The sequence below is a fragment of the Triticum aestivum genome, chromosome 5B (genome assembly GCF_018294505.1).
Source record: "Triticum aestivum cultivar Chinese Spring chromosome 5B, IWGSC CS RefSeq v2.1, whole genome shotgun sequence".
NCBI lineage: Eukaryota > Viridiplantae > Streptophyta > Magnoliopsida > Poales > Poaceae > Triticum > Triticum aestivum.
Window position 1 is genome coordinate 70,175,509 of NC_057807.1, and position 72,089 is coordinate 70,247,597.

General features: G+C 45.9%; 2 protein-coding genes across 2 annotated transcripts; one reads left to right on the forward strand and one right to left on the reverse strand.

The window, feature by feature from the left end:
• Positions 1-20,662: 20,662 nt before the first annotated feature.
• Positions 20,663-48,822, forward strand: LOC123110455 (protein ROOT HAIR DEFECTIVE 3 homolog 1). Its single transcript, XM_044530975.1, has 22 exons — positions 20,663-20,992; positions 21,960-22,026; positions 22,142-22,244; positions 23,048-23,118; positions 23,256-23,319; positions 23,419-23,484; positions 23,609-23,656; positions 24,009-24,071; positions 24,151-24,207; positions 24,336-24,494; positions 44,059-44,127; positions 44,197-44,288; positions 45,018-45,096; positions 45,172-45,337; positions 46,059-46,183; positions 46,317-46,579; positions 46,657-46,753; positions 46,839-46,997; positions 47,086-47,190; positions 47,532-47,626; positions 47,714-47,810; positions 48,257-48,822. Exons 1-22 carry the CDS (start codon positions 20,818-20,820, stop codon positions 48,614-48,616), a joined length of 2,580 nt encoding a protein of 859 aa, XP_044386910.1. The 5' UTR covers positions 20,663-20,817; the 3' UTR covers positions 48,617-48,822.
• Positions 48,823-49,094: 272 nt separating this feature from the next.
• LOC123110456 (11-beta-hydroxysteroid dehydrogenase A) lies at positions 49,095-53,114 on the reverse strand. The gene is made up of 6 exons (XM_044530976.1): positions 52,785-53,114; positions 51,032-51,224; positions 50,381-50,466; positions 50,102-50,233; positions 49,780-49,941; positions 49,095-49,686 (listed from the first exon to the last, which is right to left on the reverse strand). Exons 1-6 carry the CDS (start codon positions 52,980-52,982, stop codon positions 49,405-49,407), a joined length of 1,053 nt encoding a protein of 350 aa, XP_044386911.1. The 5' UTR covers positions 52,983-53,114; the 3' UTR covers positions 49,095-49,404.
• Between the last annotated feature and the right edge of the window lie 18,975 nt (positions 53,115-72,089).

Consider the following 72,089-nt stretch of genomic DNA (forward strand, 5'->3'; position numbering starts at 1 on the left):
CTGTTTCGGGCAATATTGGGCTTTATTTTCCACTTTTATATTATTTTTGGGACTAACCTATTAACCGGAGGCCCAGCCCAGAATTGTTGTTTTTAGCCTATTTCAGTGTTTCGAGGAAAAGGAATATCAGACGGAGTCAAAACGGAATGAAATCAACTGGAGAAGTTATTTTTGGAAGGAAAGCCACCCGATGGACTTGGAGTGCATGTCAGGAGATACGGGAGGTGCTCACGAGGGTGGGGGGCGCGCCCCCCTGCCTCGTGGGTCCCCCGTAGCTCCTCCGACGTACCCCATGCACCCATATATACTCTCGTACCCTAAAACTTCTAGAACGGAGATGAGATCTAAAGTTCCGCCGCCGCAAGCCTCTGTAGCCATGAAAAACCAATTGGGGCCCTCTCCGGCACCCTGCCGGAGGGGGCCATCCTCACCGGTGGCCATGGAGGAGTATCCCGGAGGGGTCTTCATCACCATGAAGGCCAAGGACCAGAAGGTGGAAGCCATGGAGGAAGAAGCACAAGGGGGAGAACCTCTCCTCATCTCTTCCGGTGGTGCAGGAGTGCCATCGGGAGGGGAATCATCGCCGCGGTGATCGTCTTCATCAACATCACCATCCTCATCTCTTTTACGCGGTCCACTCTCCCACACCCCGCTGTAATCCCTACTTGAACATGGTGCTTTATGCCACATATTATGATCCAATGATGTGTTGCCATCCTATGATGTTTTGAGTAGATATCTTTTGTCTTTTGGTTGATTGATGATCTAGATTGGTATGAGTTGTATGTTTTACTTTGGTGCTGTCCTATGGTGCCCTCTGTGTCGCGCAAGCGTGAGGGATTCCCGTTGTAGGGTGTTGCAATACGTTCATGATTCGCTTATAGTGGGTTGGTGAGTGACTGAAACACAAACCCGAGTTAGAGGGATTGTTGCGTATGGGAATAAAGAGGACTTGATATGTTAATGCTATGGTTGGGTTTTACCTTAATGATCTTTAGTAGTTGCGGATGCTTGCTAGAGTTCCAATCATAAGTGCATATGATCCAAGTAGAGAAAGTATGTTAGCTTATGCCTCTCCCTCATATCTGCAATAGTGATTATCGGTCTTGTTAACAATTGCCTAGGACAATTCCGCACACCGATCCACCATTATTCCACACTCGCTATTTATATTATTTAGTATTATATTCTAACTTTATGATAACAGCACCTACTTTTATGTTTTAGCTCTCCGATATCATGCAAAGTTATCCTCTCCATACCCACAACGTAGTTTTATTTCTCGTTGCTAGTTGGAAGCAAATGTTCGGTGCACGTAGAGTCGTATCAGTGGCAGATAGGGCTTGAGAGAATATTGATCTTACCTTTAGCTCCTTATGGGTTTGACACTCCATACTTATCACTTCCATCTTTGGAAAGTGCTACGATGATTCCTTGCACTTGGGGATTATCAAATAGCACCTAAGCACCGGTCCACCCACTTATCAAATTATCAAAGTAGCGAACACAAATCAAACCAACATGATGAAAGTGACTAGATGAAATTCCCGTGTACCCTCAAGAACACTTTGCTTATTATAAGAGACTGTTTTGGCCTGTCCTTTGCCTCAAAAGGATTGGGCTACCTTGCAGCACTTTTGTTACCATTACCGTTACATGCTCGTTACAAATTACCTTGCTATCAAACTACTTGTTACTTATAATTTTAGTGCTTGTGGACATTACCTTGCTGAAAACTGCTTGTCATTTCCTTCTGCTCCTCGTTGGGTTCGACACTATTACTTATCGAAAAGAGTATGATTGATCCCCTATACTTGTGGGTTATCAGCTGCCTACACATCATAGCGTCCAAATCCGCTCCTCCACCCTTCTTTCCCGACTATCGAGTTCCCTATCTCCTTTTGTCGCTCTCGCATCGGTGTTGCCGCCTGGGTGGTTGCGTCCTTCCGCCTCGCTTAGATCGGGATCTTGCACGAGCACCATGACAGTCGCACCCGTCCTTCCTGGTGCAGATTTATGAGATGGAGCCGCCACATGCAAAGAAAAGGTTGCGACGTATGGGAGATGAGATTGGGTGAGAGAAATGATAAAGGAAATTAGGGTTATCGAGCATTGGGAGGGCATCCTTTTATGCAGCCACGAAGCCCCAGGTAAGGAAGTCGGTTGTGGAGCCGATCGCGGCGCATGAGCGCGCCCAGTCGTACAACCAATTACACCCGAGGGCCTACCCAAAACAAACGAACCCAGTTGAAATCCAGAGTCGGGCTCATACAAATGCATTCCAGAACAAAAACTAAGAGTGAACATTGTTAAAGACAACAAACGGCAGATAAGGCATTTTTAACAAGGCAACAATGTTGAATTAGACGGTCCAGAAGGGGCTAAAACGACGAGTGCCCTTGGGGGGCAGATACTTAGCATCCTTTTTTAAACCGAGAATAACCCCTTTCCATTACTGCGACATAACAGAAATACATAAGTCCAGAAAAGGAGAAGGAGAGGGGACATCGAGTTCAAGCATCACCGGGAAACCCAATGTGAGCACTCACCATCAAGATTACCCGCTGCAGGAAGAAAACCTGACGACACCATATATCAGTTTGTCAGGCATAACAGCCCCTACATCAACTAAACCGCTCACACAAAGAGCATCAGAAGGCAAATCCAACGCAGGGGAGAGCAGCGACTAAGGAGCGAAGAGCCGGTAGAAGTACCAGGCACCTAAGCAACAAGATCATCACCAAAAGCAAAAATGTGCTCACTTCATTACCATCCTCAGCGTGCCGCTTGTTGGGGACCGTAAAAGAAATTCAAAATTTTCTATGCATCACCAAGATCAATCTATAGAGTAACTAGCAAAGAGAGAGAGGGGAGTGCATCTTCATACCCCTGAAGATTGTGATGCGGAAGCGTTACAAGAACGCGGTTGGTGGAGTCGTACTCGTGGTGATTCAAATCGCGGAAGATCCGATCTAACACCGAACGGACGGCACCTCCGCGTTCAACACACGTACAGCTCGGGGATGTCTCCTCCTTCTTGATCCAACAAGGGGAGAGGAGAAGTTGAGGGAGAGCTCCGGCAGCACGACGGCATGGTGGTGGAGCTTGCAGTTCTCCGGTAGGGCTTCGCCAAGCACTACTGAGGAGGAGGTGGAGTTGGAGAGGGGGAGGGCTGCGCCAGGGGCAAGGGTGAAGCTCCCATGCGCCTCCCCACTATATATAGGGGTGGAGGGGGCTGTTTTCTTGCCCTCCAAGTCCATTGGGGCGTTGGCAAAGGTGGGAGGAAAGAAATCCCATCATTTCCTTCCCCATCGATTGTTATCCCCCCTTTTTAGGGATCTTGATCTTATCCCTTCGGGATATGATCTTATTCCTTCTAAGGGGGGATCTTGGTGCGCCTTGACCAGGGGTGTGGGGCATTTCCCCCACTACCCACGTTCATGTGGGTCCCCCCATGCAGATGGGTCCCACTCCGGAACCTTCTAGAACCTTCCCGATACAATACCGAAAAATCCCGAACATTTTCCGGTGGCCAAAATAGGGCTTCCCATATATAAATCTTTACCTCCGGACATTCCAGAACTCCTCGTGATGTCCGGGATCTCATTCGGGACTCCGAACAACATTCGGTAACTGCACACTAATTCCCATAACAACTCTAGCGTCACCGAACCTTAAGTGTGTAGACCCTACGGGTTCGGGAATCATGCAGACATGACCGAGACAGCTCTCTAGCCAATAACCAACAGCGGGATCTGGATACCCATGTTGGCTCCCACATGTTCCATGATGATCTCATCGGATGAACAACGATGTCAAGGATTCAAGCAATCCCGTATACAATTCCCTTTGTCAATCGGTACATTACTTTCCCGAGATTCGATTGTCAGTATCCCAATACCTCGTTCAATCTCGTTACTGGCAAGTCACTTTACTTGTTCCGTAATGCATGATCATGTGACTAACTACTTAGTCACATTGAGCTCATTATGATGATGCATTACCGAGTGGGCCCAGAGATACCTCTCCGTCGCACGGAGTGACAAATCCCAGTCTCGATTCGTGCCAACCCAACAGACACTTTCAGAGATACACGTAGTGCACCTTTATAGCCACTGTTGGGGAACGTAGTAATTTCAAAAAAATTCCTACGCACACGCAAGATCATGGTGATGGCATGGCAACGAGAGGGGAGAGTGTTGTCCACGTACCCTCATAGACCGTAAGCGGAAGCGTTAGCACAACGCGGTTGATGTAGTCGTACGTCTTCACGATCCGACCGATCCAAGCACCGAACGTACGGCACCTCTGAGTTCAGCACACGTTCACTCGATGACGATCTCCGGGCTCCGATCCAGCAAAGCTCCGGAGATGAGTTCCGTCAGCACGACGGCGTGGTGACGATGATGATGTTCTACCAGCGTAGGGCTTCGCCTAAACTCCGCGACGATATGACCGAGGTGGAATATGGTGGAGGGGGGCACCGCACACGGCTAAGGAACGATCCGTAGATCAACTTATGTGTTTGGGGTGCCCCCTGCCCCGTATATAAAGGAGCCAAGGGGGAGGAGGCGGCCGGCCAAGGAGGGCACGCCAAGGGGGGAGTCCTACTCCCACCGGGAGTAGGACTCCCTTCTTTCCAAGTTGGAGTAGGAGAAGGGGGGAAGGAGGAAGAAGAGGGGAAGGAAAGGGGGGCGCCACCCTACTTCCCTTGTCCTATTCGGACTAGGAAGGGGAGGGGCACGCGGCCCCCTCCTGCCTCCTTCCCTCTTCTCCCTCGAGGCCCATGTAGGCCCAATAACACCCCGGGGGGGTTCTGGTAACCTCCCGGTACTCCGGTAAAATGCCGATTTCACCTGGAACGATTCCGATGTCCAAATATAGGCTTCCAATATATCGATCTTTATGTCTCAACCATTTCGAGACTCCTCATCATGTCCGTGATCACATCCGGGACTCCGAACAAACTTCGGTACATCAAAACTTATAAACTCATAATAAAATTGTCATCGTAACATTAAGCGTGCGAACCCTACGGGTTCGAGAACTATGTAGACATGACCTAGAACTATTCTCGGTCAATAACCAATAGCGGAACCTGGATTCCCATATTGGTTCCTACATATTCTATGAAGATCTTTGTTGGTCAAACCGCATAACAACATACGTTGTTCCCTTTGTCATCGGTATGTTACTTGCCCGAGATTTGATCGTCGGTATCCAATACCTAGTTCAATCTCGTTACCGGCAAGTCTCTTTACTCGTTACATAATGCATCATCCCGTAACCAACTCATTGGTCACATTGCTTGCAAGGCTTATAGTGATGTGCATTACCGAGAGGGCCCAGAGATACCTCTCCGACAATCGGAGTGACAAAACCTAATCTCGAAATACGCCAACTCAACATGTACCTTCGAGACACATGTAGTACTCCTTTATAATCACCCAGTTACGTTGTGACGTTTGGTAGTACCCAAAGTGTTCCTCCGGTAAACGGGAGTTGCATAATTCTCATAGTTACAGGAACATGTATAAGTCATGAAGAAAGCAATAGCAGTATACTAAACGATCAAGTGCTAGGCTAACGGAATGGGTCATGTCAATCACACCATTCTTATAATGATGTGATCCAACTAATCAAATGACAACACATGTCAATGGTTAGGAAACATAACCATCTTTGATTAATGAGCTAGTCAAGTAGAGGCATACTAGTGACTATATGTTTGTCTATGTATTCACACATGTATCATGTTTCCGGTTAATACAATTCTAGCATGAATAATAAACATTTATCATGATATGAGGAAATAAATAATAACTTTATTATTGCCTCTAGGGCATATTTCCTTCAGTCTCCCACTTGCACTAGAGTCAATAATCTAGATTACATAGTAATGATTCTAACACCCATGGAGTCTTGGTGCTGATCATGTTTTGCTCGTGAGAGAGGCTTAGTCAACGGGTCTGCAACATTCAAATCCGTATGTATTTTGCAAATCTCTATGTCTCCCACTTGGACTTGGTCCCGAATGGAATTGAAGCGTCTCTTGATGTGCTTGGTCCTCTTGTGAAATCTGGATTCCTTTGCCAAGGCAATTGCACCAGTATTGTCACCGAAGATCTTCATTGGTCCCGATGCACTAGGTATGACACCTAGATCGGAATGAACTCCTTCATCCAGACTCCTTCATTTGCTGCTTCAGAAGCAGCTATGTACTCCGCTTCACATGTAGATCCCGCCACGACGCTTTGTTTAGAACTGCACCAACTTACAGCTCCACCGTTTAATTAAAACACGTATCCGGTTTGCGATTTAGAATCGTCCGGATCAGTGTCAAAGCTTGCATCAACGTAACCATTTATGACTAGCTCTTTGTCACCTCCATATACGAGAAACATATCCGTAGTCCTTTTCAGGTATTTCGGGATGTTCTTGACCGCTGTCCAGTGATCCACTCCTGGATTACTTTGGTACCTTCCTGCCAAGCTTATTGCTAAGCATACGTCAGGTCTGGTACACAGCATTGCATACATGATAGAGCCTATGGCTGAAGCATAGGGAACATCTTTCATTTTCTCTCTATCTTCTGCTGTGGTCGGGCATTGAGTTTGACTCAACTTCACACCTTGTAGCACAGGCAAGAACCCTTTCTTTGCCTGATCCATTTTGAACCTTTTCAAAATTTTATCAAGGTATGTGCTTTGTGAAAGTCCTATTAAGCGTCTTGATCTATCTCTATAGATCTTGATGCCCAATATGTAAGCAGTTTCACCGAGGTCTTTCATTGAAAAACTTTTATTCAAGTATCCCTTTATGCTATCCAGAAATTCTATATCATTTCCAATTAATAATATGTCATCTACATATAATATCAGAAATGCTACAGAGCTCCCACTCACTTTCTTGTAAATACAGGCTTCTCCAAAAGTCTGTATAAAACCATATGCTTTGATCACACTATCCAAACGTTTATTCCAACTCCGAGATGCTTGCACCAGTCCATAAATGGATCGCTGGAGCTTGCACACTTTGTTAGCACCTTTTGGATCAACAAAACCTTCTGGCTACATCATATACAACTCTTCTTCCAGAAATCCATTCAAGAATGCAGTTTTGACATCCATTTGCCAAATTTCATAATCATGAAATGCAGCAATAGCTAACATGATTCGGACAGACTTAAGCATCGCTACGGGTGAGAAAGTCTCATCGTAGTCAACCCCTTGAACTTGTCGAAAACCTTTCGCAACAAGTCGAGCTTTATAGACAGTTATGTTACCATCAGCGTCAGTCTTCTTCTTGAAGATCCATTTATTCTCAATGGCTTGCCGATCATTGGGCAAGTCAACCAAAGTCCATACTTTGTTTTCATACATGGATCCCATCTCAGATTTCATGGCCTCTAGCCATTTTGCGGAATCTGGGCTCATCATCGCTTCCTCATAGTTCGTAGGTTCATCATGGTCAAGTAACATGACGTCCAGAATAGGATTACCGTACCACTCTGGTGCGGATCTTACTCTGGTAGACCTACGAGGTTCATTAGAAACTTGATCTGAAGTTTCATGATCAATATCATTAGCTTTCCTCACTGATTGGTGTAGTTGTCACAGGAACCGGTTCTTGTGATGAACTACTTTCCAATAAGGGAGTAGATACAGTTATCTCATTGAGTTCTACTTTCCTCCCACTCACTTCTTTCGAGAGAAACTCCTTCTCTAGAAAGGATCCGATTTTAGCAACGAAAATCTTGCCTTCAGATATGTGATAGCAGGTGTACCCAATAGTTTCTTTCGGGTATCCTATGAAGACACATTTCTCCGATTTGGGTTCGAGCTTTATCTGGTTGAAGTTTCTTCACATAAGCATCGCAGCCCCAAACTTTAAGAAACGACAACTTTGGTTTCTTGCCAAACCACAGTTCATAAGGTGTCGTCTTAACGGATTTTGATGGTGCCCTATTTAACGTGAATGCGGCCGTCTCTAAAGCATAACCCCAAAACGATAGCGGTAAATCAGTAAGAGACATCATAGATCGCACCATATCTAGTAAAGTACGATTACGACGTTTGGACACACCATTTCGTTGTCGTGTTCCGGGTGGCGTGAGTTGCGAAACTATTCCGCATTGTTTCAAGTGAAGACCAAACTCGTAACTCAAATATTCTCCTCCACGATCAGATAGTAGAAACTTTATTTTCTTGTTACGATGATTTTCCACTTCACTCTGAAATTCTTTGAACTTTTCAAATGTTTCAGACTTGTGTTTCATTAAGTAGATATACCCATATCTGCTTAAATCATCTGTGAAGGTGAGAAAATAACGATACACGCCGTGAGCCTCAATATTCATTGGACCACAAACATCAGTATGTATGATTTCCAGCAAATCAGTTGCTCGCTCCATAGTTCCGGAGAACAGCGTTTTAGTCATCTTGCCCATAAGGCACGGTTCGCAAGTACCAAGTGATTCATAATCAAGTGATTCCAAAAGCCAATCAGTATGGAGTTTCTTCATGCGCTTTACACCGATATGACCTAAACGGCAGTGCCACAAATAAGTTGCACTATTGTTATCAACTCTGCATCTTTTGGTTTCAACACTATGAATATGTGTATCACTACTATCGAGATTCAATAAAAATAGACCACTCTTCAAGGGTGCATGACCATAAAAGATATTACTCATATAAATAGAACAACCATTATTCTCTGATTTAAATGAATAACCGTCTCGCATCAAACAAGATCCAGATATAATGTTCATGCTCAACGCTGGCACCAAATAACAATTATTTAGGTCTAAAACTAATCCCGATGGTAGATGTAGAGGTAGCGTGCCGACCGTGATCACATCGACTTTGGAACCATTTCCCACGCGCATCATCACCTCGTCCTTAGCCAATCTTCGCTTAATCCGTAGTCCCTGTTTCGAGTTGCAAATATTAGCAACAGAACTAGTACCAAATACCCAGGTGCTACTCCAAGCATTAGTAAGGTACACATCAATAACATGTATATCACATATACCTTTGTTCACTTTGACATCCTTCTTATCCGCCAAATACTTGGGGCAGTTCCGCTTCCAGTGTCCAGTCTGCTTGCAGTAGAAGCACTCAGTTTCAGGCTTAGGTCCAGACTTGGGTTTCTTCTCTTGAGCAGCAACTTGCTTGTCATTCTTCTTGAAGTTCCCTTCTTCTTCCCTTTGCCCTTTTTCTTGAAACTGGTGGTCTTGTTAACCATCAACACTTGATGCTCCTTCTTGATTTCTACCTCCGCAGCTTTTAGCATTGCGAAGAGCTCGGGAATAGTCTTGTTCATCCCTTGCATATTATAGTTCATCACGAAGCTCTTGTAGCTTGGTGGCAGTGATTGAAGAATTCTGTCAATGACACTATCATCAGGAAGATTAACTCCCAGTTGAATCAAGTGATTATTATACCCAGACATTTTGAGTATATGTTCACTGACAAAACTATTCTCCTCCATCTTGCAGCTATAGAACTTATTGGAGACTTCATATCTCTCAATCCGGGCATTTGCTTGAAATATTAACTTCAACTCCTAGAACATCTCATATGCTCCATGACGTTCAAAACGTCGTTGAAGACCCGGTTCTAAGCCGAAAAGCATGGCACACTGAACTATCGAGTAGTCATCAGCTTTGCTCTGCCAGACGTTCTTAATGTCGTCAGTTGCATCAGTAGCAGGCCTGGCACCCAGCGGTGCTTCTAGGACGTAACTTTTCTGTGCAGCAATGAGGATAATCCTCAGGTTACGGACCCAGTCCGTGTAATTGCTACCATCATCTTTCAACTTTGCTTTCTCAAGGAACGCATTAAAATTCAATGGAACAACAGCACGAGCCATCTATCTACAAACAAACATAGACAAGCAAAATACTATCAGGTACTAAGTTCATGATAAATTTAAGTTCAATTAATCATATTACTTAAGAACTCCCACTTAGACAAACAACTCTCTAGTCATCTAAGTGATCACGTGATCCAAATCAACTAAACCATGTCCGATCATCACGTGAGTTGGAGTAGATTCAATGGTGAACATCACTATGTTGATCATATCTACTATATGATTCACGTTCGACCTTTCGGTCTCCGTGTTCCGAGGCCATATATGTATATGCTAGGCTCGTCAAGTATGACCTGAGTATTCCGCGTGTGCAACTGTTTTGCACCCGTTGTATTTGAACGTAGAGCCTATCACACCCGATCATCACGTGGTGTCTCAGCACGAAGAACTTTCGCAACGGTGCATACTCAGGGAGAACACTTCTTGATTATTAGTGAGAGATCATCTTAAAATGCTACCGTCAATCAAAGCAAGATAAGATGCATAAAAGGATAAACATCACATGCAATCAATATAAGTGATATGATATGGCCATCATCATCTTATGCTTGTGATCTCCATCTTCGAAGCACCGTCGTGATCACCATCGTCACCGGCGCGACACCTTGATCTCCATCGTAGCATCGTTGTCGTTACGCCATCTATTGCTTCTACGACTATCGCTATCACTTAGTGATAAAGTAAAGCAATTACAGGGCGTTTGCATTTCATACAATAAAACGACAACCATATGGCTCCTGCCAGTTGCCGATAACTTCGGTTACAAAACATGATCATCTCATACAATAAAATATAGCATCACGTCTAACATGCCCTGCAAAAACAGGTTAGACGTCCTCTACTTTGTTGTTGCAAATTTTACGTGGCTGCTACGGGCTTTAGCAAGAACCGTTCTTACCTACGCATCAAAAACCACAACGATAGTTCGTCAAGTTGGTGTTGTTTTAACCTTCGCAAGGACCGGGCGTAGCCACACTCGATTCAGCTAAAGTGAGAGAGACAGACACCCGCCAGCCACCTTTAAGCACGAGTGCTCGTAACGGTGAAACCAGTCTCGCGTAAGCGTACGCGTAATGTCGGTCCGGGCCGCTTCATCTCACAATACCGCCGAACCAAAGTATGACATGCTGGTAAGCAGTATGACTTGTATCGCCCACAACTCACTTGTGTTCTACTCGTGCATATAACATCAACGCATAAAACCTAGGCTCGGATGCCACTGTTGGGGAACGTAGTAATTTCAAAAAATTTCCTACGCACACGCAAGATCATGGTGATGACATAGAAACGAGAGGGGAGAGTGTTGTCCACGTACCCTCGTAGACCGTAAGCGGAAGCGTTAGCACAACGCGGTTGATGTAGTCGTACGTCTTCATGATCCGACCGATCCAAGCACCGAACGTACGGCACCTCCGAGTTTAGCACACGTTCAGCTCGATGACGATCTCTGGGCTCCGATCCAGCAAAGCTCCGGAGATGAGTTCCGTCAGCACGATGGCGTGGTGACGATGATGATGTTCTACCGGTGCAGGGCTTCGCCTAAACTCCGCGACGATATGACCGAGGTGGAATATGGTGGAGGGGGGCACCGCACACGGCTAAGGAACGATCCGTAGATCAACTTGTGTGTTTGGGGTGCCCCCTGCCCCCATATATAAAGGAGCCAGGGGGAGGAGGCGGCCAGCCAAGGAGGGCGCGCCAAGGGGGGAGTCCTACTCCCACCGGGAGTAGGACTCCCTTCTTTCCAAGTTGGAGTAGGAGAAGGGGGGAAGGAGGAAGAAGAGGGGAAGGAAAGGGGGGCGCCGCCCTACTTCCCTTGTCCTATTCGGACTAGGAAGGGGAGGGGCGTGCGGCCCCCTCCTGCCTCCTTCCCTCTTCTCCCTCGAGGCCCATGTAGGCCCAATAACACCCCGGGGGGGTTCTGGTAACCTCCCGGTACTCCGGTAAAATGCCGATTTCACCCGGAACGATTCCGATGTCCAAATATAGGCTTCCAATATATCAATCTTTATGTCTCGACCATTTCGAGACTCCTCGTCATGTCCGTGATCACATTCGGGACTCCGAACAAACTTCGGTACATCAAAACTTATAAACTCATAATAAAACTGACATCGTAACGTTAAGCGTGCGGACCCTACGGGTTCGAGAACTATGTAGACATGACCTAGAACTATTCTCGGTCAATAACCAATAGCGGAACCTGGATGCCCATATTGGTTCCTACATATTCTACGAAGATCTTTATCGGTCAAACCGCATAACAACATACGTTGTTCCCTTTGTCATCGGTATGTTACTTGCCCGAGATTTGATCGTCGGTATCCAATACCTAGTTCAATCTCGTTACCGGCAAGTCTCTTTACTTGTTACGTAATGCATCATCCCGTAACCAACTCATTGGTCACATTGCTTGCAAGGCTTATAGTGATGTGCATTACCGAGAGGGCCCAGAGATACCTCTCCGACCATCGGAGTGACAAAACCTAATCTCGAAATACGCCAACTCAACATGTACCTTCGGAGACACCTGTAGTACTCCTTTATAATCACCCTGTTACGTTGTGACGTTTGGTAGTATCCAAAGTGTTCCTCCGGTAAACGGGAGTTGCATAATTCTCATAGTTACAGGAACATGTATAAGTCATGAAGAAAGCAATAGCAGTATACTAAACGATCAAGTGCTAGGCTAACGGAATGGGTCATGTCAATCACATCATTCTTCTAATGATGTGATCCCACTAATCAAATGACAACACATGTCAATGGTTAGGAAACATAACCATCTTTGATTAATGAGCTAGTCAAGTAGAGGCATACTAGTGACTATATGTTTGTCTATGTATTCACACATGTATCATGTTTCCGGTTAATACAATTCTAGCATGAATAATAAACATTTATCATGATATGAGGAAATAAATAATAACTTTATTATTGCCTCTAGGGCATATTTCCTTCAGCCACCCAGTTATGTTGTGACGTTTGGCACACCCAAAGCATTCCTACGGTATCCGGGAGTTGCACAATCTCATGGTCTAAGAAAATGATACTTGACATTAGAAAAGCTTTTAGCAAACAAACTACACGATCTTGTGCTATGCTTAGGATTGGGTCTTGTCCATCACATCATTCTCCTAATGATGTGATCCCGTTATCTATGACATCCAATGTCCATGGTCAGGAAACCATAACCATCTATTGATCAACGAGCTAGTCAACTAGAGGCTCACTAGGGACATGTTGTGGTCTATGTATTCACACATGTATTACGGTTTCCAGTTAATACAATTATAGCATGAACAATAGACAATTATCATGAACAAGGAAATATAATAATAACCATTTTATTATTGCCTCTAGGGCATATTTCCAACAGTCTCCCACTTGCACTAGAGTCAATAATCTAGTTCACATCACTATGTGATTGTAATTAATCCAACACCCATTGGGTTTGATCATATCTCGCTTGTGAGAGAGGTTATTAGTCAACGGGTCTGAATCTTTCAGATCCATGTGTGCTTTACAAATCTCTATGTCATCTCCTAGATGCAGCTACCATGCGCTATTTGGAACTATTCCAAATAACTGCTCTACTATACGAATCCGATCTACTACTCAGAGTCATCCAGATTAGTGTCAAAGTTTGCATCGGCGTAACCCTATACGACAAACTCTTTTACCACCTTCGTCCTTTCTCTCTCTTCTGTCGTGGTCAGGTATTGAGTCTTACTCAATACTCACACCTTATAACACAGCCAAGAACTCCTTCTTTGCCGATCTATTTTGAACTCCTTCAAAATCTTGTCACGGTGCGTACTCATTTGAAAGTACTATCAAGCAATTTTGATCTATCCGTATAGATATTGATGCTCAATGTTCAAGTAGCTTAATCCAGGTTTTCCATTGAAAAACACATTTCAAATAACCCTATATGCTTTCTAGAAATTCTACATCATATACTCATCAGAAATGCTATAGTGCTCCCACTCACTTCTTTGGAAATACAAGTTTCTCATAAACTTTGTATAAACCCAAAATTTGTGATCATCACATCAAAGCGTATATTCCAACTCCGAGATGCTTACTCCAGTCCTTAGAAGGATTGCTAGAGCTTTGCATACTTGTTAGCATCTTTTAGGATTGACAAAACTTTCTGGTTGTATCACACACAACCTTTCCTCAAGAAAATCATTGAGGAAACAATGTTTTTGACATCCTATCTGCAAGATTTCATAAATAATGCAGGAACTACTAATATAATTTCAACAGACTCTTAGCATCGCTACGAGTGAGAAAGTCTCATCGTAGTCAACTCCTTGAACTTGTCGGAAAACATCTTAGCGACAAGTCGAGCTTTCTTAATGGTGACACTTACCATCATTGTCCATCTCCCTTTAAAATCCATCTGTACCCAACAGCCTTACGACCATCAAGTAGTTCTTCCAAAGTCTACACTTTGTTTTATACATGGATCCTCTCTCGGATTTTATGGCCTCGAGCCATTTGTCAGAATCCGGGCCCACCATCGCTTCTCCACAGCTCGTAGGTTCATTGTTGTCTAGAAACATGACCTCCAAGACAGGATTACCGTACCACTCCGAAGCAGTACGCGTCCTTGTCGACCTACGAGGTTTGGTAGTGACTTGATCCGAAGTTTCATGATCACTATCATCAGCTTCCACTTCAATTGGTGTAGGTGCCACAGGAACAACTTCCTGTGCCCTGCTACAGATTGGTTGAAGTGATGGTTCAATAACCTCATCATGTCTCCACCATCCTCACACTCAATTCTTTTAAGAGAAACTTTTCCTCGAGAAAGGACCCGTTTCTAGAAACAATCACTTTTGCTTCCGGATCTAAAATAGGAGGTATACCCAACTGTTTTGGGTGTCCTATGAAGATGCATTTATCCGCTTTGGGTTTGAGCTTATCAGGCTAAAACTTTTCCACATAAGCTTCCCAGCCCCAAACTTTTAAGAAATGACAGCTTAGGTTTCTCTAAGCCATAGTTCATACGATGTCATCTCAACGGAATTACGTGGTGCCCTATTTGAAGTGAATGCGGTTGTCTCTAATGCCTAACCCATAAACGATAGTGGTAATTCGATAAGAGACATCATGGTATGCACCATATCCAATAGGGTGCATCTATGATGTTCGGACACACCATCACACTATGGTGTCCGGGCGGTATTAGTTGTGAAACAATTTCCACAATGTCTTAATTGTATACCAAACTCATAACTCAGATACTCATCTCTATGATCATATCATAGACATTTTATCCTCTTGTAATGACGATCTTCAACTTCACTCTAAAATTACTTGAACCTTTCAATAATTCAGACTTGTGTTTCATCAAGTAAATATACTCAGCATCTACTCAAATCATCTGTGAAGTAAGAACATAACAATATCCACTGCGTGCCTCAGCACTAATTGGACTACACACATCAAAATGTATTACTTCCAACAAGTTGCTTTCTTGTTCCATCTTACTGAAAACGAGGCCTTTCAGTCATCTTGCCCATGTGGTATGATTTGCATGTCTCAAGTGATTCAAAATCAAGTGAGTCCAAACGATCCATCTGTATGGAGTTTCTTCATGCATATATACCAATAGACATGGTTCGCATGTCTCAATCTTTTCAAAAACGAGTGAGTCCAAATATCCATCAACATGGAGCTTCTTCATGCGTTTTATACCAATATGACTCAAATGGCAGTGCCACAAGTAGGTGGTACTATCATTACTATCTTATATCTTTTGGCATGAACATGTGTATCACTACGATCGAGATTTAATAAACCATTCATTTTAGGTGCACGACCATTGAAGGTATTATTCAAATAAATAGAGTGACCATTATTCTCCTTAAATGAATAACCGCATTGCGATAAACATAATCCAATCATGTCTATGCTCAACGCAAACACCAAATAACAATTATTTAGGTTTAGCACCAATCCCGATGGTAGAGGGAGCGTACGATGTTTGATCACATCAACCTTGGAAACATTTCCAACACATATCGTCATCTCACCTTTGGCTAGTCTCCTTTATTCCGTAGCCTTTTATTTCGAGTTACTAACACTTAGCAACCGAACCGGTATTTATTACCCTGGTGCTACTAGGAGTACTAGTGAAGTACACATAATGTATATCCAATATACTTCTGTCGACCTTGCCAGCCTTCTCATCTACCAAGTATCTAGGGTAGTTCCGCTTCAGTGACCGTTCCCCTTATTTCAGAAGCACTTAGTCTCAGGTTTGGGTTCAACCTTGGGTTCCTTCACTAGAGCAGCAACTGATTTTCCGTTTCATGAAGTATCCCTTCTTTCCCTTGCCCTTCTTGAAACTAGTGGTTTTACCAACCATCAACAATTGATGCTCCTATTTGATTTCTACTTTCGCGGTGTCAAACATCGTGAATTGCTCAAGGATCATCATGTCTATCCCTGATATGTTATAGTTCATCATGAAGCTCTAATAGCTTGGTGGTAGTGACTATGGAGAACCATCACTATCTCATCTGGAAGATTAACTCCCACTCGATTCAAGTGATTGTCGTACTCAGACAATCTAAGCACATGCTCAATGATTGAGCTTTTCTCCCTTAGTTTGCAAGCTTAAGAAACTCGTCAGAGGTCTCATACCTCTTGACGTGGGCACGAGCCTGAAATCCCAATTTCAGCCCTTTGAACATCTCATATGTTCCACGACGTTTCAAAATCATCTTCGGCACCTCAATTCTAAACCGTTTAACATTACTGAACTATCACGTAGTCATCAAAACGTGTATGTCAGGTGTTCGCAACATTCACAGACGACGTTCGAGGTTCAGCACACCGAGCGGTGCATTAAGGACATAAGCCTTCTGCGTAGCAACGAGGACAATCCTCAATTTACGGACCTAGTCCACATAATTGCTACTATCAACTTTCAACTAAATTTTCTCCAGGAACATATCTAAAACAGTAGAACTAAAGCGTAAGCTATGACATAATTTGCAAAGACCTTTTGACTATGTTCATGATAATTAAGTTCATCTAATTTAATGAACTCCCACTCAGATGGACATCCCTCTAGTCATCTAAGTGATACATGATCCGAGTCAACTAGGCTGTGTCCGATCATCACGTGAGACGGACTAGTCATCATCGATGAACATCTTCATGTTGATCGTATCTGCTATACGACTCATGTTCGACCTTTCGGTCTCTTGTGTTCCGAGGCCATGTCTGTACATGCTAGGCTCGTCAAGTCAACCTAAGTGTTTTGCTTGTGTAAATCTGGCTTACACCCGTTGTATTAGAATGTTAGAATCTATCACACCCGATCATCACGTGGTGCTTCGAAACAACGAACCTTCACAACGGTGCACAATTAGGGGGAACACTTTCTTGAAATTTTAGCGAGGGATCATCTTATTTATGCTACTGTCGTTCTAAGCAAATAAGATGTAAAAACATGATAAACATCACATGCAATCAAATAGTGACATGCTATGGCCAATATCATTTTGCTCCTTTTGATCTCCATCTTCGGGGTGCCATGATCATCATTGTCACCGGCATGACACCATGATCTCCATCATCATGATCTCCATCATCGTGTCTTCATGAAGTTGTCTCGCCAACTATTACTTCTACTACTATGGCTAACAGTTCAGCAATAAAGTAAAGTAATTACATGGCGTTATTCAATGACACGCAGGTCATACAATAAATTAAGACAACTCCTATAGCTCCTACCGGTTGTCATACTTATCGACATGCAAGTCGTGATTCCTATTACAAGAACATGATCAATCTCATACATCACATATATATCATTCATCACATCCTTTTGGCCATATCACATCACACGACATATGCTGCAAGAACAAGTTAGACGTCCTCTAATTGTTGTTGCAAGTTTTTACGTGGCTGCTATAGGTTTCTAGCAAGAACGTTTCTTATCTACGCCAAAACCACAACGTGATATGCCAATTGCTATTTACCCTTCATAAGGACCCTTTTCATCGAATCCGATCCGACTAAAGTGGGAGAGACAGACACCCGCTAGCCACCTTATGCAACTAGTGCATGTCAGTCAGTGGAACCTGTCTCACGTAAGCGTACATGTAAGGTCGGTCCGGGCCGCTTCATCCCATGATGCCGCCAAATCAAGATAAGACTAGTAACGGCAAGTAAATTCACAAAATCGACGCCCACAACAACCTGTGTTCCACTCGTGCATAGAAACTACGCATAGACCTAGCTCATGATGCCACTGTTGGGGAACGTAGCAGAAATTCAAAATTTTCTATGTATCACCAAGATCAATCTATGGAGTAACTAGCAACGAGAGAGAGGGGGTGCATCTTCATACCCTTGAATATTGCGATGCGGAAGCGTTACAAGAACGCGGTTGGTGGAGTCGTACTCGCTTCAAATCGCGGAAGATCTGATCTAACGTCGAACGGACGGCGCCTCCGCGTTCAACACACGTACAGCCCGGGGACGTCTCCTCCTTCTTGATCCAGCAAGGGGAGAGGAGAAGTTGAGGGAGAGCTCTGGCAGCACGACGGCGTGGTGGTGGAGCTTGCAGTTCTCCGGCAGGGCTTCGCCAAGCACTACTGAGGAGGTGGAGTTGGAGAGGGGGAGGGCTGCGCCAGGGGCAAGGGTGAAGCTCCCATGCGCCTCCCCACTATATATAGGGGTGGAGGGGGCTGGTTTCTTGCCCTTCAAGTCCATTGGGGCGTTGGCAAATGTGGGAGGAAAGAAATCCCATCATTTCCTTCCCCACCGATTGTTATCCCCCCTTTTTAGGGATCTTAATCTTATTCCTTCGGGATATGATCTTATTCCTTCTAAGGGGGGATCTTGGTGCGCCTTGACCAGGGGGGGTGGGGCCTTTCCCCCACTACCCACGTTCATATGGGTCCCCCCCCCCATGCAGGTGGGCCCCACTCCGGAACCTTCTAGAACCTTCCCGGTACAATACCGAAAAATTCCGAACATTTTCTGGTGGCCAAAATAGGACTTCCCATATATAAATCTTTACCCCCGGACCATTCCGGAACTCCTCGTGACGTCCGGGATCTCATCCGGGACTCCGAACAACATTCAGTAACTGCACACTAATTCCCATAACAACTCTAGCGTCACTGAACCTTAAGTGTGTAGACCCTATGGGTTCGGGAATCATGCAGACATGACCGAGACAGCTCTTTGGCCAATAACCAACAGCGGGATCTGGATACCCATGTTGGCTCCCACATGTTCCACGATGATCTCATCGAGTATTCAAGCAATCCTGTATACAATTCCCTTTGTCAATCGATACGTTAATTTCCCGAGATTCGATCATCGGTATCCCAATACCTCGTTCAATCTCGTTACTAGCAAGTCACTTTACTCGTTCCGTAATGCATGATCCTGTGACTAACTACTTAGTCACATTGAGCTCATTATGATGATGCATTACCGAGTGGGCCCAGAGATACCTCTCCGTCACACGGAGTGACAAATCTCAGTCTCGATTCGTGCCAACCCAACAGACACTTACAGAGATACCTGTAGTGCACCTTTATAGCCACCCAGTTATGTTGTGACGTTTGGCACACCCAAAGCATTCCTATGGTATCCGGGAGTTGCACAATCTCATGGTCTAAGGAAATGATACTTGACATTAGAAAAGCTTTTAGCAAACGAACTACACGATCTTGTCCTATGCTTAGGATTGGGTCTTGTCCATCACATCATTCTCCTAATGATGTGATCCCGTTATCAATGACATCCAATGTCCATGGTTAGGAAACCATAACCATCTATTGATCAACGAGCTAGTCAACTAGAGGCTCACTAGGGACATGTTGTGGTCTATGTATTCACACATGTATTACGGTTTCAGTTAATACAATTATAGCATGAACAATAGACAATTATCATGAACAAGGAAATATAATAATAACCATTTTATTATTGCCTCTAGGGCATATTTCCAACACCGCTCACTCCTGGCCTGCAGCGCAGATTCTCATCATCATCGACGTGTTCTCTTTCAGCATCTTAGCACCATCCCTCAGACTTGCAGCGTCTTCATGTTTCAACAGTCCTGCCAGTAACAAAGTAAAGCACAAGCAGAAAAGATACATTCAAAAGGGTTTTTTTAGAGGTTTAAATTCGAAAGTAGCTCTATTGCGACATGTCCATATTCCCAGCATACAGCCGCAATCCCACCCGTGTAAAATGCTTCTCCACCAGGAAAGAAAGCGAAGCACCACACATAAGCTTGCCAAATATTATCAGGACATAATTCAGTGTCAAACATGCACGCAACCGTTCTCCAAGTCACCCTAGCAACCGGGCATGTGAAAAACAGATGCTGCGAAGTTTCTCGTTCCTCACAAAAATGAGCACATGGGATTCCCTTTCCATCTCCCATGCTTCATTACATCCTAGTCAAGACAACATCCTGAAAATAACTGCCATAAAAAGATTTGAATTTTCAACGGAATTCTGGCCTTCCAAATTCATCTATAATCACAACCCACGATGTTTTTCTCCAAGAGAGAGTACACAGATTTAATTGTGAAGGATGCATTAGCACCCAAAGTCCTTTATAAGAGTAATGATATGCATGATTGTGCGTATTTTTGAAAAAAAAATCTACTAAGTATGCAATTATGCGCAATTTGACAAGAATTAAACGTAAACAAGAAGATTTTCAGGGTTCAAAAAGGAAAAAGAGAGCGGGCGTGGTATATATGCAAAAGAATCGGCGGAGGCCCCTCGAACCGTGCCCCGCGAAAGCCGAGAGGCCGGAGAGAAAGCGAGGCGCGGCGCGGGGCGGACGGAGCGAGCCAGCGACCGCGTCAGTCATCGATCGCCTCCGTCCCCTCCCCAGCACCCCACGAACCCTACCAGTGCGCGTTGGATCTACCGGAGATGGCGGAGGTGGACGCGGCGGCTGCGGCTGCGGCTGGGGCGCAGGCGGTGCAGCTGATCGACGGCGAGGGCGAGTTCGCGGGCGAGTCGGCGGAGCGGTTCATGACGGCCGCAGGCGTCGCCGGCTGCGGACTCTCCTACGCCGTCGTCTCCATCATGGGCCCCCAGAGCAGCGGTAAGTACGCACGTACACTGCGCGCGAACGCCCGTCGCGTTGGCTCGATCGTGTGGCGTGCTCCTATCCCATATTCCCATGCGCGGCGCTGGCAACCTGTTTGATCAAATGCTCGTGAATTTTGCTGGGCATCGGCACCGCCGCCGATTTGTTTCGCGCTGTTCCTGGAGCATTAATTGGTGCACGGGTCGGGGACGCCCATTTTGTCGATCAAATGGGTTAACCGCTATCCATGATGCGGTTTGTCCGATAGAACGGCAGCATGTTTCCGTTGTTTCAGGGCGTGCCCTCGTCTTCGGATGGATTATTGAGGCTCCGCCGATGCCCGATGAACAATGACGGGGTTCAGTAAGTTTGGGTAGCAAAATACTAACATGTTATATCATACATATCATTCCGAACTCAGACTGCCAGTATAAGCTTGCCAGTTTAGAGGGTAATTTCGTAGTGGTTGCATGGGGACCGGTGCATCATTGCTTGTTTGTTTCGGTGTATGTACATTGAGGGAAATCTGCATTGCCAGTGCGTGACATTGCCATTTCTATGAAGCTATGGTGACATCTTAGCGCCTTAGTACTTGTATAAGCCACCGTTTACCCTTTTCGACTGAGCCTTGCAACCCCAACTGGGTGACATGTGTATATTGTAAAAGTAGGGTGTTCGCGCATATCTATTTTGAAGCCCTTCACTTGCTGACATGAGTGACATCTAAGAATCAGATCCACTGATGAAAAATTAATTATAAATCCACTGTATATCCTTTTTCTTGGGGGTTATTGTTTGTCTTCTCTGATATTAACTGTAAAATGCTTATTTTCATCATTTGACTGATAGTCTAATACTGAACTTAAACATGTATTCTTGGATGATATCTATGAGTGTGGACTTCCTTCCCTTTATCACAAATTGACAGTACATACTTCAAAATTTAGTTGGCATAATATTAATCATACTTTACTTTGAGCAGGAAAGAGTACCTTGTTGAACCTACTCTTTGGGACTAATTTTAGGGAGATGGATGCGTTCAGGGGAAGGTATACTCAATTTTATTTACCTATCTTTCTTTCATTTTTTTCATTTCTCTTATCATGAATTTGTGCTTTCAAATGTAGTACACTCTTAGATTTGATAGTATATTTCTGTCGCTAGGAGCCAAACTACCAAAGGCATCTGGATGGCACGCTGTGTTGGTGTTGAGCCCTGTACTGTTGTAATGGATTTGGAAGGTACTGATGGAAGAGAAAGAGGAGAGGTATGCTTACTTGCATAGTTTAATTTCCTTGTTCTTTTGACTTTTCGAGTAGCAAAGTGCAACATTAGAGAGATACTGGAAGGTTATGGACTTGGTAACTAGAATAGTTACTGGTACAGTTTGACATAACAATCACCAAACTGTCAATTAGACCTAGAAGATTGGAAATAAAGACACTGCATTTTCTCTTTCTTTCTGTCAGAGTATTTAGTGCCCTGACCAGAAAAACTTGGACCTTAAAGCATGGAATGGGACGAATTTATGAAATGATACCTGGTATCAATAGATTGTTTCCATTTGTCTTTTGCGATAATTTACCTAATTTACATCTAATCCAGGCATCAGACGCAGTGAGTGTACTGACCGAAGCTCATAATTAGGAGTATTTTCCTCCTGTTTATGGTATCATTTCTTAATAGAATGCAAATTTTAGTTCGCAAGTAGTGCTTTAGCAAAGCAATAACATTGCATTCTTGACTGATTTGGCTTTCCTGTCTTCAAGTAACAAATATAAACGTGATTGATCCTCAAAAGAACAGAAATAAAAACTACTCCCTCCGTCTCGTAATATAAGATGTTATCACAACCAATATGTGGGTATATTGGTTGTAATAACATCTTATATTATGGGACTGACGTAGTATCATGTTTGATTAGTACTATGTTCAAAAGATGACTGCATGAGTTAAAGCGACTTGGTCATGTCATATGGAACTATGGTAGAGGCTTATTAGATATACTGCTGTAAGGAGGTTACTGAGGACACTTCTTTTCTGATGATCTGTGCTTTTGCCTCATTTTAGGATGATACGGCATTTGAGAAGCAAAGTTCATTATTTGCTCTTGCGATTTCCGACATAGTTTTGATTAACATGTGAGTCATTCTCTGTGATACAGGATGCTGCTCCAATTTTTTGATGTCAAGATAACTACCCCTCCCCTTATGCTTATATATTGAGATTTTGTCCATACACTCAAGTCCTTATATTTTAACTGCATGTATTCTTCTAGGTGGTGCCATGATATTGGTCGGGAGCAAGCTGCTAATAAACCTCTTCTAAAGACAGTATTTCAGGTACCAAGGTGCAATCTCTGTTCTTTTAGGTATACCCTCACTAGCAATGGGGATATATGTCCTCATTTACTTGTAACTTTCGGACAACTTGGTGTGTAGGTCATGATGCGTTTGTTCAGTCCCAGGAAGACAACACTATTATTTGTTATACGCGATAAAACAAGGGTTTGCTTCTCCTTTGTTCTCTTCCTATTTTGAATATATTAACTAAATTCTTTTTATTATCAGAAATATAATCTTTGCTCCATTTATTTGGGCGAATCTCAGACACATCATTATTTTCATGTAGACTCCACTTGAACATCTAGAACCAGTTCTAAGGGAGGATATTCAAAAGGTGCTGGTATCCTATTCTTATTCCATGATTGTTTACTTTTCCTTCTGCTCACTATTATAAGATGTTTTGAATATTTTAATATGGACTACATACTTACTGAAATGAGTGAACAAACACACTAAAGTTAGAACATCTTATAATAGTGAACGGAGGGAGTCCCTTTGTTCACAAATATAAGATGTTCTAACTTTTTTCTGAATCGGATGTATATAGACAAGTTTTAGTGTGTTTGTTCACTCATTTCAGTCCGTATGTAGTCCATATTGAAAAATCTAAAACATCTTATATTGGTGAACAGTGGGAGTAGTTTATTGCCATTCCCTGGTTCTAATTTTGTGACTAATTTGATCAGATATGGAACTCGGTTCCTAAGCCAGAGGCACACAAGGATACCCCTCTCAGTGAATTTTTCAATGTGGGCTTTCTGATTCTGCTATACAATCTTGATTGACTCATAGACTATACTGATTATAACACCTTTTGTAAATATGAAGGTCCAAGTCACCGCATTGCCCAGTTTTGAAGAAAAAGAAGAACAATTCAGAGAGCAGGTACTTCAACAATTACTTGAAACTTGTCGTCTTAAGTTGTTTCTACATAAATGTACAACATTATTTTCCAAATAAAAAGAGAATCTAAATATATTATTTTTCAAGCGCTTTACTTTTATCTCGACCAGGTTCAACAACTTAGGCAGAGATTTGCAAATTCAATTGCACCAGGAGGTCTTGCAGGTGATAGGAGAGGAGTTGTTCCTGCTTCAGGTTTTTTGTTTAGTTCACAGCAGATTTGGAAAATTATCCGAGAGAACAAGGATCTTGATCTTCCTGCTCATAAGGTACAATTTGATGTACACTGGATCGGTGTTACATGTGTCATAAAGGAGTTACTTTAAGTTCCATAATGTTGGCCTATGCATCAAATGCATCATACATAAGAAAATCCACAGTATCCATCTACACCAATCCTCTAAAGCCTGTTTTTTTTATGTAAAAGAACTCATCCTCTGATTTTTAATCAACAGCCAAAACAATTCTGGAAAAGAGACGACATGAAATGGGAGTGCATTGTTCCTGAGCCTACTTAATGCCTGTCGATACAATATTTTCAAACCTTTTTGCTATTCCTTAAAGAAGTGCTTATCTTGCAAATTATCTTAAATCTAACACAAAATTGCTAGACAATACCTAGTCTGCGGCTGAATGAGCCCTACCCTTATTCCATAGGATATGCATGTTATCTATCTATGCAACATGGATGCAGATCATGTCCTATACATGTACAAACTGTTAGGAATAGCAACTTAGTATTATCCGTAGGCCAAAACCATCATATATACTACTCCCTCCGTCCCAAAATAAGTGTCGCAACTTTGTATTAGCTCTAGTACAAATTTGTACTAAGCTCAAGACACTTATTTTGGGACGGAGGGAGTAGTACAGAAGGGAGGCCAAAGGCCAAATACAGAAAACCAAAAGGCATCATAAATATAACTCTTAACACCCCCCCCCCTCAAACTCATGGTGGATCCACGACACTGAGTTTGGAGAGGTAAAGCCCATGTTGCGCTCTAGTCTGGGCCTTCGTGAAGAAGTTTGCTAGTTGTAACTTGGAAGGCACATATTGCAGAGCAATAACATGGTCCTGCACACCAAGGCGCACAAAGAAAGCATCGACCCCAATATGCTTGGTAAGCTCATGCTTGGAAACTGCAGTCTGTTTCTTCGTCTTCCAGACAATGAGAGAACCACCAAGAAAGACATAGTAAGCAGAAAGTGAACGATCCGAAGGATCACTAGCCCAGGTAGCATCTGAATAGGCCTGGAGCTGGAACGAGGAAAGAAGAGACGGTGAGAGATCGTGCCACGAAGATATCGTAGATTAGGAAGAAGGTGACTATAGTGAACCGAAGTGGGAGAAGAAACAAACTGACATATGGACATGATAAGAGATATCCGGACGAGTGACGGCGAGATAGACAAGACTCCCAACAAGATGGCGATAACGAGTCGAATCAGACAATGGCTCACCATCAGAAGCACGAAGGTGAACATTAAGCTCCATAGGAATCTCAACAGTGCGCTTATCACTAAGAGCCGCACGAGCAAGAAGATCCTGGATATACTTTTCTCTGGAAATAAAAAACCATCAGAGGTGGAGGAAACCTCAATCCCAAGAAAGTAAAGAAGAGGACCAAGATCAGACATAAGAAACCGCTCATTGAGACGGGCCTTGACAAAGGCAACGTACTGAAGATCGTCGACAGTGATGATCATGTCATCAACATATAGAAGACGAAGAGTGCGACCACGAGCAGAAAGGTGGACAAAGAGCGCTGGATCATGAGCACTAGGAGAAAAACCAGCTGCAGTCACCACAGAGGCAAAACGCTCAAACCAAGCGCGGGGGCTTGCTTAAGACCATAGAGAGAGCGACGAAGACGACAAACCATGCCATCAGTAACAGAATACCTAGGTGGTGGCTGCATATAAACCTCCTCACGCTACTCACCATTAAGAAAGGCATTCCTAACATCAAGCTGAGACACAAACCAATGGCGAACAGAAGCCACGACGAGAAGTGTGTGAATAGTGGTCTTATGGGCCACAGGAGCAAATGTCTCATCGTAATCACGACCATGCTCCTGCTGATAGCCATGAGCCAAAGAGGAGCTTTATAACGCTCAAGCAGAGCGAGTCTTAATCTTATAGACCCACTTACAAGTGATGGTGAAAGGATCGATATAGTTGACTAGAGGGGGGGGGGTGAATAGGCAACTAACAATTTTTAGCTTTTCTTTACCAAATTAAACTTTGCATCAAAGTAGGTTGTCTAGATATGCAACTAGGTGAACAACCTATATGATGCAACAACAACAAACACACGAGCAAGCAAGGGAAACAACACAAGAAAGCTTGCAAAAGTAAAGGCGCGAGATAACCAAGAGTGGAGCCGGTGGAGACGAGGATGTGTTACCGAAGTTCCTTCCTTTTGAGGGGAAGTACGTCTCCGTTAGAGCGGTGTGGAGGCACAATGCTCCCCAAGAAGCCACTAGGGCCACCGTATTCTCCTCACGCCCTCACACAATGCGAGATGCCGTGATTCCACTATTGGTGCCCTTGAAGGCGGCGACCGAACCTTTACAAACAAGGTTGGGGCAATCTTCACAACTTAATCGGAGGCTCCCAACAACACCACGAAGCTTCACCACAATGGACTATGGCTCCGAGGTGACCTCAACCGTCTAGGGTGCTCAAACACCCAAGAGTAACAAGATCCGCTAGGGATAAGTGGGGGGAATCAAATTTCTCTTGGTGGAAGTGTAGATCGGGGCCTTCTCAACCAATCCCGAGCAAATCAACAAGTTTGATTGGCTAGGGAGAGAGATCAGGCGAAAATGGAGCTTGGAGCAACAATGGAGCTTAGGGATGGAAGAGGTAAGTCTTTTTGGAGAAGAAGACCCCCTTTTATAGTGGGGGGACAAATCCAACCGTTATCCACTTATTCAGCCTGCGACTCGCGGTACTACCGCACCAGACATGCGGTACTACTGTGACGGGTCATGGTACTACCGCTGCAGCGGTAGGGGCTAGACCAGGCCAGAGCCGCCAAGGCTGAGAGCGGTACTGCCGCTGACGCCGTACTACCGCTCCCCCTTGCGGTACTACCGCAAGGCCAGGATGGTCTAGACGGGGAAGGGCACGGATGAATAAAAATACATCTGTGTCTACTTCCGCTGAAAATCGAACGGTGCAAAAACCCGACACGGTACTACCGCGCCAGACTTGCGGTACTACCGCGCAGGGAGCGGATGTAAAAAATTACATCCGCCCCTACTTCCGCTCGTGCTACTGAGCCGGATCAGGACTCACGGTACTACCGCGCACCTGGGGCGGTACTACCGCGTAGGGCGCGGATTACATCCGCCCCTACAGCCGCAAGAGAGGCTGAGCCTGGCCAGAGGCCACGGTACTACCGCTCCATAGGAGCGGTACTACCGTTGACGCCTACGGTACTACCGCGAGGGCTTGCGGTACTACCGCGGTGTCCTGCGGTACTACCGCTTCTGAAAGCAGTACTACCGTAGGCCTTAACTAGTAGCACTAAAGGAATCCTTCTTTTTGCACAGACGAAGATAACGGAGGAAGCTCCAGAGCGCAAAGGGAAAGGCGGGGTAAAGGAAGAAGCGTGTACGTGATGATTCCTCCCAAACCTTTCCACAGCGGACCCCCTCTTAATAAAATGGCTATCCTACGACTCAAATCCACCAAAGGAGACGTAGAACACCACCGTCTTCAATAGTCTTCGAGGGGTACCAAACCGTCTTGTGCCTAACGACAAAGGCACAAAGCAACTGAAAAACTCAAGGCACACGATTAGTCCGCAAAAGCCTTGTCATCAATCACCAAAACACCTTAGGGATAAGCATGCCCTTACAATCTCCCCCTTTTTGGTGGATTGATGACAATACGGGATTTGCACGAAGGGAAAGAATGTAGCACAAGCAAACCCCACACCTCTAAAATATAGACGAGCTCCCCCTAGATTCGTGCCAGAGATTAAAGTGCTTTGGACTGCACGGCACGAACACTAGGATCACCACTCCCCCTATATTTTAAAGACAAAGCATAACAAGACAGTAAATATGAGCAAGACATAAGTAGCATAGGTAATATAGTACGATAGAGAGCATATGTCTTACACCATATGATAGACCAAGTCTCACGAACAGACTAAACCAAAGCAAAGCAAGGTTCAACGGAACAAACACGAGCAAAGCAAACACAAGACTCTCGCAAATCTCGCAAATCCCTACACTCTCTCCCCCTTTGGCATCGAGATGCCAAAAAGGCAGAGAGGACCCCTACACACACGTGGTGGCTCAAGCAGAGTAATCAGACGCACGGTCCTCGTCAGACTCGGCAGCAGGAATGGTCTCCTCAATGTCTTCCTCAGAATCAGTCCACTTGTAGCCTTGCTTCACCATCCACTCAGCCTCTGGAGTGATGCGATCCTCAGAACCGCCAGACACGTCCTCTCCATACAGCTTCATGATCTTCTTGTCCCGACAGCGACTCTCCTTGGAGGCAACATGAGACCTGTACTGACCCTTGGCCTGCATGCAGAACAAGGTCTTCATCTTGTTCTTGAGCCTCTTAGCCCAAGATGGCTCAGAGGAGGGAGGGGTGTACCCCTCAGAGCTGTCCTCATCTGCTGGCTCCTCCTCACCCTCATCTGCATCCACATCCATGGCGGCGGCAGCCTCAGCACGAGAAGTGGTGTTAGCCCACTGAGGCTTGACCCGGAGCCGGATGGAATCATGTCTAATCCAATCAGGGGCCTCAAAGTCATCCTGAGGGTAGGTCTTCTCCCAAGTTGCAGAGATCAGCTGAAACAGATACGGTCCATATATGGGGACCTTGCGGTTGAAGACAGCAAACCGAAGCTCACACCACATGATGTGTGAGATATCCAGAGGTAGCGTCTGAGAGTTGCGCGCTTCTTCACATAGGAGCAACATGTCCACAAGATAGGCGTGTACCTTGTCCTTATCCCCAATGCGTGGGAAGAGAGAGTTGCGGAAGATCCGGTACATGATGTCAAGGAATGAGTTGAGCACCCACGAAGACTTGCCACTGGAGAGCTTCTTTTCAACAAGGAAGGGCTGAAGCTTGTTCTTGTTGGCAGACTCAGAGTTGGCATGATGACGAACACCTTGGGGAGTGGCGAGCACCTCATCTGAAACACCAAGCAAGGTCATGAACTCCTTCCAGGTAGCTGTCAGCCGTCGACCATTGGACATCCAAGTCATTGTCTTGTCCTCATTAGGATGGAAGTACACCGAGGCGAAGAACTGAGCCACAATCTCCGGATCATAGTCTTTGTGAAAAGAGATGATATGCTCAATGCCAAACTGCTCAACTAGATCCAGAGCCTCACCAAAGTATGCCCGGTGCTTCTCTTCCCTCATATGATGCATGTCGATCCAATGCACATCCACATAGATATTCCTCTTGGCCTTGATCACATCCAAATAGATGAGGTTCTGCTGCTTGGTCCAGAACAACTCATTTCCTCGAAGGTTGGCACGAGGATTCACGTAGGGATTGATCTTCCTACGAGCGACGAACTCAGCAAGCGGCATCTCATCCATACTCATGGCAGGTTCCTTGTCTTTGTGGGCGGTGGTCTTGGTCCGGCGTTGGGGGGCACTGGAGCCCTCAGGAGCTTCGTCTTGATTGCGAAGGCGCTTGGAGCCCGTGTCACGGCTTGGGTTGGAGCGACGAGCATGAGCACCTGAGCCACACACACCACAAAACAGACACGCAAGAAACGCGAGAAGGATCAGTGCAAAGAACGCAGCAAACAGTGAAACAAGTAGAATTTGCACATACTTATTGGCACACGAGAGATTTGACATCAGCTGTAGTACGGCTTGGTCGCGCGGAACTAAAAAATTAGTGCCGCGCCAAATCACGGTAGTACCGCGGGCGCGGTAGTACCGCGCTGACGGTACGGTAGTACCGCGAGAGCGGTAGTACCGCGCCTGAGGTACGGTAGTACCGCGCGTATTCAGATCTGAAGCAATCGATGAATCTGAGAACTACCGTGACGACAAAGCGGTACTACGGCTGATCAAATCTACCGCGGGACAATATATTATGTAAAAACTCTACGCAATACTACTCTCCTCCATCCTACTCTTGCAAAGATTTGGCCTAAAATCTCAAGAACAACTAGCATTTCCCCAAAAACCTAGAAGCAAAAAGAACAAACCAAAGAGAGAAGGATTTGGGGAAAGACCTTGGTCCATGGCAAGAGGAAGTGGTGGGGAACGATCCCACCGGTCGGAATCCGAGGAGAGCAGCCAGAGAAGGAGATCTGGTGAGGGTCTCCGGCGCCGTTCGTGGGCAGGAGAGAGAGAGACAGCGTGAGGGGAAGGAGGGAATGGGTATGGGGGAGTTGGAACTCCCCCTGCCCGCTCATAACCCCCACGCGCTTGCTACGTCACGGTAGTACCACGACTCATTGCGGTAGTACCGCCCGGGCGGAAGTACCGCGCTGCAGGCGGTAGTACTGCTCCACCAGCGGCAGTAAAAAATTACTGCCGTGCTGGTTGCGGTAGTACCGTGTCCTGCGGTAGTATCGTGGCTGACCACGGTAGTACCGTGAATCCCAGAAAATGCAGTTTCAAGCCAGGGAGAAAAGCGACTTTGCATGGAACCTTCAAAAGAACACACACACCAACGAGCTAACAAGCGAAACACGGCAACCAAACCAGAGGCAACAAAGACCAAAACGAGACACAACCTCTCCAAGGAGGGGGCGGTGGCCGGAGCCACCTATGTTTGAGTTAATTGGTATGGCACCGCGAAGAATTATCCTTGGGCCCATGACCAAAACTCGTCTTTGAAGCACATGTACCATCAAGAATGGCTAATGTGAAAGAGTTGATCAATTTATGCATAATGGGGGGAGGGAGAGTTCACTGAGAGAACAACACTCCCCCTATGTCCATGCCTACACCTAAACTAGACAACAAGTTGAGTGCGGTGGGAGGTGCAAGGGTTCAAGTCACATTGCTCGAACCAATGATATTTAGCTCATGCCTTAACTCGCGAAATCTTGCTTCATCCAAGGGCTTCGTGAAAATATCTGCAAGGTTATCATGAGCGTTGACATACTTGAGCTCGATCTCCCCTCGCCTAATGTGATCCCGGATGAAGTAATACCGAATCTCAATATGCTTCGTCTTGAAGTGTTGTACCGGGTTGAGAGAAATCTTGATGGCACTTTCATTATCATACCAAAGAGGCACTTTGTCACAAATGACACCGTACTCCTTTAAAGTTTGCCTCATCCATAAGAGTTGTGCACAACAACTACCGGCCGCCACATACTCCGCTTTGGTCGACGAGAGAGACACACAACTTTGCTTCTTGGAAGACCAACTCACCAAAGAGCAACCAAGAAATTGGCACCCTCCGGAAGTGGACTTCCTATCCACTTTGTCTCCCGCCCAATCGGAATTCGTATATCCTTCAAGCTTGAAGTTTGCCCCTCTTGGGTACCATAAGCCAAAGTTTGGGGTATGAGCCAAATATCGAAAGATTCGCTTGACCGCCACATAGTGACTTTCCTTCGGTGCGGCTTGAAACCGTGCACACATTCCCACACTCAACATGATATCCGGTCTAGATGCACAAAGGTAAAGCAAGGAGCCAATCATGGAGCGATATACCTTTTGATCCACCGCTTTACCATTGGGATCAATGTCAAGTTGGCACTTGGTAGGCATTGGAGTAGAAGCCGGCTTGACATCACTTAGCTTGAATCTTTTTAGCATGTCTTGAGTATATTTGGCTTGGTTGATGAAGGTACCTTCCCTTCTTTGTTTGATATCAAAACCAAGGAAGAACTTCAACTCTCCCATCGAAGACATCTTGAACTTGGAGGTCATGAGAGCGGCAAATTCCTCATTGAAAGCTTTGTTAGGGGAACCAAAGATAATATCATCAACATATAGTTGGCATACAAACAACTCCCCTTTGACCTTCTTAGTAAAAAGAGTGGGATCGATTTGCCCCACCTCAAATCCACGATCTTGTAACAACTCGGTAAGGTGGTCATACCACGCACGTGGGGCTTGTTTAAGGCCATAGAGTGCCTTATCGAGTTGATACACATGATCCGGGAAGTAGGGATCCTCGAACCCGGGGGGTTGCTTGACATAGACCAACTCATTAATAGGACCATTAAGAAAAGCACTTTTCACATCCATTTGTTGCAACTTAAAGTTGTGATGGGAAGCATAAGCAATCAACAAACGTATGGATTCAAGACGAGCAACGGGAGCAAAGGTTTGACCGTAGTCGATACCCTCGACTTGGGAGTAGCCTTGTGCTACCAATCTTGCCTTGTTGCGAATGATGTTCCCATGAGCATCTTGCTTGTTCTTGAAAATCCACTTGGTTCCAATGATGTTGTGGTTCCCCGATGGCCTTGGCACCAATCTCCACACCTTGTTGTACTCGAAGTTGTTGAGTTCTTCATGCATGGCATTGAGCCAATCCTAGTCTTCGAGCGCCTCATAGACCTTTTGGGGTTCAACACAAGAGACAAATGCGTGATGTTCACAATAGTTTGCTAATTGTCTACGAGTGCTTACCCCCTTTCTTAGGCTTCCTACCACATTTTCCATGAGATGGCCTTTGGTGGTGAGCTTGAAGCAATCTTCGCGGCACGACGCTCTAATTCCTCCTCAGATGTGGAAGGAGGAGGGTTAACTTGATTATCTTGAGCGTCGTCTTGAGCTTGTTCTTGATCTTGAGCGTCGTCTTGAGCTTGTTCTTGATCTTGAGCTTGCTCATGATCTTGAACTTGCTCGAGGGGGAGAACTTGACCTTGGGCATCATTTGGAGGTTCACCACCATCTTGAGATTAATCTTTCCCTTGGTCTTGTTCACGAGGTTGAGGGCCTTCACTTTGTTCTTCGGAAGCGTGTGGGTCTTGGGGAGGTGATAGCTCCACTTGAGTGGAGCATTGTCCTTCTCCTTCGGCCACAAGGAGTTCCTCAATGGGTAGAATATGACCAATACCCATTCTTCTTATGGCTTGGGGAGGAATTTCATCACCTACATCACAAGTACCACTTTGCTCCACTTGGGAGCTGTTATTTTCGTCAAACTCCACGTTACACGTCTCCTCAATGAGTCCGGTGGACTTGTTGAGAACACGGTAAGCATGAGAGTTTGTAGCATAACCAACAAATATGCCCTCATAAGCTCTAGCCTCAAATTTAGACAAACGAACACCTTTCTTGAGAATGAAATACTTACACCCGAACACCCGGAAGTACTTGAGATTGGGCTTGTTGCCGGTGAGTATCTCATAAGGAGTCTTGTTCAAGCCTTTGCGGAGATAGAGCCGATTGGATGCATGACACGCTGTGTTGATGGCTTCGGCCCAAAAGTTGTATGGAGACTTGAACTCCGCCATCATGGTCCTTACCGCATCCATCAACGTCCGGCTCTTCCTCTCCGCTACACCATTTTGTTGAGGGGTATATGGTGCAGCATATTGATGCTTGATCCCCTCATCACTAAGAAACTCATCCAAGGTGTAGTTCTTGAACTCGGTGCCGTTGTCACTTCTTATTGTCAAGATCTTTGCATCATGTTGACGTTGAGCTTCATTTGCAAAGTCGATGACGATTTGTTGAGTCTCATTCTTCCTCTTGAAGAAGTATACCCAAGTGTATCTTGAATAATCATCCACAATCACCAAGCAATACTTTCTACCTCCAAGACTATCAAATGATGGGGGCCCAAAGAGATCCATGTGAAGGAGCTCCAAGGGTCTCTTTGAGTAGATGATGGTCGTGGGAGGGTGAGCCTTCTCATGAAGCTTTCCTTTAATACAAGCACTGCAAGCACGATCTTTGGCAAAACTAACATTTGTTAGTCCACGGACATGGTCCCCCTTGAGAAGACTTTGCAAAGATCTCATATTGACGTGGGCTAAACGGCGATGCCAAAGCCATCCCACGTCAACTTTAGCCATTAGGCATGTCGCGGTCTTAGTGGGTCGCTCCGAAAAGTTTATCACATAGAGACCGTTCTCGACATGCCCAACAAAGGCTACTTTAAGAGTCTTGCTCCACAAGAGGGCCACGGTATCAATGTCAAAAAAAGTGGCAAAGCCCATGAGTGCAAGTTGACGAACGGAAAGTAAATTATATGCAAGGGGCAACAAGCATGACTTTCTCGATCGTTAGATCATGAGAAATGACAACCTTGCCAAGACCCAATACCTTAGAATGTGAGGCATCACCCCACTCGACATTGGTGGGCATAGATGGAATCTTTTGCACGTCCACCACCAAGTCCTTGCTCCCGGTCATATGATTTGTTGCTCCACTATCGAGCAACCATGATCCTCCACCGGAAGCAAACACCTACAAGAGATCAATGCTTGGTTTTAGGTACCCATTTAGTAATGGGTCCTTTGATGTTAGTAACAAGGATCTTAGGAACCCAAATAGACCATTCAATGTACTCATAAGGAGAACCAACAAATTTAGCATAAACATGCCCATCACTAGCACGGCACAACACATATGATGGGTTAAAGTCGCCGGCTTTGTTGGAGGAGATGGTTTTGCCCTTTTTGACATAAACACCCTTCACATTTTCCTTCTTCTCCTTAGGAGCACCCTCTCCCTCTTTCACAAAAGTTTGCTTGAGAGGAGGAGGTCGTTTGGTCTTGTCGTTCTTCTTCTTATTCTTGGTCTTGGGTGCAAACCCAATTCCCTTCTTGGCCACAACTTCCTTTCGATTGCTCAAAAGGTCGTTGAGGTTCTTCTCACCTTCAATGCAAGTCACAAGGCCTTTCTCAAGTTGATCCTTCAACTTGGCATTCTCCTTCACAAGATGCACATGCTCACAATACGGGTTAGTAGCATATGCATTATCAATTAGTACCATATGAGGAAAGGTGGCCTTTTCCTTGGTTAGCTTAACTTGGAGTTGAGCATGAGACTCCTTGAGGTTAGCGCGAGCACCCTTCAAGACCTTGTGGGCCTTGTCAAGTACATCGAACTCCTGCTTGAGTCTAGCATGATCAACCCCAAGTTTAGCCTTCTCGGAGGTTAGCACACGAGACATGACAAGAGCATGATCAAGATCTTTCTTTAACTTAGCATGGTCATCGTTGTGTGACTCCTCAAGAGTCAAACGATGCCCACGCTCTTCCTCAAGAGCAATAGAGAGATCCGATATCTCATCGGCATAGTCACGACTATGACCTTCCATCTTAGAGATGGTTTCTTCGTGAGCCTCGATCATGTCATTGGCTTCACCAAGTTGTTCCAAGAGAGCAACAAAGTGCTTCTTGGACTTGCCCTTGAGCTTACTCATAAATGACTCAAATTCATTCACTTCATCATTAGACCCATCATGTTCATCAATGCAACCCTCCAAAGAGGGATTAGTAATGATGGTGGTTTTGATGTTGGGGGTTACCTTGTTAGAGGCTTTAGCCATGAGGCACTTGGCGGTGATGTTCTCGTTGGGTGAATCAAAGAGAGATACCCGGGGAGTGGTAGCAATGGCAACGGATGCCATGGCCATTGCTTCTCCATTATCATCATCGTCGTCATCCTAATGGTATTCTTCTTGAACCACCAACCCACGAGTAGGAGTCTTCTTGGTGAAGTTGTTCTTGTTGGGGAAGGACTTGGCTTTGTCTTTTCGGATGAACTTGCCACCATTGTCTTCCCGCTTCTCGTAAGGACAATCCGCAACGAAATGGCTCACATTGCCACAGTTGAAGCAAGTTCTAACTCGTTGCTTGCCCTTGAAGCCACTTGAGTTGTTCTTGTTGAAGTTGGGTCTTGAATTCTTCTTGCTCCAAAATTGTCTTGAAGCAAGAGCCATGTGCTCATGATAATCATATTTCGTGTCTTCGGGGTTGCTCTCCTCATCTTCCTCTTCTTCCACACTAACCTTGGCCTTCAAGGCAAGGTTGGGCTTCTTTGCCCTTTGAGAACGGAGCACCGCATTGTCGGCGGTCTTGTCCAAGATGCTCATTGCAACGAACTCATCCAACACATCACTTGAGGTCATGGAGTGGAAGTCCGGTCTTTGACGAATGACGGAGGACATGGCCTTGTTGTAGGGCATCATGGCCTTGAGGAACTTGCGCTTGATCCAATTGTCATCCGTGTCCTTGCTCCCATGATCTTGGAGTGAGACCGCGAGTTTGGTCACTCTTCGAAAGAGCTCACGAGGTTCTTCATCTTCTTTCATTGCAAACTCATCGGCTTCATCTTGCACCACTTCATAGTTGGAGCGTTGAATGCTAGCACTTCCTCGATAGAGAGACACAAACCATGAAGCTGAGACACAAACCATGCTTCATAGTTGGAGCGTTGAATGCTAGCGTTGAATGCCATGCGTCTTTGGCCATGGCATGAGGTCGAAGATGAGGGAGATCTTCGGGAAGGATTGCATCTTGGATGATGAAGAGAGCACTCTCATTGAATTGATTATCCACCACTTCTCTCGGGGTGAAGTTGCTTCGGTCATGTGGATAGAAACCTTCTTCAATGATTCTCCAAAGATTAGTATTCACATGATTTAAATGACGTTTGAAGCGATACACCCAAGAATCAAAATCCTCATTTTTCACAATCTTAGGAGGAGGACCGGCATGATTTAAATAAGTAGAGGGAATCGGTCCTCCATAAATTGGAGGTTCCACATGGGCAAAGATGCCGGGGCCATTTCTACCGCTAGTAGAAGAACCCTTCTCACTATTAGCTTCCCCCTTGTCGGAGTTAACATCCGTCACCTTGTTAGCGGGATCACCCACTTTCAACGGCGAGGTAGGTAGTTTAAGTCCTTCTAAGAATTTATTAAACATGCTTTCAACCGTGGTTGTCATGGAGGTTTTCAATGTGTCCAAGGCCACATTGAATTCCTCACGGGACACCGCGGTTTCCCCATTACCCGTAGACGAGATCGGATTCACACCGGAGTGCTCCTCCTCCCCACCGTCTACGGTGTCAACCATACTCTTCGGACGGCAAAGTCCTTAATAAAGAGACGAGGCTCTCATACCAATTGAAAGGATCGATATAGTTAACTAGAGGGGGGGTGAATAGGCAACTAACAATTTTTAGCTTTTCTTTACCAAATTAAACTTTGCATCAAAGTAGGTTGTCTAGATATGCAACTAGGTGAACAACCTATATGATGCAACAACAACAAGCACACGAGCAAGCAAGGGAAACAACACAAGAAAGCTTGCAAAAGTAAAGGCGCGAGATAACCAAGAGTGGAGCCGGTGGAGACGAGGATGTGTTACCGAAGTTCCTTCTTTTTGAGGGGAAGTACGTCTCCGTTAGAGCGGTGTGGAGGCACAATGCTCCCCAAGAAGCCACTAGGGCCACCGTATTCTCCTCACGCCCTCACACAATGCGAGATGCCGTGATTCCACTATTGGTGCCCTTGAAGGCGGCGACCGAACCTTTACAAACAAGGTTGGGGCAATCTCCACAACTTAATCGGAGGCTCCCAACAACACCATGAAGCTTCACCACAATGGACTATGGCTCTGAGGTGACCTCAACCGTCTAGGGTGCTCAAACACCCAAGAGTAACAAGATCCGCTAGGGATAAGTGGGGGGAATCAAATTTTTCTTGGTGGAAGTGTAGATCGGGGCCTTCTCAACCAATCCCGAGCAAATCAACAAGTTTGATTGGCTAGGGAGAGAGATCGGGCGAAAATGGAGCTTGGAGCAACAATGAAGCTTAGGGATGGAAGAGGTAAGTCTTTTTGGAGAAGAAGACCCCCTTTTATAGTGGGGGGGACAAATCCAACCGTTACCCACTTATTCAGCCCGCCACTCGTGGTACTACCGCACCAGACATGCGGTACTACCGCAGGGGCTCACGGTACTACCGTGACGGGTCACGGTACTACCGCTGCAGTGGCAGGGGCTAGACTAGGCCAGAGCCGCCAAGGCTGAGAGCGGTACTGCCGCTGACGCCGTACTACCGCTCCCCCTTGCGGTACTACCACAAGGCCAGGATGGTCTAGACGGGGAAGGGCACGGATGAATAAAAATACATCCGTGTCTACTTCCGCTGAAAATCGAACGGTGCAAAAACCCGACACGGTACTACCGCGCCAGACTTGCGGTACTACCGCGCAGGGAGCGGATGTAAAAAATTACATCCGCCCCTACTTCCGCTCGTGCTACTGAGCCGGATCAGGACTCACGGTACTACCGCGCACCTGGGCGGTACTACCGAGTAGGGCGCGGATGTAAAAAATTACATCCGCCCCTACAACCGCAAGAGAGGCTGAGCCTGGCCAGAGGCCACGGTACACCTACGGTACTACCGCGAGGGCTTGCGGTACTACCGCGGTGTCCTGCGGTACTACCGCTTCTGAAAGCAGTACTACCGCAGGCCTCAACTAGTAGCACTAAAGGAATCCTTCTTTTTGCACAGACGAGAAGATAACAGAGGAAGCTCCAGAGCGCAAAGGGAAAGGCGGGGTAAAGGAAGAAGCGTGTACGTGATGATTCCTCCCAAACCTTTCCACAGCGGACCCCCCTCTTAATAAAACGGCTATCCTACGACTCAAATCCACCAAAGGAGACGTAGAACACCACCGTCTTCAATAGTCTTCGAGGGGTACCAAACCGTCTTGTGCCTAACGACAAAGGCACAAAGCAACTGAAAAACTCAAGGCACACGATTAGTCCGCAAAAGCATTGTCATCAATCACCAAAACACCTTAGGGATAAGCATGCCCTTACAGATGGGACGAACACGGGGAAGAAGAGAAGCTAGATCCCACGTTCCAGTGGCGCTCAAGTGCAGCAATATCCTCCGCCATCGCAAACTGCCATTCAGGATGAACAACAACATCGCGATAAGAGGTAGGCTCAAGTCAGGATGAGGACAAGGCCGAGTCTGAAGACCATAAGTCGGCTGAGAAGAGGAAGAGGGCACACCAGAAGTAGATGGCGCATCAGTGGACGCATCCACAAGACGTGGACGACGAGTGTAATGGAAAGGAAAAGAGGGACGATTAGGAATCACCGGAGATGGAGACAGGGAAGACATGGGTGCTGATGGGGAAGTCATTGTTGATGAAGGTGAAGACAGAGAAGGTATCAGGGATAAAGATGGAGAGTCATGCGACAAGGGAGGAGAAGAAACTGTGGGAGAGGACAGCGCCATATCTGCAACAACAGGGGTAGGAATATGGGGCACATAGGGAGGTGTATCGGGAAATGTGAGAAAAGAGATGTCCTTCACAGAAAAGGTCGAGGAGGATGGATGCGGGTAAAAAGGACAAGACTCATCAAAGGTCACATCCCGGGAAATACGCATCTGTCGACCAACAGGATCCCAACACTGGTAACCCTTATGATCATCGCTGTATCCTAGAAAGACACACTCAACAGACTGAGCGGTCATTTTGGTGCGTTCACGTGGAGGAAGAAGAACATAGCAAACACAACCAAACAAAAGAAGCACCGAATAATCAGGAGAACGATCAAAAAGCTGTTCGAAAGGAATACCACTCTGCAAAGCAGCAGATGGCTGGATGTTGATGAAACAGGTGGAAGTGGGTATAGCCTCAGCCCAAAAGTGAGACAGATGAGAGGCAGTGATCATCATTGCATGCGCCATCTCAAGAAGGTGACGGTGCTTGCGTTCAGCCACACCATTTTGAGCTTGAGCACCAGGACAAGAGAACTGGGGAAGGGTACCCTGTTCAACAAGAAATCCTCACAATGCACGAGAGATATACTCACCAGCAGAATCTGCGCGAAAAACACTAATATAGCAGTGGAGAACTGGGTATGAACCATGGCATCATTTTTTTGTATATAGATAAGACCTTACTACGAGAAGACATGAAATAGATCCAAGTGTAGCGAGTAAAATCGCCTATAAAGAGAATATAGTAGCGATGACCCCCTTTCGAAGCAAAGGGAGCCGCACCCCAAACATGTGAGTGAACGAGATCAAAGGTATGCTCGGACACTGACTCGCTATGAGGATAGGGTAGCTGAATCTGCTTACCAGGCCTACAACCCAGACGGTCCAACGAAAGCGTTACCGAATACAGGTCCCAGAACACCACGATGAACTAAAGACGAGAGATGAGAATCACATAAATGGCCAAGGCGATGATGCCACTACTGAAAAGAGCTAGCAGATGCAGCAACAGAGCCGCGAGACCGCGGCGGCGGCATCAAAGGGAAGACGAAGTCAATCAAGCTCCGAGAGACCATCACGGCGTCGGGGCCAACACCAAGCAGAGCGCCTGTGCGATGGTCCTGAACAGAACATGAACCAAAGTCGGGATTGACGCTACAACGAGAGTCAACAATCTGACTACCTGAAAAGAGTTGTATGCTATGTTGAGGAACATGAGCAACAGAGGGAACATGAAAGGTGGATGTGCTGAGACTCAATAGGTCGAATGGAGGTCAAAGTCGAAGAATCATAAGTCATATGAAAAGACACTCCAGTATGAAGAATCAATGAGGATGTACCTGAATGAGTAGAAGGTGGTCTCTCAATGCAAAACTCAGGCGCAGAACCTATAGAACCTGTCGGTAAAGAATCCCAAGCAGCAAAAAGGCATTGGAGTTGCGCAATCTCATGCGCAGGCAGGGATACAATGTTAGAGGTCGAGGTAGAACCACCTGCCGACAAAGAGCGGTTGCCATCACCCGTGGAGGCTATGTGGTGAGTCGACATAGAATGAGTCGACGTGGAGTGGCTACAACCGTGGGTAGAAGCCACGACAGAATCCGACATAGTGCGGTCACCACCGGGTGCAGAACTCGTTAAGGGAGTCGGCGTAGGGCTACAATCACCAGGTGCGGAAGTCGTGAGAATACTCAATGAAGAACGACCAACATAGCCGGCAGAAGAAGCCAAGAGAGTCGATGTAGAACGACCAATGCCATGCAGAGAAGCGGCTAAAGGAGGCGGTGCAACTACTGAAGCAGTCGTTGTAGAGCGGCCAGCAGCACCGATGAAACTCGCAAAAGGTGTCGAAGTAGAGCGACAACCACCATCTCCAAGCGGACGAGCACCAAGCACCGAGAGAAGGCGCATGTGTGAGACAGGATCAATGTACGGAATACCGTCGAAAAACATTGGGCAACGTGGGAGACGCGTACCTAGCGAAAGCATTGTACCTTTTTTTACTCTTTTTTTAGACAACAACAGAACTGAAGCCGCAACATAACAAATCGGGCTACCTGGCAGAGTAGCCCGGCCGCCCACCAGCAGCCCAAAGTAGAGTGGGCCATGCAGGGAGCACGCACGCACACAGACATGCATAGGTGGATTGATTCACGTCCCTGCAGTCAAAGCACGCGCGTGAGATGGATCTTGTGGCCGGCGACCGATCGAGCACGGGAACCGGCGGTCAGCGGTCAATATAGCACGGGAACCGGCGGCCGATCTTGGGCGGAAATGGACGAACGCGGATGGCAACCTGGGCGGACCGGCGGACGGCAGCAAGAACCGGCGGCCAATCTTTGGCGGAATCGGGTGGACGTGGACGACAGTATGCACCCGGAGGAGATGGAATTGATTTGGTGACTCAATCTGGACGAAGGCAGATGAATCGAGGTGGCGGCGGCCAACGATTGATGGTGTCCTGACGTGGACAAACACACAGCAGATCAGGAACATGGGTATAGCAAAGGAGCGGCAGCAATATATACAAGCGCGACGGCCGCCGCAAGAAATTGGATCGAAAGAGCACGAGTTGCGCGTGCGAGAAAAAAAATTCTAGGGCTCTGATACCATGTTAAGAATAGCAACTTAGTATTATCTGGAGGCCAAAGCCGTCATATATACAAGTACAGAAGGGAGGCCAAATGCCAAATACAGAAAACCAAAAGGCATCATAAATATAAAACACAAACATGCTCATGCAATGCTAGGATCAGTGCATGCAGTCCTCCCTCCATCTCTCTCTCATGCAATGCTAGGATCTAGTGCATGTAATCCTCTCCCTCTCTCTCCCTCCCTCCCTCCCTTTCTCTCTCTTCTTCTCTCTTTCTCTCTCCACAACTACTCCACATGAAAGGGGCTCATGGAGCTCCTCATCTCAAGCTACAACGCCAGCCTTAATATTGACGCGGATGCAAAGCCCGGTAACAACGAGTAGTGGCTTGTCAATCTCATCCGCAGGTCTTGGATCTACGTCACCATCTCTGCGGAGTTGGTCACCATGGTCATGGACACTTCCAAGTCCACGCGCCAGACATGGGTTGTAGTTGAGTCCGTCTCCCTTAACAACAAGAGCACCCGTATGCTTCATCTAACGTCAAAGTTGTACCAGCATGTGCAAGGCACCAAGGGCTATTGCGCTCACCTCAAGTCCATCGCCGACACACGGCACGACATTGGCGCATCAATCTTCGATTCCTCGTCCTTGTTCTCATCGGCGACCAGCACCAGCATCATCAGATGTTGGAGAAGATCATCCAGACAAAGACACCGCAGATTTCTTTCGTCGACGTGTAGAACATGCTCCTCCAACGGGTTGACGTCCAAGTTGGCGTTGCTCTCTATATGTGGCTCGTTGGCTGCTGGCTTCCCGTCGTCTAGCACACATGGTGTTTCCTCCACACCCATGCCAAGCCATGGCGGGCACAATTCCTATGGCTTGCCAAGCCCACCCTCGTCGAACTAAGCGCAAGCGCTCCATCATCCACAGTGGATTTGGTGCCCCGATCCATCTCCATAGAAAGCAGGTCCTTGCCCCTGGGCTGGCATGGTTCAGGCATGGCACATGCCATTTGACACGACGCTCCCTTTGCGATGCTCCTGGCATCCTCGGTGCTCGACCAGCTGCACCAGCCTGGAGTGTATGGTGTGCCCTGTCCTCGATCCCTTACATCAGCTATGAACGAAAATATGAAGTCTCATCTTGTATATCTCATCCATGTTTTCATGTGTCATCATGGTAGCTCCTAGTTCTTAAATCTCCACTTGAGGCTTCATTGTCTTTCCCCAAGCACTCTCCTTCATCTCTATGCTTGATCATGCTCTAATGCTCGTCCCATTGTCCATGCTAGTCCCTTCATTCCTGAGCAATACAAACATATGTAGTTTAGGCAGTATCATATTCTCGTGAACATTACAATTAGTTCCGAGAAATGGAAGTACCTGATAATTTAATTGGTGTGCGTGAGCTCTAGTGACTTGTCTTTGTCTTGCTCTAAGTTGAACATGTGAGCGGCAGGGGTTGTGGGTGTAACAGTGGTAGGGATGTCCTCATCACATATGTTGTCGGCGAGCTGCAGCTCCGCATCGGTGTTGATGTGATCGCCGACGTTGTAGCTGGACACGAGGAGCTCCATGAGCTTCTTTCCATGTGGAGTATGGCCTAGTGTGGAGGTCGAGCACGACGGTAATGACCTGTTCACGCCGCGAAACTGAAAGGAGAGAGGGAGAAGAGCAGCGGGAAGGAGGTGGGTTGCAGGGCGTGAAAGGGCAGAGATGGCTGTGGCCGCGACGGGCCCTACTTGGGAGCCATGGCAGGATCTGGGATTAATCTGGTACCATGATAGTCATATTTTGTGTAGGGAGAGAGAATTACATGCGCTAGTTGTGTGAGCACATAGATAGATGCCTTGCAGACCCCATAGAACAGGAGTAGGACTCATTCAGCGGCAGACTAGGTATTTGTCAACAGTTGAAACGGAACATGTCAAACATCATCAGTTATAATTGTTTGCTGTGATTACGAACCTACGTTATGCTGAGGTGAAGCACCACCAACAGAAGAAACGACCCAAACTTGCTACTTGTTGATTTATTCCATTTGCTTCATCATGCAAGGTAATGGTTGCTACTGTTCGCTGTGATGAAATTGCAAATGAGAGGTTTGGCTGCCTAACCTCGGATGCTGTAAGAACTTCACTTATCATTTAATACTCATGGATGTTTCGCTTTCGCTAATATGTTTGTGATCTTTAGGAATGGCTAGATTTGGAGAATGATGTACAGGCTGGTTCAGTACTCGGTTTTGGGAAAAAACTTGGATCTATTGTGGAGGTCCACATGGAAGAGTAAGCCTGCGTGTTATTTTAGTTGTTCATCCTGGTGGTTTGTTCAACATGATTCTCGGTCCTTGCGACCGCACAAAGTTCATTGTATGTTCTATGCATCTACCAGTAGATTGATAAACATGTTGCACTTCGCAAAGAAAATCTCTAAAATTTCCAGCACTCTTGACATATGGTTAATGTGAGTACTGGGATATTTATATAAGAAATAATATTGGTTTGCCTCTGTTTTTTTAGTTAAGGGGCCCCTTTCATTTCATTCAACTGACAAGACAGAGTTTGGCTCAGAAAACGGAGAAAAATACAACATTTTCTGAATCAAAGCAACCACCCCTGAAGCAACAATTCATCTCTACTAGATCTAAAAACTCTGCCACCGAACCATACAATGTCGCAAAAATGAGACACTTTATCACTATTTAGGGCACATACTTTGGTACTGAACACTGAAAAAATTGGTGATCTACTGTTTCAAGATTATTACAGAATATACATTTCTTACTCTGCCTCCTTTTTTTTAAATTGCATATAAAATTGCTGGTGTCTTTCTCGTCTCTGTGATCCAATCACCGAAGTACTGGCATTGAATCTAGAAGTTGTTATTTGACTGTCTATCTTGGCCTTTGTGAATTCCCTATATTTTGTGATAACAGGAAACTGATGTTGATTTTTATCTAAAAAAACGGAAACTAATGTTGACGAATAAAACTAAGGTGCATCATTATTTGTCAGGTATGACAAAGAAGCTGTCTATTTTGATGAAGCTGTTAGGAAGGCCAAACGGCAACTGCTGGAATCTAGAATACTGAATGTAAGGTGCTATTGTACATAGGCATTGTTACGCCTTCCCCTTCATTTCACTTATTTTGTCCCATATTCTTTGCAGCTTGTCCAGCCTGCATTCCAGAAAAATTTGAGTCATCTACGTACCAAGGCTCTTGAAAAATTTAAAACCGGCCTTAATCAATCTCTTGAGAGTGGTAAAGGTTTCGCAGCATCTGTTCGAGAAACTACTGAATCCTCTCTCAGTGAATTTAATCAAGGGTGCGCAGGTAAATTTGCACGCTTGATAATTTGTACAAATATTATTTTCCTAATGATGTAGAATTTATTCAAGGACTACATTGATGGGGATTGATAACTAGAATGTCACTTGGCTTCCCTGGAATCAGAGGGTAATCCAATAAGAACCTAGAGTAGTTAGCAATATTAGATTATGGGAGGAACAAGTTTCTGGGATTTAGGAGTTTTGCATTCCCTTTGAAATAGGAAGTTATCTGATATTCCCACCACATTCTTATTGCTATCTCGTTTCTGCGGTTAGGATTCCCAGCAATCCTGAGATTCCCATAAATCTAACTTCCAAGCCATCATATGCTCCCTGTATTGAAGTAGTGTGATGCTTGAAGTCCAAGTACATTGGGTTTGTCTAGAGCCAGTGTACCTTATTGTTCTGGTATTACATTTTTATCCCTGTATCTACTTCATGTGCCTGAGGGCAGGCCTGGCACAGTGGGGAAGTCCTCCCCACTTGTGCCAAGAGGTCCTGGGTTCGAACCAGCCTCTCTGCATTGCACTTTGCAGGGGTAAGACTAGGTTCCTATAATCCCTCCCCAGACCCCACCTTGTGTGGGAGCTTTTATGCACCGGGTCTGTCCTATCTACTTCATGTGCCTGTAAGATATGCAATTTGGGAAGGCAACTTTGTCTGTTTCTTTGGAATACCAGCCCCTTCATACCGAAACTGCAATCTGACAAGTCTTCATATTCTAGATTCTGTAATCAAGCAGGCGGATTGGGACTACTCTAAAATCCTAGAGAAAGTTCGGCGTGATATTGAAGACCATGCACTTTCAGTTCGTGAAAGCAAGCTAACAGAACTAACAAATCATGCTAAGGTTAAGTATGGAAACCTAGAGAAGGTTTTTTTTTATTAGTTTCTCTGCACATACTTCGCTTCTGCATATTTTTGGCACTTGCTATAGCATTTGGTTACCTCGTGGTCATAATTTAAGTTATGTATACTTTCAGGAGAAACTAAGAAAAGCACTTGTTGAACCTGTGGAATCTCTTTTTGATGCCGCCGGCCAAACAACTTGGTCATCAATAGAAAGCCTCTATAAACGTGAGACACAGGCCATCCTGCCAGAGGTTTTTAAAGCCCTTTCTGGGTTTGAAATGGGAAGCGAATTCTCAGAAGAAATGGTGTCAAAATTAAGGGATTATGGTCAAAGCATTGTGGAAAATAAGGCTAAAGAAGAAGCTAGCAAAATTTTGATGCATATGAAGGAAAGGTACAGAAATACTTATTGCTTGTTCCATGTACCAATCAATATTATAACCTTCTGATAAAGTTCCTTGTTATTGCCAGGTTCACAGTGGTGTTTAGTCATGACAAGGACTCAATGCCAAGGACCTGGACAGGAAAGGAAGATGTTCGTGCAATAGCAAAGGAGGCTCGATCTGCTGTACAGGATTCTCGCCTTTCTAACATGATGACAAACAATATATCCCTTTGTTTTATTGTTAAGTGCTGTTACACTTACATTGCAGGCTCTCAAACTTCTGTCTGTATTAGCCGTCATTCGCTGGGATGACAAGCCAGATAGGATTGAAAACATTCTGATTACCACACTTCTAGATGGTTCTGTTGCGTCAAAGAGTTCAAGTGCTTCTTCCGGTGACCCGCTTGCTTCAACTAGCTGGGAAGAGGTAGTTTAGTGTTTATTTGTTATTCATGCAGCAAAAAGTGGAATTGCTTATACCGAGAATCCATCACTTTACCAAACAACTGAAACAGGTTCATCCAAAGCATACGCTTATTACTCCAGCTCAGTGCAAGTCAGTGTGGAAGCAGTTCCAATCAGAAACTGAGTTCACCATTACACAAGCAGTATCAACGCAGGTTTGAATTTATTTAATACATAGTTTTGGTCTCTTGTAGTGTATTTAATATTCAGAGATACTGTGCTAGCCAATTATTTATTTCTGTAGAATAACTCTTTTGAGGAACTATGGCAGGTGTGATGCCTTTGCATTTAGAAGAGCTTTAGAGTACCTCTATAGTTGCATTAGAGAATCCTTCTGTTTGAAGGAATTATTGCTCCCCCTCCATAAACTGGATCATTTATGATTGTCAGGCTGGATTCGATTTTTATTTTCTGATGATGCCTTATATTTTCTAGCGGGTGAAATAGATTCCAATTGTATTGTCTTTGACTTGAACTTTTTTTTATCTCACTCCAGCAAGCTCACAGGCGCAGTAATGGCAGACTGCCTCCTCCTTGGGCGCTGGTTGCTATGGCGGTTCTTGGTTTTGATGAGATCATGATGCTTCTGAGGTACTTAACTCAATAGTATGTGCAGGGGTTTCTTACACAAACTAAAAACTATTAACATGGTGCTGTCATTCTTGTTCTGCTGTGCAGGAATCCCATATACATGTTCTTGCTATTTGTGGGTTATTTACTTGTCAGAGCTTTAGCAGTGCAGCTAGATATTGGCAGAGAATTCCAAAATGGAATGGTAAGATGTTGAACATTTGTTAAAATGGAATGTAGTAGTAGTATTTTTCTTGTTGTACAATGCTATCGTGAAATCATCTGTGCAGAAGGTGTGTTGAAAAAATGCACAGAATGTCTATTAATTTCGTACTCACTATACATCTTTTGATGACTGGTTATGTTTCATCAGAAAGCAACATATTGTGGAGGAAGCACGAGTTTAGAGACCAGAAAATTGCATTGTCTATTGAGCTAGAGTACTTTATAGAACAAGTAAAAATTACGAGGCATGGGTTTCTATGCTCCTAAAATCAGTTGTTCCTAACATTGAATAGCCCATTTTAGGAGGACAGAAGAGACCTATTGGTTAGCTTTAACTCTGTTTATTCTGAAATAAGCTTGTGACAAATTGAACTGAATCCTCTTCATCTTCATGAACACATAGATTAAATTGATGTTACTCTGCAGGTTCCCGGGATCCTATCTGTTTCAGCAAAACTACTACCCACTCTGCAGAATCTTCTAAACAAAGTCGCAACTGATCAGCAGCCGCCGCAACAACAAGGGCAGCAGCACCGCCCTCCGGCAGCAGAAGCTCCGGAGGCACAGCAACCGCCACCCCCGCTACTCCTGAGCCCCAAAAGCTCGATGAGCGAGCTGCGGAGGCTACACACGCCGCCGAGCCCGGTGCGCAGATCGGTATCGTCCCCGTCACACTCCTCGCCGCCGTCACCCAAGGCGTCACCCCGCAAGGTGGCAGAGGAGCAGAAACCAAGACGAGCAGTAGAGCCTGACAACGAGTCCAGCAGTGCTTACTCCATAGTGTGATCCCGGGGGGGTCTGAGCGTCTTCTTCCCCCGACTGAATGCATATAGCAAACGATCTTGGCGAGTATATATATACCCGGAGAGAATAATGTAGCACCCTTTCTCTCTCTTGCAATTTTGTAAGGAAGGTTATAATCTGTAGAGTGGACACCATATGACATTTCATCAGCGTGTATAGAACTATATATACAAGCATAGAGGAAGCTACTTGCGTTGACACGTAGGGCATGCCCAGACTCCAGTGACAAGATTCTGAACCATATTTTTGCCGTAGTCCTGATGTCAATTCTTTACTTTTTTGAAGGAAAACGCCCATTCTTTTTTCATGACATATGCCTTGATATTAATTAATGCTTGTGAGAACCAGGTTTCTCAAGGGACTTGGGAAGGCATGTCAGCACAGTAAAGCTACCGAGTTGGCCATCGCCGGTACGTACCATTGTATAGACACAAATTATGGTGACCGGGAGAAGCAGTCATCCACGAACAACCTGTCTCTCTCATGCTTTTTCGTCAGTATAAGCAACAACAGACGGTCATTTAGAGGAGGCACCCCTCTTTGCAACACCGCATGTGTTGTGTACCACCAATACAACAGATCTCACATCGTATGGACTCACATCACGATCACATCACACTGAAAGAAAGAAAAAAGAAGAAAAAACGAGAGTGCTATGCATGCACACCACTGGCCACTGCTATACTTTGGTGCCAAGCCAACCAAGCATACATTTGGTGCATGCGCGCATGCATGGCTGGCTTAGTGTCGATCGGGATTCGGGTGATGGCTTATTGGGGCTGGGAGGAGCGGATGTTCTTGGGGTAGAACTTGTTGCCGCCGACGGCCATGAGGATCTTCTTGCTGAGCGTGTCGCCGTCCTTGTCGCTTGACTTGGAGACGTAGAAGGCCCTGGAGAACCAGTCGACGAGCTCCGGCGCGGCGCACATCACCATGTGGAACGGCCAGTACCACCCGGGCCACGTCACGTAGCTGTCGCCCCGCCGCACGCTCGCCACCACCACCTCCGCCAGCGTCTCCGTCTTCCCCACCGGCAGCGGCCCCACGTTTATCTGCAATCCCGTCACCGGCCGGCCCATCCATCATCAATAATAAGCTAACCTATCGATCATGCTATGAATGTAATGGTTGGGGTGTGTGCGTACGTCGCGGGCCTCGTCGAAGCCGACGTTGCCGTCCTTCTGGACGCCCTTGCCCATGGTGAGGTTGGAGACGACGTAGCCCGGCATGAGGATGGTGACGCGGACGTGCGGGCCCAGCTCCGCCCGCAGCGTCTCGTAGAACCGGATCACCGCGGCCTTGCTCGCCTGCAATGCAATGGAGTACATCCATCCACCGACCGGAGCGTTAATTCCTTCTCATGTGACACGTACGCAGCGATCGATAAAGAGATGTTCGGTGAGCTGCCGATCCCGAATTTATTGCGGTAATTCAATTCAAATCTGGGGTTACGTTGCGTTTACGTACGTTGTAGAAGCTCATCCGCGCCACCGGGACCCTGCCGGCCACGGAGGCGGTGACCACGATGTTGCCGCGGCTGGCCTTCAGGTAGGGCAGCGCGAAGTAGGTCGGGTACACCGCGCCCCAGAAGTTGAGATCCTGCGTACACGTACGTGGTACGTATGGTGGAGAAATTAAGAACATGATTACTTGGTATAAATAAACTTGTTTACAAGGTAGCTAATGAGGAAATTAACCGTGGATTTTGTGTTGTTTGTTTCTCAAGTGAATGGGGTGGTTGCTTACCATGACGTTCTGGAAGGCGGATACGTTGGTGATCTCCTCGAAGAAGCAGCTGGACCACACGCCCGCGTTAGCCACCAGGTGATTCACTGCATGCATGCAGAATCCAGCGAGGCAGGAACTATTAGCAGCTGAAGTGAAACTCACTGGAGTAGTGCCATTTTTTGCTAGCCATTATATATGCTCCGTGCGGTTCGTTCATCTTAGTAAGTAAAGTACTCGGACGGACGGACATGAATTAGCAAGCTGAACCGACTACGACCACGCACTCACTCACTCAACACCTGATCGGTGCAAACAACCGTAAGTAGCTGGGGTACATTCCTATCAGCCGGACTGGACATGGACAACCTCACATGCATCACTGCTCTGGAAAGTGATTTGCTTTAACTAATAATAATTGGTTTTGCTAGAACTCATTTAACTGAGTTCTAGTTATGTCTCATTCACCTTTATGGCCATTGGAAGTGATGCTATAAGATGTGCGTGTATATCTCATCTAGATGAATTCTAGGCAATCCCAATAATAATAGTATAATAATAACCATAGTAATGCATGTATATATATTCGTACTCCGTCGTTATCTGAGAGCTTGCTGTCAGGTGCCGTACGCTGAGATTAACAGGCCGGGCTGATCGTGGAGTAGTACTTACATTTGCCGAAGTGGGCGAGGGTCTCCTCGACGGCCCGCTTGGCCTCCTCCACGTTGGTGATGTCCGCCGGCACCACCAGCGTGTCCGGCGCGCCCAGCTCCCGCGCCGTCTTGGCCACGGCGCGCAGCGCGATCTCCGTCCGGGCCACCAGCGCCACGCACGCGCCTTTCCTCGCGTACTCGTAAGCCAGGTGCTGCACATCCAAATCACAAACCAAAATTTGTAAAGAATTCATTCATGACCACCGCCTTATAATTGAGTGAGGCTCTCCTTTATATTTACTCCGGCCGGTGACTGCAGAGCCACATGCAGCGGCACGAGAGCATGCTTGGATACGTTTTAGTCCCATGACTAAAAGTAGTGGGACTAAAACTTGCTAGTCTCACCCATGCTTGGATCCAAATACTAAAGAGACTAAAATCTAGTCATTGAGCATTTATTATCCTCCAAACCCTCCAATCCAGAACTAAGGAGAGGAATTAAATGAGGAGAGAGAGAGCTAATACATATTTTAGTAGGTTTCCCATGACTAAAAGATTTTAGCCTCAAGACTAGTCCTAGCCTCTCTTTAGTCAGGGGTGCTTGGAACTTTAGCCTCTAAAGAGACTATTTTTAGTCAGACTAAAAATAGTCCCTTGTATCCAAGCACCCTCTGATGCGACGGGCAGGACTGGTGCCCATGCTCGAGGATTTATGGGGTGGACGGTGAGAATTCAATACTACTGCGCTGCCCTGCCCGGCCAGGGAATTACTCACTGCATCAGCAATTGATACTAGTACTATCTTGGTACTGTACTCCTGGTACTACGCAAGCTACCGGAAGCTTTCAAGCCTTCAAGGTGGTATATATATACTCCTATCACCCGTTTGTTGTTCCTGTATCATTCCCCTCTCCTTATATTCTTCCTGCAGCTTCTGCGCACGTATAACAATTCTTCTTTGTTTATCTATCCTATGAGTGGTTTTTTATTCAGTTTGTGTTTTACTACTAATATGGCGTGCAATTTAATGTTTGCTAAAATATTCGGGTTTTGAATGTCGCTATCCGAAAAGAGGAAAGCCGCTGGAGAAGATGTTCACACGTGGTAGTGGATTATGGAAACCGTGGGCCAGACCGCCACAGAGAAACGCTATTTTCGCTACGGCACAACGTTCCATAAGAGAGATGTTCGAACAACATTTTCAGAATGATAAAAATAAATCGGTGATCATGCCTGCTGCTAACCAGCGTTCCTCTAAGTGTACATGAAATCTAAATGGGGTCCCAAAGGGCCAGAACAAAGTCTCTACGAGCTATCATCGTCAAATCACTCTCACGTGGTACCTATTACAGAACAAATAAGCAAACCAACGCGAAAGAGAACCAGACTTCAAAATTTTAGAAAAAAAAAACTACCCGCAAACTTAAAAAAAAACTCCAATTAATCTGAACCACCAATAATTTGACAAGGGGTGTGCCAGCAATGGAAGTATGGAACAGAAACAATTAACCTATAATTTTCGGTCGAGATAGTTGCAGCAGCCAAACTGTAAAAGGGTGGCGAGTACAAACCAACACGTACATATGACATATGTACCGCGTACATATGTACGCATGCACGCACATGCAGGGAATGGTCAAACACTGACGGATGGGTTTAGATCTTACTGCATGGGTGGAACCCAAGCCATGAATGACCTGCGCAACGGGAAGTCGAGAACGACTGTAGGAGTACTACGTACAAGAGCCTAGGGGGAGGCAGGCTTTACTGACCTCGCCGATGCCGGAGGAGGCGCCGGTGATGAGCACGACCTTGCCGCGGAGGTCCTCGCCGGCGGCGAAGGGCCTAATCAGCAGCCTGTAGACGAGGCGGCAGAGGAAGGCGACGGGGAGGTAGGCGAGGAGCACCAGCGCCAGCCCCACGTGCATGAAGCCGCTGAGGAACCCGTTCGTCAGGGCTTGTCTCGCCATGCTTTCCCAAGCTTCGCCAATGGCGGCTCTCCTCCTTTCCGCTGCCCTGCCTGCCGGAGAAGAAGATGTTGGGTGGCTGTAGCTCAGGTGGTGGTGGACTGGTGGTGGAGATGGGGAGCTCGTGGCCGGTGTCTATTTATTTATGGCTCCGGCCGCCTATGTGCCCGTGTGTGGAGTTGAGGGGTTGAGAGGGAATTGATGAGTGGGTGGGGGTACAGGCCCATAGAAATGCAGTATTCAACCCAAAAAGAAAATGTATTAGTAGTATTAAAATATATATTTTCCATCTAAACATTTTAAAAAAATGTTAAAGCAGCCTTTTGGCACTCAAGCACTAGTGCTCCTAGTGCATGAAAATAATTTTCGAAATTTATAGTAATAGTAAAAAATCATGCATGCAGAAAGTTTCAAAATACAAAAATATAAAGCAGCAGGGGTCGAAAAGGCTGATTTAAACTTGTACAGAACCGACCTGGCTTATATCGGGACATGCAATATCCGTCAGAATTATTTTATAAAAAATTATTAGTTCAACAAACATGTAGACTACTACACATGTGTCAATTCTTTTGGTGATTTTCGACAAGCCTAAAAAAAGTGGAAGAGGTGAGCGCCATCGAAATGCAAATGTTTTGCTTGGTTCATAATTCAAACATAGAGTGTGGAGGGCTGATCTTTTGCAATGCCGTGGGTGGCAGAACTGTAACCTTTGCCTGCTTTGCAAGCAACTGCAGGAGACTTCATGCACATTCTCTTCCAGTGCAGGTTCCCCCAACGGGTCTGGACCGAGATTGCTATGTGGATTGACCTACATGTTGATGTGGTGAGGAGCTGGCGAATTGAGGCTTCAACTCGATATTGGTGGACAAAAATGTGATTGTTCATGGAAACCAGAGAAATGCCCACGCCTCCTTGTTCATGCTTGTGTCCTGGGAGATTTTGAAAAGAGAGCAATGCTAGGGTCTTCTCTAACTCCGTTGTCACAGCGACGATCGTCTTCGCGAGGATAAATGAGGAGGCTCGGCTCTGGGCCCTTGTCACTTGTTAGTGCCACGCGCTTGAGTAATGTAATGTCGTGAGAGTAGTCCTTTGTACCTCGTTTCGCGGAAATTTGTCTAAAACCTTCTTTCTTAATCAATGAAAATGAAAAATATTTTGTCTTGTTTCAACAAAAAAAAGTGGAAAATATTTTTGGCACCAGGAGCATTGGTGCCTGAGAGCGAAAGTTAATTTCCATTTTCCAATACGCATAACAGAATTGTGTGTCTTTGTATCAGGGGGGAAAATCAGGTTATAGGTAACACCGTAAATGCGCTGATAATTAGTTACACACAATTGGTACTGTAGCTATAATCACTGATGAAACATGTCGCCACTCTCCGTGCCCTCACCCCCGTTTTCCGGGTCTCTCTACGCCATGATCACCATGTTCCTTTCATTTAATTGTGCTGTGGTCTCATAAGCGAGTTGTCTAGCTACCGTATAGTGGTTTTCTTTTTTTGCGGAAATACCGTATAGTGCTGCTGTGTTCATGTGTTTGAAAAGAAAATAGAATTGCAGTAACATGTCATCTTGAAATTAGGAAATCAAGGCAAAGAGTGCTTGATGCAAAAAAAAAAGTGCCCAGAGGTTTGAGCCAATGAATATTATTCTTGTTCAGAATAGAGTGCACATATCAACCCGTACAAATTTCTCCCGAGTATTTCAATCGTACTTTCTCCATTCTCAAAAGAGATGCATATAACTTTTGGATCAAGTCAAATGGTGCATAGTTTATATGAGAAACCACCAACAACTATGATACCAAAAATAATATAAATCTTATTTTATTATGGATTTGACGATACTAATTTGGTATTATATTTATTGATATTTTTTCCTAGAAACTTGGTCAAACTTTGTACTTTGAGCCGGAGGTATGTCTTCCCTTCGAAAACAAATGGAGCCTATATAAGAAAAAATATAGGAAGCATTTCTAAGGACGATCTAATTAAATCTTTCCAAGAAAACATAGTATAAGTTCCCGTTGGATCAAAGGAGCCCTAATCATGTGTCACTGTCCAGATTGGTGGTGTAGTGAGGTGATGGGCAGCAGGGGAGGAGCGGGACGTGAGGTGATGGCCAAAGTTTAATACCGGTGGGCTTGTCCGTCGAGGGGTTGGCTTCCCCTTGGAAGCAAAGCCAACCATGCAAATTAATAGTATCTGCTAGCTTGGACCTTGGAGACGTAGTAGTGCACAACCTAGATTAGGATTAAACATGCACGGGAAAAAAGTGGCTGACGGCCGTCGTGGACGGAAGTGGACGCGCGCCATGGAAAAATGGGAAAACCACATACGTCGCACACGCCACGTACACGGACCCTCACACGGAGCCGTGAACGGGCTGTACGTGGACACGTGAAAAAAGTGGCCGACGACCGTCGTGAACGGAAGTGGACGCGCGCCATGAAAAAGTGGGCAAAACCACGTACGTGGCACACGCCACGTACACGGACCCTTACACGGACCCGTGGACGGGCTGTACGTGTACACGGGAAAAAACTGGCCGACACCCGTCGTGGACGGAAGTGGACGCGCGCCATGGAAAAATGGGCAAAACCATGTACGTGGCACACGCCACGTACACGGACCCTTACACGGAGCCGTGAACGGGCTGTACGTGGACACGTGAAAAAAGTGGCCGACGGCCGTCGTGGACGGAAGTGGACGCGCGCCATGGAAAAGTTGGCAAAACCACGTACGTGGCACACGCCACGTACACGGACCCTTATATGGAGCCGTGAACGGGCTGTACGTGGACACGGGAAAAACTGGCTAAATCTAGTCTGCTACTCCCTCCGTTCCTAAATAATTGTCTTTCTAGATATTTCAACAAGTTACTACATACGGAGCAAAATGAGTGAATCTACACTCTAAAACATGTCTACATACATCCGTATGTTGTAGTTTATTTGAGATGTCTAGAAAGACAATTATTTGGGAACGGAGGGAGTAGTACTGTACTTTCAGTAACAGTGATGCAATGAAAAATCTTTCTATTCCCGTGAGTACTTGTTTTCTTTGGAGGTTTTGTAGGACTATTTGAAGTGTATAGTCCTCTCATCAGACACCATTGTAAATAACTCATTTTGTCATGGAAATGAACACATCGCTGTCACAGTCGCAACGTCTACCGGGGCCGGCCGGGCCAAAATAAGGTGGACACGTCTGTCTACTGGCGTCGTGTCCCATGCTAGTCAAAGTCAAACAGTGTCTACACCTTGCCCAGCCCATATGAGGCCATGAGATTTATTAAATCTGGCAACGAGTTCGTTGGAACGGTGCCGAAAAGTATACAGGGGATTAAGTGGCCGCGTGGATAATTAATGGTGCCGAGAGCCTGGCGGCAACAAATGCCGGCGTTGACCCCATGGCTTGTAGTAGTAAGTATTTTGTCACTAGGACGTCATACGCTCATACAGTAGTCCTGTATATGTACGTAGTATTATACTCCAACTACTACTCCGGTTGCAGATTGACGTTGCCGTCAGTTAGATGAATGATCGACGTTCCCGTCAGTTAGATGATGAATAGACTGGCGTTCCCGTCAGTTGGATGGATCCACCAACACTTTGGTGGCCGTAGCTCTCACCCCCAACACGGCAATACCAACAGGAAACCACCGAGGAAGAAGACGGAGAGGCTAGCTACTTGACGACCGGGACACTACCCAACGTGGAAAAACCATCAGCACGGCTGCCACTACCACTAGCGCCTACGGCTCCATGAAGGTGGGCGTATTCAATGCAACGCCATGCACCGTACCGGCGGCGACAGACGGAGGAGCCCAGACGCTGCTGCCGCCACATAAATCTCTGCCTTTGTCTTGACCGTTGCCGTTTCCAGTTACAACTGTTACCGGCTTTCCGCCTCCATCTTTACTGCGCACGGTCGCGTGTTTGACGCCTTCCCTGCCATCGTTCAAGCCACGCGTGGTGCATGCATAGTACCACAAAACTGCCCTGTCAGTGTTGAAGATAGTGAGTAATATGGCAGAGGCGTGCGCCGATGTGCCGATCGGCGGGGGGAGAGTTTGTAGAATTTGACTTCGACGGCCGGGAAGGCGAGCTGAGGTGAAGTCGTAGCCTGCCCATGCAACAGATGGATGGATACTACAGTAGATGTGGAAGTGGTCGTGGGGCATCGGTCTCCTGGAGAGAAGTGATTGACCCGGTGCATAATTGCATTGCCCATGCTGCTTTGTGGGCAAAGAAAGCTACTTATCCGAAGCTTACCCGCTCCCACTGAGACACTGAGTAATGAGCGCCATACTTCTTGGGTCTACTTAATTAACTATGGTCAAACTAACATTCAATTTGGCTTCATTTCGTGGCAGGAGCAAATATCCTAGGGGTTTTTAAGCTGGGCGATATATAGTGCTATGGGAGCATCTCTCACCGGACTTACCTAATTAAACCCTCTATACGCCATACGTGCGTGAACAGAAGCGGCCGACCCACATTTGTCCGTCCACGGAAACACATTCCCATTTGCAAACCCTCATTTTCATTTAAACCCATGCATGTGGATTACTAAACCATGCATACAAATAGCACACAACAATCAAAATAACAAATGGCGACTCAATAATGATTTTTTAAATTTAAAATAAATACATAGTTCAAACATAAAATATTGTCCGAACTGCATAGTTCAAACATAAAATTACAAAAAAATTAAAATGATAATTGTGATACATTGTCAAAAGCTAAGAGTGGTAAAAGTGAAATAAAAATATTTTGCTATTGCCACGGAATGACATTTGTGATACATTGTCAAAAGCTAAGAGTGGCAAAGACGAAATGTAAAAATCTATGGTGGCATAAGGGCATCTCCAACGATAACCCGCAAAAAACCTCCCCCATCCTTCCGTAGACAGGGGGGACCAGTTCACGGACATGGATGCGGGAGGTCGACAACCAACGCTAGCCGCATACATTTCAAACTATTTTTCAACAAACTGGATGAAATTCATGCAAACACGGCCGGATTTCATACAAACATGACGGATTTAATACAACACTACTAGGGAAAACCCTAGTAGTGGTGCGGGTTTTAATGCTATCAGTAGCGCGGGTGGCCGCGCTACTACTACGACGCTACAGCTAACAGGTAATAGTAGCCCGGTCTAACCCAGAGCTACTACTAATAACTGTATCAGTAGCGTTGTTCTATCACACGCTAGTATTAAGTAGTTGTAGCGCTTTTCCTGTCCCGGCGATACTGCTGTATCTTTCAACATTTTTTCTGCTTCCTATTGATGTAGAACAGTACCTGTTTCAATAAACTGCAATTTCACATATACCAGATAACAATATCATTAACCACAATACTAGATACTCATATATAGTCATACAGTAGTCATACAATATCATTAAGCATTATAGGTACTCACATATAGTGAACATGCATCCTCACTCACATATATGGTTCATACAGTAGCATATATAATAAGCAGTACTAGGTAGTCATACCGCCACACATATATAGTAGTCTACTAGGTTAGTCATACAATCACACACATATTTAGTTCTAGATGATATCGGCGACGATCATCATCCTCAAGCCTTAGCGGTGGGTGTTCCTGGTAGTAATTAGGATGGTTTGTCCAACACGAAGATTCTTGCCAACGAGGAAGCTCTTCCACCCAACCGAGCTTAAGTGTGTGCAACCGTTCGTGTCCATGCCGTACGCACAGGTGGTGACGGAGCCCCTTGCGGTAAGGCGTATTCCAGCTGAGCCTTCTTCATCAGGCTCGATACCACAACTCACAGATATGCTCTTTGGCAATTTCTGAATAAGAGAAACATATCAATTAATAAGTAGCCTCGCACATACTCTTGCGCTACTACTACTAAGCATATCATCGGACAATTTGCATTTGTAAGTATAACAATAAAGCATATCATCAAATTACTATAGTAAGTATAACATACCATGACAAGCCGATCAACCATGGTACTTGTCAGGCGGGTCATGAATGGCACCCCGATAAAGTCAGCACGTGGCGGAATTATGTCCCATAGGTTGCACACCTCCTCCTCGCTCAGCCTCATTCTTTGAGCATAGATGGCTTCATCAAGTGGGTCCTCATCATCTTCATCAAGTGGGTCCTCATCATCTTCCTCCGTGCTGACATAAATGACAGCCAGCTTGGGTCTTTCTGCTCTGAAGGACAAGCTGGTCAACTCACCACCAGTGATACCCATGTGGGTGAGGAAACGAACCCATCCATCTCCGCCAATCCGCGACATATCGTGTCCTTTCTCGACCTCCATAGTGTAGGGGCCACCCGGAGCCTCAAAGGTCACAGTGTCTCCGGTCAGCTTGTTGAATTTCAACCTCACATTGCATGAGACGATTTGTGTAAAAAAAGCAAAATGACACAATGCATTAATGCCAATAATACTAAAACAAAATAGTTGTTACAAGTTCAATATAATTTGTTACCGTCGCATGAAGAAAACTTGGCTGGAAGTAGATGCCAAACAGCGCGCCAGTTGCAACGTTGCTAGCACACCTTGACTTGCACAGTCGACATGGTGGTGGTGGTGGTGGCGCCATTTTCCTAAATCAATATGAGTAAGGATGAACGATCCACTTCATAGGAAAGAAAAACAGTAACATAAAGTTCTCAATGCATCGGTCTTAATCGGAAAACAGAATATTCAGGTTTAGTAACCAAAATTAACAACATGCACATGCTTCTGTAGTGTGAGAAATTAAGAGAATATCTAGTCACAAAGGCTAACGAGAACTGCAGTGTGAGACATTACATATAACAAGAACTGCCATGCTACTATTTTCAATCTTTGTTGTTTATCTTGTGCATATAGAAAAACCAAAACAAAGAAACTTATTGGATTCTACATAACATAGATGGACAATTTCATCTCTAGAGGAGCGGGGCTCTCTCTATGTTTCGAGGGATCGTTTGAGGGTCCTCAACATAGGATGGAGCAACGGAGACCGAGAGAAAAATAGCCCGACTAAACTCTTTGGTGGTCATGTCGTACAAGGTTAGTGAAAGTGCAATCATGCCCTTAATCGTATTTTGATGTTGATGACAATGTACACATAGGGGACTAACAGAGTTTGCCAAGTATATCTCAGGTTTTAGTCCCCTCGGGATCATGTGTATGGATTGTGACTACGGAAATATTTATCTTCCTCAAGAACGAAGAAACAAGTCTACTGGCTTAGGCCCTTTTATGTTTGTTCTTGAGTATAGGGAACCCACACTATTAAGAGGGGAACATGGGGTCCCGGGAAAGTCTTGCTCAAGTGATATTCCTTAAACACTCATCTTATGAACCTTGTATCTGTTGGATAACCGACACATGTCGGACGACTGGTATTCATCGGACGTCCGGTACTTTCTATACAGAGTCAAAACGTCGGATTTCCGGTGTCTACCGGATGTCCTTCATTTCCTTCACAAAGCCAAAACGTCGGATTTCCGGTGTCCACCGAACGTCCGACACTTCCTTGTCAGAACCAAATCATCGGACGTCCGGTACCTTCTCCACAGAGCTAAATCGTTGGACTTTTGGTCCATGTCGATCGTCCAGTGCCTGCCGAGGCCTCGGACGTCTAGTATCCACTGGCCATCCGGTACTTCCTATGCAGTGCTAAATCGTCAAACTTTTGGTCCCTGTCGGACGTCCGGTGTATGCCGTGCCTCGGACGTCTGCTATGTCTCGGACGTCCGACGGCTACTGCACTCATATTGGCCCCAACAGCTACTTATTGAGGGATACTATATATACCTCTCACCTATCCCGTGGGAGGTTTGACCATTCACTTTGAACTTTCTCAAGAACACTTTTCACTCTCTCTCTCTCTAACTCCTACACCAAATCTTAGATCCCTAAGGGATTTAAGAGCATTTGAGAGAAGTTGTCCACTCAAGTGATAGATCACTCCTTCCCCATCTTTGCACCAAAGGAATTCGTGATTTGAGCAAGTCTTGAGCTTTTCCCCATCGTTCTTGTTACTCTTGGAGGTTGGAGACTCCTAGGCGGTACGAGTCATTCGGAGAGGAATCGACCATTGTGATTACCCCCGGAAAGTTTGTGAGGGTTTGGAGACCACCCCAAGGTCTACCACTAGTGGTTGAGAAACGCCTTCGTGGTGTTGTCTCAAAGGGAGAATAGGGTGAGCCTTCGTGGCGTTGGTGTGCCTAGGGCTGGGCATATAACCCGAAAACCGATCTACCGAATCAAAATAACCGGCACCGAAGCCGAATGCACCGAAACCGAAAACTTCGGTGCTATGACCGGTTTGCATCTCCAAATAACCGAAACTAGTCCGGTGAATTCGGGTTTATCTCTCGGAAAACCGAACTAACCGAAAACCGAGTAAAACAAGGCCCGGCCACATGCCTGCGCTCAATTTCCTCAGCCCCATCCTTAATTGGCGCTAGTCCCGTGCAGCCGCAGCCGCATTCCGCATCCTGCGCATGCACATTGGAATAAAGTAATGCTTCATCCTGTTTACCTCGTGAAGAGGGTCAATCAACTAGTACTCCCGATGTAGTTTAGGCACTGTACCTTTCTAGGATAAATTATTAAATATACGATCGGTGCTATTCGGTCAGAACCGACGACCGAACCGAAATCTTGGTGCGTAGAATCCTCGGTTAGCTAGCTTTCCATTGATCGATCGGTCCGTATTTTCACAGAACCGAAATTTTACTTAGACCGAAGCACCAACCCGATCGGTTCGGGGGAACCGAACGCCCAGGCCTAGGTGTGCCTTCATGGTAACATCCACCTCTCTAATGGTGACGTAGCTTCCATCCAAGGAAGTGAACATCGGCATACATCCTCGTCTCTCAGAGTTGCGGTTATTCCTAACCCTAACTTCCTACTTGTGGTTACTTGTCTCTTAATCTTTACGTATATCATATTATGCTTGCTTACTCACATACTTGTGTTACTTGTTTACCTTGCTTAGCTCTTAGCATCATACTTGCAATTGTTAGGCTCACTTTCATATTCTGCATTATTGCCTAGAATTGGTAAGTAACAATTAAAATTTGTAATTGTACCTATTCACCCCCCCCCCTCTAGGTCCATCTCGATACTTTTCAATTGGTATCGGAGCCTCGTGCTCTATTCTTGTGGCTTAACCGCCCTAGAGCGAGATGAACCCCGATGGGACTCCCCTTGTTGCGGATCCAAAGGATAAGGGCGCGGCTTCCACGGAAGCCAAGTCCTTCACTTCTGAGGATCTGGAATGGGCTCTTGCTAAGAAAAAGGAGGAGTATGATGTTTCTCTTGAGGCCTTGGTGCAAATGATACTAGCCACATTAACCACAATGCTTGCACCACTTTCAGGTGCTACGGCCTCGAGGCCAACTGTGCCTACTCCTTCACTTGTCCAACAACCTCCTAGCAATGATCACTCCAGTGTTCCATGGCTTTATGCAAGACCTCAGATAGAGAAACCAAAGTACAACCCTCAACGCAAACCTCCTTTACTTGATGACACTACCAATTTTTCTTTGTGGAGAGTTGCTATGCAGGACCATCTTCGATATGGAAATGATGAGATGTTGGATATCTTGGAGTGTGGTTACCAAGTGGTTGACCCGAAGAATCTTACACCAAGAGAAATATATGACAAGAATCTCAATGACACTGCAACCATGTGCATAAGGAGAGGTATGACTGACAAGCAAAGGAGACCATACATATCACAAGTAACAAGGAATTATGGGATAGCATTGTGAGGACCAAGACCGGTACCTCCACTTGCTCAATATGAAATTGCCAAGGGGCAATTGCAAAACTTTTGTATGGAGAAATGTGAATCTCTCAAGTAGCTCCTTGAGCATCTGGTGACTCTCACCGCCAACATTGAGTCCTGTGATTCTGACAAGACACAAGATGGATTCAACTTGACTAAGCGATTTCTTGTGGACAAGTTACTTCATGCTCTTGCTTCGTATCATCATCAAATGGTGTGGGACATAAGACATCATCATGGTTTCAAGGAAATGACTCCGGATGACATCATATCCACTTTCCAACTATTTGAAGAGTCAAAGGCAAATGCTTAAAGACATCTTGCCATGCATGGTACCTCAACATCAAAGATCAACCTTGCTTTGAAGGCCAAGCATGTATGTGAGGACGAGCAAAGTGATGAAGAAGAAGAAGAAGATGATGATGAAGATGGTGATGAGATTGACTCCGATGAGAGCGCTTCATATGAAGACATTTCCCTCTTTGTCAAGAAGTTTAGCACGAGAAAATTCAAGGGAAGATTCCAGAAGAAGAAAGTGAGAAAATGCTACAATTGTGAAGAAACCAACCACTTCTCCAACGAGTGCCCTTATGAGAAGAGAGAAGATAAACCAAGGTTTCCCAAGACCTTTCCAAGAAGAAGTTGCCAAATCCTTTGAACTCCAAGCTCAAGAAGAGAGATGGGAAAGCAATGGTTGCTCATGAAGAATCCGATCCGAATGATGTTAGTGGTGTTGCCGGAGTAGCTCAAGATTCTCAAAACACCTTGAGGCTAGTCAACAAGAGTGGTGATGTTGTCACCTACAACTATATGAAAGACTACAAGGGCAATGCTCACAAGTGCCTAATGGCAAAGGTCGTGGTTGAAGATGGAAAGGACCAAAACTCTCTTGACAAGGTCAAGGTAACTCCACGGTCAAACCATCCTGTAACACCCCCAGTGTCAAGCTACAGTAACCCTCTGTGATTAAGCCTGATCATTTGGCTAAAGAATGCTTAATCACCTTTGTTCAATATCTCTTTTCAACTCCCATCTGAATTCAAATTCAAATCATAAGTGAAACTTGTAGTTGCACAAAAGTTGCTGGAAAAATGTTCATCATTTAGCAAATATTCCAATACAATTTGATGTAAATAAAAACAACATCACTCCTATGCTAAAATGGACACTAACATTTATAACAGTGCCATTCCAGCAATTTTTGATGCAAATTCATTTATGAAAATTCCAAATGAATCTAAACCTCTCCCAAAAATAATTGTGGCAATGCCTAGAAATGCACTGGACTTTTATGATCCAGTTCCACATTTTCCCTAAATCATTAGGGTCCCCAGATAAATCATTTTCCTTCTCTAGTATTTAAAGAAAAAGAAAAGGAAAAGCAGAAGAGAGAGAGAGAACCCCCCTTGTCCCCCTGGACCTCAACCAGTCTGGCCGGCCCAGCTCCCCACACCACGCCCCCTTCCTGTTCCTCGGTTGCACGCCGCTACAGGGCGCGGTTGCCACCGGACCCGCTCCCCGGTGTCGAGGTGGATAAGCCTCCGCGATGCCTCGGTCCCCTCCTCCCCTGCCACTCCCAGTCTCCCACTTCCCCTCGCCCACTCCGCCTTTCCCTCTTCCCACCAGATCCTCCTCGCCCAGATCCGCCACGGCCACCACCGTAGTCGCCATGGCCAGCATCGTCTACGCGCTCTCCGCCGTCCCCTTCACCTAGGACCGCGCCGAGGGCTCCCTCGTCGACCTCTCCTTCGCCCACGACCAACCCCTCGAGCTCGGCGCCCCTGCATCGATTCCGCCGCCAGCTTCTTCTTCCTCGGCAGCCACCGGCGTTCCTCTACGATTCCGGCGCCCTGCTGCTCCTAACCTTCCAATGAGCCACCGTGTGCTCCTACGTAAGCTCCCCGACCTTTCCCCTATGCTAGCGCCGTCGATCTCTCCCCCTAGTTGTCGTCGCTGTTGGTGCTGCCCCGCCGCCATGATGAAGCTCGTTGCAGTGGCCACCGTTGCCGCAGCTCGCGTCTGAGCTCGTAGTCGAGCTTGTGAGGTTCCCAGGAGCCCAACGCGCACGCGCGCGAGCCTTCCCGTGCCCCGTAGCGCCGTTTTCGTCGAGCACCCGTGCACGCCGCCACCTCCGCCGCTCGCCGGCGCCGATTCCGGCCAAGTCCGGCGATGCTACGGCCACCACTGGACGCAGCGCTGAGAGCTCATTCAAATGTGCCTAGCCCCGCTCCTCCCCGAGCCCTGTACGTGTTTTCCGGCGAGATCCGTGCTGTGCCTCCGCGTTTGGCGTCATTGGCGTTGAGCCGCCGGCCACCACCAACGTGGCACACCTGGGGCCACCCCTGGGTCACTGCCAGTGGGCCCCGCGGGCCCTGTTGACTGGGTTGACCCAGTCAACGAGCTGACTGGGCGTCTCTGTGACGCTGATGAGCGGGCCCTACCGCTTATTCCTCTAATTAAAGTGTTTTTCATAATTAAAACTAATTAATTTAGTTAATTAGTCCATGACAGGTGGGGCCTTCCTGCTAAATAACTCTGTCTTAGTTAGTTTAAACTTCTGTTAGTCCACTGTCCATGACAGGTGGGACCCACTGGTCAATTTGACCAGTCAGCCAGTCTGTTGACTGCTAATGTCAGAGTGACATCACGCTGACTCAGTAAACCCCCCTTTTTGAATTAAAGATAATTTCAGAAGTGTTTAAATCTTTAGAAATTCATAGAAAATAAACCATAGCTCGGATCGAAAAACTTTATACATGAAAGTTGCTCAGAACGACGAGATGAATTCGAATACACAATCCGTTTACCTGTCAGATACCTCTAACTATCTGAACATGGAACTTTCCCCCTCCGATCATCTGTCTGACACAGGTCCGGAACCGGGAAAACTTTCTCGGTTGACTTTCCCCCCTCGCCGGTATCGTGTAGCACCGCGTTAGAACACGTCTAGCTCTGCCTGTTGTCCTATTATGCTATGTTTGCTTTATATTTACTGTTTCTCCCCCCTCTTCTCTCTGGTAGACCCCGAGACCGATGCTGCCCCTGTGATCGACGACGTCACTGACGACCTCTCCTTGCCAGAGCAACCAGGCAAGCCCCCCCTTTGATCATCCCGATATCGCCCATTCCATTCTCTCATGCTTGCATTAGATTTTGCTACTGTTATTGTTTGCTCCTATTCTGATGTATAGCCTATTTTCGTACCTGCTGTTGTACCTTACCTGCTTATCCTAAACTGCTTAGTATAGGTTGGTTAGTGATCCATCAGTGACCACCACCTTGTCCTTGTTGCCCCTGCTTCATCATTGAAGACCCGATCAACGGGATCGAAGACCAGGCCCCGGCACCGCACATCACTTTCCCCTTAGTTGCTCGACACTGCTGGGTTACTATCAAGTGCCGAGGGTGAGACCTCTACATCACTTCTAATGTTAACCCTGTAGTGTAGCTATTCGGTCGTGGTCATCGAGGGTGATTCCGCCTTAACCACTTCCGATACGACTCTGTCGTGCAACCCCTCAAGTGTGAACCTCAGGGGTGATTCCTCTTACGTTCACCTTGATGATTACATCGAGTGGAATTCACCGGGGGTGATTCCTCGGGTTTTCCCCTTGATGTTTAGACACATAGTTACTATGATTACTATGACTTTACACTGAACCATGTTACTAAAGACGGGTCGACCCTGAGGGGTACCCGCGTGAGAATAATTGCGAGTGATGTGGAGTCGGGTTGACCTGGAAGGTGCCCGTGAGATAATTACGAGGCGTGGCCGGGCATTCTTAGCCCTTGCCGCAAGTCCTCGAGACAGGGCAACGGGGTCACTTCTTTCGTGAGTCTCTGCTTGTTACCACACGTTCCTAATCCACTACGATTTGGATATTTGATCCGAGGGGCCTCTGGCCTGATAGCACTAACCATCACGTGGGCATAGTATGGGCGTTCTGCGTCGTATACATCAGCTGAAGCTTAATAGACGTCAGCGACTGAGCGGCGCGCGCCGGGTTGGACTGGTAAGCACCTACCTTTTTTAAGGAGGTAGCTAGGTCTGCTCATCGGCCGCGTACGCAATGTGCAGGAGTTCCCGGGGAGATGGCCCATGACCCCTGGGGGCATAGTTTTAGTCCGGTGTGCTGACCTCTCTATTAAGCCTAGGTCGGGTTGCGGCGTATTGTTTGGCCGAGGCCGGGCATGACCCAGGAAAGTGTGTCCGACCGGAGTTACTCGAGCGTGGTGGGTAAGTTGGTGCACCCCTGCAGGGAAGAAAACATCTATCGATAGCCTGTCCTACGGTAACGGACACTCGGAGTTGTATCCCTATCGATACAACTAGAACTGGATACTTGTGATGAGAATTGGATGGTGATGAGAATTGGATGGTGATGAGAATTGGATTGTGATGACAATTGAATAGTATGGCTCTGGGATTGCTTTCTCGCAGGGAGTCATGAAAGGATCTCTGGCCGAGGTTGATAACACTACTACTACTTTACTTTATGCTACTCTACTCCCTCGTGTTTGCTGCAAGACGGTGGTTTCCAGAAGATGCTAGTCTACGATATGACTAGGCCTTCTCTCTATTCTGGCATTTCTGCAGCCTAGTCCACATATATACAACCTTCCTTTGATAATGTTGCATATGTAGTGTAGATCCTTGCTTGCGAGTACTTTGGATGAGTACTAACGGTTGCTTTGCTCCCTCTTTCCCCCCCTTTTCCATTCTTCTCGGATGACGCAACCAGATGACGGAGTCCAGGAGCCAGATGACACCTTTGACGAGTGCTACTACCCCGAGGGTGCCTACTACCACGTGACGGACGCCGACGACCAGGAGTAGTTAGGAGGCTCCCAGGCAGGAGGCCTTGCCTTTTTGATCGATGTTGCTTTTGTGCTAGCCTTCTTAAGGCAAACTTGTTTAACTCATGTCTGTACTCAGATATTGTTGCTTCCGCTGACTCGTTTGTATTCGAGCTGATGTATTCGAGCCCTCGAGGCCCCTGGCTTGTATTATAAAGCTTGTATTATTTTAATTTGTGTCTAGAGTTGTGTTGTGATATCTTCTTGTGAGTCCTTGATCTTGATCGTACACATTTGCGTGCATGATTAGTGTATGATTGAATCGAGGGCGTCACAAGTTGGTATCAGAGCCGACTTCCTGTAGGTAGCCCCCTTTCCAACTCCTTGGCCGAAGTTGAGTCTAGTCACTGAAAAACTTTTACTAACATTGGCTGTGTGTCTTACGGGCCCATGTTGCCAATTGGGTGGTATTAGGATCTTTTATTCCTCGTCTATACTCTGGGATACTGATCTCTCTTCTATTCGGGTTATATGATTTTGCTAAAATCTAACCTTAGGTCCTCGAAAATACTTCTCCCGGAGAGCCCCTTCAGTCCAGATGATCGCTTGCTGCACCAGAAGATTTTGAAGATACTCTCTGATGTTTCCCCGAAACCCTTGTGCCTTCGCCGTTGCAATTCCATATCACCGAAAAATCCCTAAAGATAGTTGCATACACTTGTCGTCCATACCTTCATTTCCAATTGTTTTTGTTATTATAAGATACCCTGAATTACTTTGGATATTCCGAGAATCCTTTGTGCCTGCTGCCTTGCAGCTCCTATTCCGCATGAATACATGTGTGAATAATTCCTCACACTTACCGGGGATCCGTTCATCCCCAGTTGTTTATGTGTTTCACTAAGTCTTTGGGATACTATTCGTTCTTCCGAAAATCCTCTGCAGCCTGTTGCTCTTGATTCTCCTTGCCTGCTTGCATTAGGATTAATTCCATATGTCTAGCAATATTCTTTAAAATTCTTTGTGGTGGTCATTCTGTTCCTATGGATTCAACGTGTGAGCGAATACTCGCAATCATCAATTAATCCTTGGGAATTTTTCTTTCCGGCTCAGACATTCTTCCAGATAGGAGCTGGTACTTGTCCAATCCAGATTTGATCGGGTACACCTCTAAGTCTATTCAACTTACTCATCTTTTGATCAGAGCCTCTGCTTTTGATCCTTCCTCTTGAAATCATAATTCCTTTGTACCCAAGCACTGAATCATTCAGACGTTTCTATAAGCCGATGCCTTTGCATCCCCTTCTTCATTTTGATTGATTACCGATAATCACATCAACTCTGTCGTGAATCGCCAAATCCATTGTTGGGTTGTTATCCGACATTGTCCTTCACATCCAAAATCTTGTGAGTTTTTCCCTGATACATGATACCTTCGGTAAATTGTATCATCGGCTTTGACTTCAATACTCTGCTTTCGAACTCGTATCTTTTGCTTGGTTGATGGTTGTATAGATTCGTAAAAATGCCCTAATGGGTTGAACTTATGCCTTCCATAATCCGTATGAACCTGAGAGTTCCCACGAGTCTTACTCTTCTGGTACTTCGCCAGATAAATCTTCTGCCCTACAATTTCTTCGAAAACGAGGAGTGAATGAAAGGTTATGCATTGAAGAAGTGGGAGTCGACCTTGAACTTTGTGTTCATGCCCATGGACACGATGTGGAACTTATCATGTAAGCTTCTTGTAATAATAACTATTTCCTTGATATAATATCATCTGGTATCTGTGAATTGATCCTTCGCAACCGTGGTTCCGACCATGATTGTTCTTCTTTGGTACCATTTCTTGGACAAGTTAAATCACTTGTCTTCTGCAGGTCAATATGCCTGCCCAACCTCTATTATGATCTACCTTCGAGTATTACCCCTGGTATTTCGAGGATATCATGCCATCGCACTACATCTTATGAACTTTTGATGGAGCACTACCTTACCCTGTCCTTGTCACTTCATGGGTTCTGGGTTGTTTGTCAACCGAGAACACCGATAAGTGAATCGATTCCGCACTCCGATTCAATAACTCTAAGTCATTTTTGTTGCCTACGAGTTTAATAATCCTTCAAGTCAGCCCTAGCCTGATCGGCTATATCATTATCGTACTAAATTTTTTACCTGTGCTACCTGGTCCTTCTTCCCGAAGCACAATTTCCGACAATGAGCTAAGCTTACATCGATATTCCTTGCCTTATCATTTTTCGCCTTGAACAACAAGCTTGATTTCGAGTTTGTGTTATACCCGTGGTTCCAAAAACTTTTCTCTTCATCATTCCTTTGACTTGATGTCATCGCCGATCGATTACATCTTCCTGAAATCTCTCGACAATTGTGTCGTGCTCGTCAACATTCTGAGCTCTTCCAGCATATCAATCAAATTCGTGATGAGAAATGCCATCCTTGACCTTCGATGATTTGGGTTATCATCGACATCCCCCTTGTCTTCTTTCCAACACATGTTTGATCATGTCTTGGTTATACCTTGGACTCCTTGCTATTCCTACAATTGTTCCTTGAGTATTTCTTGTGATCTTCAACTCCAACCCCTACTTGTAACACCATGTTAATGCTACCTCGAAGCATGACTAAGGTATTCCGAATATCAACAAGAACATTGGAAGCACATTGTTGAATGTTTCTTGATCTATTATCCAAACACCGTTGTATGGGTAATATCATGATTCTTCCCTCGCCCCCTTTATCTACATGCTTTTGAACTTGCTACCATATCATGTATATCCTGCTCCGCTTCCCCTTGGGAACGATATACTCCCAATTCTTGTGTGTAAACACATTTTCCTTTCCAATTTCTGATTAATCTAATGATCACCTTTTCTTTTCCATTGTTTTGTTTAACCTTTCTTGTGGTTTATGAGATCTAAGCATGTAACAATTCCCTGCTTATGAAAACACCCCGATATACAATTTGTCAGTAAGACCTTGCTATTATTGCTGATGACATTCTGACAACCACCGATGGACGCGAACCTTGCTGATTGGTCCGCCTCGTTCAATGAGCAGGAGAATGCTTCTCTTCGTCCCTCGCCCTTGGTACCAACGTTGTTGCCAATATAACTTACAGGCTATCCTCTGACATGCCTTGCTATCAGGACTGTACAAGATGTCAGCACCCTTCCTACTTTTTAACCCACATGGTGGGCCCATAACCCACAGTTCCACAGGATCGGAACCTGACTCTCCTGTACAACCTTGATTCCGAAATATTCTTGGCACTCGGCTTCGTATATAATACACGAGCTAACCTCCTCACCATGTTTCATTTCGGTATCAGAGGCAACATTATTCTTCTTTGCTCTGAACCCCTACATCACCTATTTTAGGCATCAGCTGGATGCCTACCTGGTTAAAACTTGTTGAATCTCCGTATAGCACTCTCGATACGTCCTGGTGCTTCTAAATTCTCCTTCCTTGAGATAACTACCGGATGCTGATCCTTTCAGACATTCGTCCTTATAGCTTCCCCCTTACTCCACCTCTTAAATCTCGGGACGAGATTTCTTGTAGTGGAGGAGATTTGTAACACCCCCAGTGTCAAGCTACAGTAACCCTCTGTGATTAAGCCTGATCATTTGGCTAAAGAATGCTTAATCACCTTTGTTCAATATCTCTTTCCAACTCCCATCTGAATTCAGATTCAAATCATAAGTGAAACTTGTAGTTGCACAAAAGTGGTTGGAAAAATGTTCATCATTTAGCAAATATTCCAGTACAATTTGATGTAAATAAAAACAACATCACTCCTATGCTAAAATGGACACTAACATTTATAACAGTGCCATTCCAGCAATTTTTGATGCAAATTCATTTATGGAAATTCCAAATGAATCTAAACTTCTCCCAAAAATAATTGTGGCAATGCCTAAAAATGCACTGGACTTTTATGATCCAGTTCCACATTTTTCCTAAATCATTAGGGTCCCCAGATAAATCATTTTCCTTCTCTAGTAATTAAAGAAAAAGAAAAGGAAAAGCAGAAGAGAGAGAGAGAACCCCCCTTGTCCCCCTGGACCTCAACCAGTCTGGCCGGCCCAGCTCCCCACACCACGCCCCCTTCCTGTTCCTTGGTTGCGCGCCGCTACAGGGCGCGGTCGCCATCGGACCCGCTCGCCGGTGTCGAGGTGGATAAGCCTCCGCGATGCCTCGGTCCCCTCCTCCCCTGCCACTCCCAGTCTCCCACTTCCCCTCGCCCACTCCGCCTTTCCCTCTTCCCACCAGATCCTCCTCGCCCAGATCCGCCACGGCCACCACCATAGTCTCCATGGCCAGCACCATCTACGCGCTCTCCGCCGTCCCCTTCACCTAGGACCGCGCCGAGGGCTCCGTCGTCGACCTCTCCTTCGCCCACGACCAACCCCTCGAGCTCGGTGCCCCTGCATCGACTCCGCCGCCAGCTTCTTCTTCCTCGGCAGCCACCGGCGTTCCTCTATGATTCTGGCGC

Coding starts and splice junctions, on each gene's coding strand:
- LOC123110455 (XM_044530975.1), top strand. CDS start 20,818: ATGGCGGAGGTGGACGCGGCGGCTGCGGCTGCGGCTGGGGCGCAGGCG. Junction 24,495..44,058: donor TTGATCTTCCTGCTCATAAG/GTACAATTTGAT, acceptor TCATCATGCAAG/GTAATGGTTGCTACTGTTCG. Junction 45,338..46,058: donor ATTTAATCAAGGGTGCGCAG/GTAAATTTGCAC, acceptor TTCATATTCTAG/ATTCTGTAATCAAGCAGGCG.
- LOC123110456 (XM_044530976.1), bottom strand. CDS start 52,982: ATGGCGAGACAAGCCCTGACGAACGGGTTCCTCAGCGGCTTCATGCAC. Junction 50,234..50,380: donor CCGCCTTCCAGAACGTCATG/GTAAGCAACCAC, acceptor ACGTGTACGCAG/GATCTCAACTTCTGGGGCGC. Junction 49,687..49,779: donor GCTTCGACGAGGCCCGCGAC/GTACGCACACAC, acceptor ACGGGATTGCAG/ATAAACGTGGGGCCGCTGCC.